The sequence below is a fragment of a genome, unplaced genomic scaffold (genome assembly GCF_019419815.1).
Source record: "Pyrus x bretschneideri cultivar Hongxiangsu unplaced genomic scaffold, Pyrus_bretschneideri_v1 Contig2, whole genome shotgun sequence".
Taxonomy (NCBI): domain Eukaryota; kingdom Viridiplantae; phylum Streptophyta; class Magnoliopsida; order Rosales; family Rosaceae; genus Pyrus; species Pyrus x bretschneideri.
Window position 1 is genome coordinate 10,536,600 of NW_025999501.1, and position 67,238 is coordinate 10,603,837.

At 35.8% G+C, this 67,238-nt stretch overlaps 2 protein-coding genes, 3 long non-coding RNA genes and 1 pseudogene across 9 annotated transcripts in view; 4 read left to right on the forward strand and 2 right to left on the reverse strand.

Annotated features, from left to right (window-relative positions):
* The window catches only part of LOC125476895, a 3,411-nt gene extending 1,320 nt beyond the window's left edge, over nucleotides 1–2,091 (reverse strand). Inside the window, exon 1 of the long non-coding RNA XR_007258127.1 lies at nucleotides 1–2,091. This exon is cut by the window's left edge and continues 551 nt beyond it. This is a non-coding gene — a long non-coding RNA (uncharacterized LOC125476895).
* A 21,861-nt stretch (nucleotides 2,092–23,952) lies between these two features.
* LOC103936082 lies at nucleotides 23,953–26,621 on the forward strand. Its single transcript, XR_007258229.1, has 2 exons — nucleotides 23,953–26,102; nucleotides 26,292–26,621. It is a non-coding gene; the product is annotated as an uncharacterized LOC103936082 (long non-coding RNA).
* A 520-nt stretch (nucleotides 26,622–27,141) lies between these two features.
* LOC125476881 lies at nucleotides 27,142–29,540 on the forward strand. Of its 4 annotated transcripts, none has more exons than XR_007258093.1 (3): nucleotides 27,236–27,817; nucleotides 27,914–28,806; nucleotides 28,992–29,540. It is a non-coding gene; the product is annotated as an uncharacterized LOC125476881 (long non-coding RNA). The 4 variants fall into 4 exon arrangements; XR_007258094.1 differs by having other exon boundaries at nucleotides 27,242–27,817; nucleotides 27,914–28,006; nucleotides 28,668–29,540; XR_007258091.1 differs by having other exon boundaries at nucleotides 27,244–27,817; nucleotides 27,914–28,006.
* A 9,288-nt stretch (nucleotides 29,541–38,828) lies between these two features.
* On the forward strand, nucleotides 38,829–47,367 carry LOC103962160. Of its 2 annotated transcripts, none has more exons than XM_048583515.1 (24): nucleotides 38,829–39,369; nucleotides 39,483–39,554; nucleotides 39,641–39,684; nucleotides 39,758–39,869; nucleotides 39,984–40,055; nucleotides 40,157–40,219; nucleotides 41,162–41,239; nucleotides 41,340–41,432; nucleotides 41,642–41,761; nucleotides 41,925–42,002; nucleotides 42,147–42,356; nucleotides 42,445–42,492; nucleotides 42,663–42,911; nucleotides 43,352–43,434; nucleotides 43,909–44,153; nucleotides 44,313–44,381; nucleotides 44,465–44,487; nucleotides 44,657–44,826; nucleotides 44,986–45,064; nucleotides 45,612–45,867; nucleotides 45,953–45,998; nucleotides 46,439–46,547; nucleotides 46,652–46,714; nucleotides 47,028–47,367. In XM_048583515.1, the coding sequence occupies exons 1-24, from the start codon at nucleotides 39,049–39,051 to the stop codon at nucleotides 47,115–47,117; spliced, it is 2,793 nt and encodes a 930-aa protein (XP_048439472.1). In that variant the 5' UTR covers nucleotides 38,829–39,048; the 3' UTR covers nucleotides 47,118–47,367. The 2 variants fall into 2 exon arrangements, with proteins under 2 accessions (XP_048439472.1, XP_048439471.1); XM_048583514.1 differs by having other exon boundaries at nucleotides 38,830–39,369; nucleotides 44,465–44,529.
* Nucleotides 47,368–48,580: 1,213 nt separating this feature from the next.
* LOC125476898 lies at nucleotides 48,581–51,209 on the forward strand (annotated as a pseudogene).
* Nucleotides 51,210–52,579: 1,370 nt separating this feature from the next.
* LOC103962162 (wound-induced protein 1) lies at nucleotides 52,580–53,200 on the reverse strand. The gene has a single exon (XM_048583276.1). The coding sequence runs from the start codon at nucleotides 53,085–53,087 to the stop codon at nucleotides 52,665–52,667; it is 423 nt and encodes a 140-aa protein (XP_048439233.1). The 5' UTR covers nucleotides 53,088–53,200; the 3' UTR covers nucleotides 52,580–52,664.
* Nucleotides 53,201–67,238: the final 14,038 nt, after the last annotated feature.

The window sequence follows — 67,238 nt, forward strand, 5'->3', positions numbered from 1 at the left end:
TTTAATCATGTGCAAAGTGAGAAAGACACATAAAGGGATACCACAAAAGGGTCTATCCGCACTGTAAGCAAGTCTTTATCGTGATTAAGACGCAGAAAAAGCTATATTCATGTTGCTGGCAAGTCCCTCTTTGTCATTAGGACACAAAAGTTATTGCCATTGCAAGCAAGTCCCTCTACGAAAGTTACATCACTGTTGCAAGCAAGTCCCTCAAATAATGTTGATTTACCTCAGTATCCGCACAAGAATAACAACAGAAGCAATATGAAGGATTCCAGAAATTAAAGAAAAAAAAGGTTAGATTAGTGAGAAAGTGAAAATAGTTAGTTCTAGTAATCACAGTTAAATTGTCCAACCATATGATTGTTATAAAAACGATGTTCATAGCAACTATGGTAAGACCTTGACGGGGTTTACTTGCTTTTCATAAGCATTTTTTACTTCCAGAATTGGAAAACTTCCCTCCTCATACTAGGGGGGCAATTGAAAGCCTAAAAAGCAATTGCCCTTTTGTCTATAGCACTTTGGATGATTATATATATACATACATACATATATACATATATATATATAGTGGGAGTGGTCAGCCGATTTATGGACAAGCCTAGATCATCTCACTTAGAAGCTTACTTCAGAGGGAACGAATGAGAGATAGGAAGCTCCGACCCAATGAGGGGCCCAGGAAACCCACCTCTTCTTCAATGGGATGAGAAGCGCATCAGAATGAGTGTATATATGTGTGTGTGTATATATATATATGTATATGTATGTGTGTGTGTATATAACAGTGTTTATCAGAATGAGTATATAATATTAGATTACTTACTGGATTATTTGAAGTTTTAGTTTCTTTAGTATTAGGTATCTAACAAGTTGGTAATCCTTCAAAAAATAAAGAAAAAGGGGGGAATTATTGGCCTTCATGGTTGCTTATGTCCTTAATTAATTATAAAAATATGGTTGTTGCAGTAATCTTACGATCATAATAAAATGGTAATTAACCCAGATAGCATTCTTCTTCGTACAGTGATTACCAATTTATCATCTGCATACGATCATAATAAAATGGTAATTAACCCAGATAGCATTCTTCTTCGTACAGTGATTACCAATTTATCATCTGCATACTAACTACAGACCAAAAGAAATCTAGATCATAGAGAGAGAGAGAGAGAGAGAGAGAGAGAGCAATTGGAAACAAAAACAAAAATTAAAAAAGTACTGAAATTAAAGTTCAATATAATTTGCTATGAATTTTGTTGAAAATAATTGTAGCACTATTTCAAACCTATGAACACTGCACAGAACACATTAAGTTTTCTTGATCTCTTTTTCCTTACAGTTAATAATCTTAGTTAGCATTGCAATTTCTTTAGCCAATTTGGAAATGCAAAAATATCAAGCTAAGTGTTTATTTTTTATCTAGTCTAACTGACTAACTATATACAGACACGCGCGCGCGCGCGCGCGCACACACATATATATATATATATATTATACATATATAATTAAGAAAATTGCAGCGAAAACGATCACCTGAAGTGGAGCTAATTATTCAGCATTTTCTGAATACCTGAATTGGAATGTCCGCACTGTTATGATCTACGGTGACAATCTTCATAGAAGCAATAAGGTGGAGTGGTCATGATGGGGAAGAGGGGCACATGAACAACTAACTCATCACTGGATATGAGATATATATCTGTAAACTTGTAATAATTTAGCGGCTCAGAGAAAAATAAGAGTATTGAGTATATATATCTCAGTATATGCGAATGAGTTAGAAATGCACGTGCCCTGCTTCTCCATCTTGCTCAACTAACACCTAAATCATATATTCCAGAATTTCCTCAACACTCAACTGAGAGGACGACTCTAGGAGCTGGCCAGCTACTAGATAGAGCTACCCTTCTCACAAACAACCTCATTAGGTTAGAGAGAGAGAGAGAGAGAGAGAGAGAGAGAGAGAGAGAGAGAGAGAGAGAGAGAGAGGGAACTTCATCAAAACGGTGAATCTGATACATTCTTCTGCACTTCTCTGTCCAGCTAGTCCACTCATTTATAACAAAACGTGCAAATGATGTCTGTTAAAAGCAGTAATTATCTTTCGCATCTCTACTCCTAATAATAGTCATGACAATAGGCAATAAAATATTAGTATTTTTTATGTTCTAAAATAATAAAAATAATTTTATTTTTAATTTTGGATAGGATTTTTAACCGATCTCGTCACTTTCATAGGTCATTATCCGAAAGTACAATTTTTGTGGATATATTTCGATAAGATTTTTAACCACTTCTGTCGCGCAACGTATTCTTCCATGTTTAGAATTGTTGAAAATATTGAAATGTGGTGTAAGGTGGGAGAAAATGGTAAGGTATTTATAGAAAAAAATATATATAATTTTTTAAATTTTTTTTGAAATTTTTTCGAATTTTTAATTATTTTAAATTTTTTTATTAACTTAATTAAGCTGAACCGTCATATTACCAAAAAAAAATTGAAATCCAACAGTCCAGATTGTGACACGTGTCCTCCCCCCGAAATATTTCTTTTTTTTCATTTTTTTTAATTTTTAAAATTGAAAAAATCTGGACAGTTGATCTGGAAATCAAACGGTCCAGATTCAACTGCTACTTAGTGAGTAGCAACACGGGCCCCACAATCTGAAATCTTGTTGGTAACGTGGCCTCGACGCGCACATGTTATGCACATGCCTGGCGCAAAAAAAATTTATAACGTGGCTAACATCAGCCCTCTCAGGTGCTTAGGCCTTGAACTCTTGCCTACCCTCTCCCACGAGCTTCCCCTTAGCCCAATTGCCCAAATGGACTGGAGCTAGTTTGTGAGGAGATTGGATTGCAAATGGGGCCTGTCCACAGGACAAAAGAGCATGGTGGAAGTGCTCTAAAGGTGGGCATGTGGAGAAACATGAAAAATAATTGGCTCATTCTTTTCGATGTAAAGAGTCATTCTTACTTACATGTCAATCACAGTCTAATATATGCGTAAAGTACGTCTTTATGTTTTTATTATCGTAAAGCATATTTAATAAAATGACAAAAAATTCTAACAAATCATTTCTACATATGTATTAAATTGTGATTTGCACAAAGGAATGACTTCAAAAACAAAATTTAAGAAATAAAACAGGAGATTTTTTTTTTTTTTTTTTTTTTTTTTTTAACCGCAGGGCTTAGTTGGATGTAAGACCTCATGATGAATTACGGGTCCAAACAAATTGTGATACCTTGCAACAACAGAACCACATCACCACGATACCATGATATATCACTATTCGCCAGTGTCAGATACTACAATATTATTAGTGTATAAGCATTAACAATTAAAAAATGCTTAGCTACTCAAAGATGAGTAGGAATTTCTACTTAAAATTTTTTGTCAAAATCACAGAGTTTTATACTTATGATTATAACCATTCATATTATTAATGACTCTGTAAAGATCATCTCTAAAAAAAAAAAAAAAAAAAAAAAAGACTTAAAACTAAGGTCGTTTAGTTAATCTATTATAGCAAATACATAGACGGTTTATAATACTTTTACCAATTTCACTCATTTGTTTTTATATAGTTTAATGACTAAACGACATTGGTTTGAATTGAATTTTTGTAGAGACGATCGTTGTAGAGTGATATATAATATGAATGTTTTGATCATAAACATGAAATTGTATGAATCGGCAACGAACAATTTTAAGTAGAAACTCCTACTCATCCTTTAAGTATAGCCAAGTATTATTCTTAACAATTTGTCTACAAATTGTACGATCATATTATAGACACCTGAACTGTAGGAATATATACAATACATTTCCTTGGCAGTACCCATTACTATAACTAGAAGTCAATATTATACTATATTATTCTTAATTGGATTTTATATGTACTTTTGGAGATTTTTGACACCTTCTTTTTATGTTTTGACCGTAGTACATGCAGAATTTACTTTGTTTGAAAAATAACAAAACAATGAATTTTTCAAGTGATTTCAATTGCAGTTGATTCTTTACGTAGCGAAGACGATTGTATCAAAATCTCAACCTTTAATTCCAAGCTGTTTAGTCGTGATGATTGAAACAGCACAGGCGAACGGTCCTGACGAATTGACCTTTAAGGATTGCGTGAGCTATAAGTTATTGAAGAGGATGTTTTTGGGAGAAATTCCTTGCACAACATGGAAGAGGACTCCTTAATCTTTCCGATAACATCTTTATGGGTATATGCTGTCTTGGTTAGTCTACGAAAGGAATCTTCACTGATTTGATTTTGTGTCAGAATAGGATTGTATTTTTTAATATTATTTATTTGATTTTTTAGATTTATTACGAATCCCATTAGGTAGCATTTCAATTCACATTAGTATTATAGAGTTTTGTAACCTTAGAGGAGAGGACGTTTTTGGCTTTAGGAATTCGAATAGAGAAGTGCTTTTTCATTTTGCAGCTCTATACTACAAGGGTGTTATCTCTCTTTTCTTCTTAATATATTTTGATATTGAATTATAATTATGTCTAACTAATTCTTTCTTTGCTAGGACGAGATTATGAGCCTTAATATAAATATATAGTTTCTTTTCAATTTATTTATATGGTTATGCATGTTTGCTTTGAATTTTCAATCACTGATTTTAAACTATCGATATATCTTGATGTCTGATTTTCATTAGGATGTTTGGACAAGTAATTGGATACAATTTATGTTGAAAGGTCACACTTGGTTAATACTTTTTGTGGTTAGGAGTTGTAAATTCATTTAAAACGAATATCACGCTTTTAAGGATTACCTGGTTTTTCAAAAAGTTTAACTTGCATGTTATACCTTCCAATAGTGAGGCTGTATGTCAGATATATGTTCTTCCTTACAATTACGCTGAGTCTTCCAATGAGGCTGCCGTACTTAGCTACCAAGGTTTATCCATATGGGGACGTGGACATCAAGAATGAGGACTCTTGTTTTGAACTCAAAGTCAAGACATCGACTCAAGCAGTACCTAGTTTCGCCATATGACATTGTGAAGTAGTTATCCGAATCCTCGCCGGATCCTCTTTGTGTGGATTATGGGAATTCATTAATTTTGTTTGTTTATCATACATCATGCGGTCAGAAATTATTTTAAATATTTCTATTTAAAATTAAATACAAACAGTATTTGACAAAAAATGATTGCATAATGTACAATAAACGGACATAATTCATGGATTTTTAGGATCTCACCAAAAAGATCCGGAGAGGAACCTATTCGATGAAGTAGTTATCCACTCTAAGAGAACCATTGAGCTGCACTATTAACGTTAAATAAAGCGCCTTTGGAAGGCAACTCAAATTTTTCTAACCCTATTTCTTTTTATTTTGTTTATTTGATTTGATTTTCTTTGCTTTCATTCTTCATCACAAAATCACAAAAATTAAAAAAATAAAAAACACAAAAACAAATGTTTTTAGTTCATCCATTTTATTATATCTGTACATTATTCTAATCCCATTTTTTATTTTGTGTGATTTTTGCAGGATTGCATATCAAATCGGTCCTAAAATCCACTACTACCAGCGACATCAATTCATCAACATATGACTTTCAAAATCAATCAGCAACCTTTGCCTTTTGCCTGTGTGACCATTTTCTTAATGGCCGGGATGGTGACTGCTGTCCACAGAAACACTAATTTTCTTTAGTTTTAATTTTTTTAAAGAAAGATTTTGGAGTGCATATGCACAAAGGTCAGTCGCTTTCCAACCAGCTAAAAATCAATATCAGAGAAAAACTTTAAGTAAGAAAGTGCGTTTCTGTATCTCAGTCAATGCCATATCGTTGTTATTAATTCATTCAAAGTAGCTGTTGATATTATTTTGAAGATCATGCTATCTAGATATTGGTAGCTGCATTACTATAGAGTATATGTACCTGCCACACATATTGCTCCATATCAGCACCATTAAGAAAATTATTTGACAATTTGTTAAGTAACTAGACTACATGATTGATATTTTATAACTGAAAATATAACGAATAATATAAATAAATACATGTGAGTGAATTAATAACACTTGCACCTTTTGTGTTGCACAGAATGCCCCTTCACTTTCAACTTCAAACATGATAGAGGCTGCAGTGCATACATCACATGTATCTTGCCTTTCAGACAAACTACCTCCGGTCCACCACGTATCTAATTAGATTTCCATTTCTTGAATAATTATTTGTGTGTTGACAATAAAGGTAGAAGTAAATTGCATTCATCAAGAATATTATGAACAGAAAATGTTACACTCCTAAGACGGTGACCTGCCCTACGTACCGAGGCCTTCTCGAGGTCTTGTAACTTCAAGATCATAGTCCTCCTCGGAGCAGGCTGCTGCTTGCTACAGAACATGTAGTGTCTTATCCGTCTTCAACATCAGTCTCTTTGTACCAGTCTCAACTTCTGAAACAATTCTGATAGAACAATTAACTAGGATGGAGAAGATGATGCTGATGACTGCTGTCATTATTTTTTTTAATTTTTCATTTTTAATAGAGAGATATATATTTATATTAAGAGATTCAAAATATAAATTGGAATCAAACTTATTGTTCATATTTCTTTTTTGATTCATGAGATAAACTTCCCTCACATGGTTTGAGGTTCGTAAAAAGGAACGGTGATAATTCTTCTTTTACCCCTTGTTTTATTGGTCAATACCCTAATAAATTTCATAATACAACATTTTCTGATTCATCTGAATCCATCTCCCTTTAATTTCCTTTTTCCTTATTGTTAAAGGTGATTAGCAATGTTCTGACGATTAATTGTACTAATAGTCGATTTTACTAGACCCACTTCCCATCACGTTAGCTCCCAAGTCTCTTTCCAAGTGCACTTCCCTATGTGCAGCTGGTTTCATGTCTAGATGGTCCGCTTCTCATGTCCTTAAAATCACATGAAGGGAAATAGAGTTAACACGGTTTTTCCTTTTTAGGGATCAAGCTAAAAAACACTAGCTAGGTTAAGAGTTTAAAACCGTTTAGACTCGCTCAAACTTAGCTACAACGGGTTTTATCTTTATTTGTGTTTACTTTTCATTTGACGTGATTTTTCACGTTGAGAGAGAGACACATACATCTTTGGACAAATTTTATTCATTTATATGAATTTACCATTGTATGATCAATAATATTATCACAGTTTGTAACCCCCTTGGGATAATGAGGACCATGTGAAGGTGAGGATTAGGACTCTGTGTGAGAGAAGAAAGATATATTCGTGAGTAGACATCCATGTTCGCTCCAGAGGATCGTGGAAATCTCAGCAACATATGAGAAAACAACAAAACTAATACCCCATCTGTAGAGCAAAACATGGTAAACAAGGAAAAAGTTAATAGCTAAATAGGTAGATACAAAATTTTGTTCACACATTTCTCTGCTTTTTCATTGCTATCAAGCTAGCTAGCACCCAAATAATAATTGATCAAGTTTTGCACAAGAAATTAATTCATTTCGTTGAATAACCAATGTTTAAAGACCATTGTGATCAAGGATAATAGTAAAGGAAAAATCATTTACATGCATTTTTTTTCTTCTTCTTCTTCTGTATACTTTTGTGTCGTTATTTATGTTCATTGATTTATCTTTGATTTTTTTAAATCTAGTGACATAAATGAATTGGATTGTTTAGGAGATAAAGAAAACTGTTTGTAAATCACTTCCCTAATAAAGAAATGAAACAATTGATGAAGACCGGCCGCTAGCACACATTGTTCCTTAGCTAAGAAATTAAAAGATTGCGGTTTGCACATATGTGGATGATTACCAACCGTATATAAATTATATAATAAAGTTATTTGAAAAGCATACATCTTTGAACCAAACATGCAGTAGCGAATTCCGGAACAATTGGTTATATCAAACTAAAGAAGACTGCTATTATCTCTACTAATTAATAAAATTTTATTTGTCAATCAATGGAGAGTGAAAAGATAAATTAATGTTCTATCACACAAAAAAATGATGAGTAATAATGTAATTTCACAGGTCTAAATTTTACTATTTTTTATTGAAGCCTCGTGATGTTAAAAAAACTCCAATATTAAAAAAAATAAATTAAAAAAAAAACAAAAACCAAAAACAAAAACCTTCCACTCCCCCCCCCCCAACTTTCTCTCTCTCCCTCTCTCCTTCTCATGTTCTAAAAAAATATGTTCATACACAAAAAGTGTGTGCGCAAATGCTAGTATTAATTAACCAATTCGTGATGCTTAGCAAAAAACAATTAAACTCTTTTATATTATTTCTTTTGGTCCAACAACAGCAATTAGTCTGGCTGCTTAATTGTATTTTGGATCTTTGAATCAAATTATTAAGTAAAATATTTTGTATCTTATCAACACTAAAAATTGTATTAAATATGTTGGATGCGGCCCTTTTACCTGGCATTCCACTCCACTTAGGCAGTGACAGAGATGTGAGTATTAGAGACAAAATTAAACAAATAAAAATGAGATTTATGAATGCGAAAGCAGTGGAGGTAAGATTACACTTGGGAATGTTTTGGGAAATTAGGCTTATAAAATCTCAGAGATGTTAATTCTGTAAGCCATACTTGACATCACGTGACAAAAGTAATATTAATTTATAATTAACAAGTGAAAGGGGTGTGTATTAAGTTAAATTTTGAGTTAGTGGGTTAATGGTGCGGTTCTCAGCGAAAGGCAGGAGACAGGTATGGAAAGTAGGTAAAGCTGCCATTCGGCAACTCTGGTCCTTGTTAATGGATATATCACTTGCGGCCACTGGGATATACGGCATGGCACACTATCCCTTACAGTGGACAAAAAATAATATACATTGCAACTTCTTTACTTCATTTGAAAGGAATAAAAATAGGGTGGGAAATGGTGATATCCACACATTTTTTTTGTTTTTTACATACTTTTAATTTTCGATCATTGGATTGAATAAATTGAAGAATATCAAATAATAGAAATTAATAAGAAATGTGTGAGAGATAAAAATAGGCGCGCGAATAGCATCATTTTAAGAGATATTGTAAATTTGTAAGACTTATAACATGATATATATATATATATATATATTCTAGAAGAGTGCTTAAGTATTGACATATAGTACAATACATTCATACAACGTTCTATTACCCAATTTTTTTAGGTTTATTTTTGAGCTATACTCTTTGTACTTCACATGCAATTTTCTCTTTAGTCCCTACACATTTTATTCCTTCTTACATCATTTGTGTCTCACTTCACATATTTCGTAGTTGTGATTGTAAGAATATTTTAAGACCTTATAATTTTTAATGACAATCTTAAGAATTGAGACCTCTTTCAATATATAAGATCAGGGATTTTCTCCTCCCTGATTTAAATTTTCATTCAAAATACCTTCTTAAAACTCCAAGTGGTAAATTACTTTATCTTAGCACTGATTTACTATATTTATATACCTAGCGTGTGTAATTATTTAATCTCCGTCTCAAAAGTTGTCGATTGAGTCAACATTCAACAGGTGATGGGGCATCATGATTGATAAAGCTCCCTAGCAGTAAACTTTAATCTAATCTTGCGCTTATCGTTTTGCAACTAATTGAAGGAGCTAACTTAATTAAAATCAATAATTAAAAAGGTCTATCTATCTATACACAAAACGTTACTTTGATATCCATTTTTTAGACCAACTTCAATAGTGGGCTAAAAGCCAAATTACCCCTCAAAATTTCTCCCCAAACCCACTCCAACCCAAGGGGAAATTTTGGGCTAAATGCTAAATGTTAAACCAATGCCAAATTCCCCCTAAAATTTAGCCCAGAAATCGGAGTGGACTCCACCCAATATTTATTTGAATTTAAATTTTTTTAGATTAAAATGTTCATAAATTAATTTACGATAGTCTACATATAATTTTTTTTAAAAAAAAATTAATTTAACAAAAAAAAAAACCCTAAGTTCATTCTTTAATAATCCCAGGCTAAAATTTTAGGCTAGAACGGTTGGAGCAGAAAAGCTGTTTCTGGGCTAAAAGCTAAATTTTCCGGGCTAAAAAATTTGGCTTTTAGCCCAATCATTGGAGATGGTCTTAAGACGACTTAAATTTGTAATAGTTTATTGTAAGTGACATGACAGCTAGCTTTGAAAATATGAAATCTGTCGCCTCAATTTGTATAAAAATTAGAAAGATATTTGTTAAATTCTCCCCTCAACATATAAGGAGCTACCAATTTATCCTGTAAACTTTTAGTTTAGCTAAATTACCCTTTTAAACTTTTACAAATGGACTATTTCTTGGCCAATTTCTCATTTGAACTTATTTTTATAATTGCAAAAATATAATTTTATCCCTAAGACGGAGAACATATTATTTTTCTTCTTCTTTAGTTCACTCTGTACACTTTTTGTTTGAATTTTAGGGTTTAGGGTTTAGGGGAAAATTAAAATTCAAGGGAAAATTGACTGATTATAAAAATTAAGGTTGTCATCAACTAAAATTAAAATTCAAGAAGGAAAGTATCCAATTATAAAAATTCAGAGAAATAATCAGCTAAAATCGAAGTTTAGGAAAAAAAAAATTGACAATTTCTTATAACTTCGGAGGAGGTGTGGGGTAAAAGGCCAAACCTCAAAATTAAAAAAAGAACAACCAACTCTTCTGTTGATATGTCTCAAATGATCTTACCGGAAAAGAAGATTAATAATTGGAATTGGAGACTGGGCCCATTCGTGTTACATATCTGCCTGCCCTACATCTATACATAACTTCATGATCTGTCCAATTATACAAAACAATATCCTGATTCCTGAGCATGAGGCAGCGTGATGGTGGCGTAAGGTCTAGGTAGCAACTTTGTTAGGGATTAGGGTTTCCATCCAGAACCCTAAGTTAGATTGTGCTGACTATTACTAGCTAGGAACAGTAAGTGCAGTGGGAAATGGAGTTAAATGCAAAAATTATGTTGTGTTCAGCCACCACAAGTGTGCCGTTGACTCAGCCGCTTAGATTCATTTATGCGCGGTTAAGAGAATAACTTTATGCATTTGGGAAGATATGAGATTAACAGTGTATAAAAGTTTAGAATACTGTGACATTTCAAATTTCTCTATATAAATATTTGATTTTCCTCCTCGTATTTGGGCAATTAGCAATTATTACTTTTGTAAAAAGTAATTGTCCGAGTGTATCTTCATTCTTAAATGAATTGCAGGGCTATTGATATTATAAAAATTAATGTTTTTAGAAAAAAATCATGTTATGTTTATTTTTGAATAGGACTTTTAACAATCGCATCAAGCTACGTGTTTTTATCCGAAATTACAATCTCGTCTTGGTCACGCCACGATTCATATTCTCTTAATTTTAAATTTTTTTGTATTTATTTTTAATTTTTAAACATATTTAATGACATAATTAATAATTAATATGGACCGTTGGATGAACTTTTTTTCAATCCAAGAGTCTAGGTTGTGTGAATAAGTCTTTTATAGTATTTTTTGAATATTTAAAAAACAGGATTAAAAAGGACCATCGGATTTGGGAAATCTAACAGCCCAGATTAGAAGTCTGTTGCAGCATGAGCCTGCTGCCTGGATTTTTGTTGGACAACTCGCATCTACAAGCGCATGTGCATGATGCAAAAAAAAAAAAAAATTATAACGAGGGTCACTTTGACGTCACCTTGACATCAGATAGCCTCAAGTGAGGCATCAAGCCATTTTCTCCCGATTGCTTAGTCCGTGGGAGTTGGGCCCACCCAATAGGTGAGACAGTTAGCATGGGCTGGAGCAATTTTTTTTGGGGTGGGAGGATTCAATCACCCAATTGCAAGGGAGATTTTATGGAGTGGAGTTGCTCTAATGTTGACGAGTAGCACCATTAATTCAATTGTGAGTGACAAGCATGATTACTACTATATTTTGTAATCAAGTGGAAAAGTGGGAACGATTATCCAATATCCACATATTTTTTCTTGTCTTCACTCAAATGGATCTTTGAGTTTGTCACATAATCATTTAGAAGCCGATCATTTTATCTTTACCATGTAAAGTTTGGTTTATAAAGATTTCTCATTATATATTAAACAAAAAATTGTCACACTCCATATGAGACAAACATGTCAAGACTCAAAAAACCAATTTTTCTTCTCAAATAATGATAGCTGTACTTAACAATTAATCCAATGACATCTGTCTACTAATTTGTTGAACTAAACTATGGCTCGCACATGTTGTGATTAAATCAATCAAATTAGCAGAGGTTCCTGGATGGAAGTTCCGTTTCCGTTTCAAACTTAATTTGGTAGCCCTGCACTCGGTCAATCGTCTCACATTACGGCCGTCTAAAAGTTCACTAGTAAAGTTCCTAATGAGTTGTCCAGTTGGTTTGGAAGTAGCTTCAGTTTGCAAAATGTGCTCCAAATTCTTTTCATTATCAAGTGAAAACGAAGGGTTTGAGTTTAAGTTTCAACGTCGAAAGAGGAATACTATTAGATTAAAAGTTGTTTATGACTCACATTCTTATCAACATATGAGACAAACTTATGGGTTGTGGATTCAAAGAATGTGAGGCAACCACCTAGAGGCAAGAACACTTGAGACCAGATAGCACCTCACACTATTTAACTTTCCTAGAGGGTGTGCGAAGACCAAAATATGGATGAAAGGAAAGCGAACCCTATGAAAACTTACTTACACTAAAGAAGAAACCTAAGACCAAATGAGGGTGAGACCAAAATAGGGTCGATCAAAAAAAGGCATTAGCTTACATGAAAGATGAAACATACAGGACCAATAGAGAATGTGGTCACTTCCCAAACCCCTTCAAATGCCCAAGTTTGATATCTTTCTTGGAAAGCTATACCCTTGTATGACTAGGATATACAATAACTAATTGCAAAAGAGAACTAATTTAACCTACCAAGAACAAAAACGAGAAATTTATATAGGTATCAAGAATACAAGTTATGTGGTGCATGATTATCGCATTATGACAAAGATGAAGGGTTGCCTCGCTTCAATGGTTATCAATCACAATAAATATATGTATTATAATTTGAATGAAATAATAACGGCACATAACCGCGTTTCAAGAACAATGAAAGTTTCCCTTCAACAAGAATAGTGCATGCCTTGGCCATCAAATAGTCATATAACGTGGTCCCTTTTTGTCCTGAGATTTTGAAATAATTGAGGTTGTTAAGAGAAACAACATGCATGCACGAGTCCATGAATAAGCCAAGTTAGAATTAAGGTTTTATAGGATAACTCAGAAGATTAATAGTCAAATGAAAGCGAGAGCAGCTAATTTGATTTGTCTGTACTATCTTAAGATCGTTATCAGGACTTAAGACTTTATACCATATTGGTTGGTTGTGTTTCAGAGACGTCCATCTTAAGATCGTCATCAGGACTTCGACTTTATACAGATTGGTTGGTTGTGTTTCAGAGACGTCCATGATCATACTTAACAAATGCCAACAAGAAATACTAGTACGATTAATGTGACACGTATATGCATTCCCCCTTAATGATCAATTAATTTGAGTAAACCTTATTGGAATTAGTGGTCCAAGTGACTAAACATTATCTCTGTCATTAGTTAGTACCTATTACATCAGAAATTTCATGATTTTGGACAATTCATAGCTATAGAGGTAGCAATCAACTCATTGGGTTGTTAATGGGTCCATTAAGATCCGTTTAATTTGATATAATATAGAGGTGAGATCGGTAGTGATGATGATGATGTAAGGTGAAATCATACTAAATGGATCTTAATGAATATTCATTAACAATCCAATGGGTATTTGTCACCTCTAGCCTAGAATATTCTTGTTAAAATGTAAGATATATAGTGATATTATTGCGCTCACAATGATTTTGGATAATTTAGTGCTGGTTAATTTTGTTTTAACGCAATCATCAATCTCAAAACTTTTATCTGAAAATGAAAACAAGATGACATTCACACTGAAAGACTCCTATATATGACCCCATTAATTATTGTTAGTTTTGTGTTAACATCAAAGGTTTTTTTTTTTTTTTTTTTTTTAAACACTTTATGCAATCAACTGAGAAATGAGATTAAAAATAAAAAAGGCACCTGTCGGATGTATACCTTGCAAAAGTAAAAGGTTTATAATTCAGTTGGTTAAGAGTATTTGCTATTACACTCAAGGTGTCAATACATGTTCGAATTTCTCCCCCCAAAAGTCTAATGTAGATTATCCTATCGTTTGTAAAAAAAAGTTCTTTAACTCACAAAATCACTACAAAATAAGAATGTATAACTCCGCGTAGTTACGTTCTTTGGTGATCCTCAGACCATCCATTCATGGATCATCCTCTCTCCAAAAATCACTACAAAATAATAAAACAAAAGAAATTAACTAACTAAAACAGAGGACAAGCAGGCGCCAAAAACTGACGATCCTCAATTCGATTAATCAGAAACATTGAAATAACAAATCATGCATGCTCTTACTACTGCAGGAGAAACAAAACAAAGCAATTATTCTCAGAAGAAATTTTAGGAATGTTTCTAAACAGATCAACCACAACCACAAGAATATATATATAAGAGTAAAATTATATATAAAATTATTCATAAAGCGGACCCTAGTTTTTTTAAAGCAGCGGCATGTATTCATAATAAGAAGGTTTAAAACAGTAGCAATTACATAGAGGCTGGGAAAGAACACCAGCACCATTAAACACTACAGTCAGATAACAAAATAACTAGAAGAGTATCTGGGGGTTCCTCGAACCAAGAACACTCGCAGGGAGGAGAGGGCATAACGTGCAAGACGATGGGCAGCCTCGTTGGTTTGGCGACGCGCATGGACAACAGTAGCTCGAGTAATACTCTCAAACCTGATTTCATCTTCATCTGACATTTCATCTTCTTTGTTTGACATTTTCACGCCGGGCTCTCTACGACAATTACAATAAATTAATAAGTAATCTCTTTATAAAAAGTTTAACATTTGTAATTAATATAATTTAGTAAAGGAACGAGTTGCACGAAGTACGACAATGGTTCCATTTTGTTCAGATGAATCTCCCCGTACATCAAACTAGAGAACCTAATTCCTCTAGCATGTCTCCTCAATCACACTGCAAAAGTCACATTGTATTTACCTTGAATATCTGTTCCCTTGTAATTGAAATTATTTCATACTTTATACGAAGTACTTCATCACCAACTTCGACAAAATTTTCTTTACAAAATTAATCCGAAAGTTCGTCATCGAAAACAAAATTAGTGTTTTACGGTTAATTTTGTTCTAACCCAATCATCAATCACAAAAACTTTTGCGTTAAACATCAATTTGTTTATGACACTTTATGCAATTAACTGAGGATTGAGATTAGAAATCTAAAAAAGTCCACCATCAAATGTATAGCTTGTAAAATCTCCATATGTTCTTTCGTCATCCTCAAACCATCCATTCACATGTCCATCCTCTCCCCTCACATCACTACAAAATAAGAAAATAAAAGAAAATAAGCAACTAAAACACAGGGACACAAAATCAAGTGTCCTCAATTAATGAGAAAATTAAAATGAAAAAAAATCTGTATACTTACTGGTAACTCTAAAGCACAAACAAGATTCAATTACTCAAATCACAACTAAACAAAATACAAAACACCAATCCATATTAGGTTGAAGCATACTAACCTGAAGAACTTCCATTGGATGCAGCCATTGTTATTCACAATCAACCTGAATGCACAGCGGTTGTTCTTCTCTCTGTCAGGATGCTTATTGCTCAAACTAAGAATAGGACTTAGTTCCAAAAGAGCATGTTCCTGTGAGAGGAGAGGTTGTTGTATATATATATATATATATATACACATACACATATCCTTCTCATAATAGAATAAGGACTCCCTATTAGAATCCTTATGGAAAACAACTTATGTTTTCCCAATCCATATCAGTTCATTACTGCAACAAAATCCTCTATTGACAAGAACTAGTATACATCTTCCCATAAGGCTTTTTATACCAATTGGTCTCAAATTGCTAGTGCTAGATCACATAATCTTATGTTCATATTCTTACATTCTCCCACTTGAACATGAGACAAAGATCAAGCATAGCTTTCACCAATTATAAGAAGTGATCACATAGCTTTATTCAAGATTTACCATCATGACTAATGTAGCTTTAGTCAAGATTTACCATCATGACTAATGTCCCATTACATTTCAAAATATAGAAACCAAGAATCTCATACTACAACCAAAATGCAGTATTGATTCAAAGTTCACATATATCCAATCTGCAAATATGACTCATGACTTAGGCTAATATAAACAGTCAAGATTATGCTCCCACTTTTCAAAAGATCATAACACATATTAATCTTCAATGAAAAGCAACATATTAATGACTAAATAAAATTCATTAACTATAAACTTTAAAACAGACAAATTGTTCTTCCGAAGTATCAAATAAATCTAACTTCTAACTTAGTTCATCATCAGAACTACAATATTTCAAAACTAAAGCATTGAGTCTCGAGACAAAGACATTTATTAAAAACACAAAATCAAACTAGCAAACTAGCTATGCATAAATTAACCTCAGCTTGTCAGCACTGCACTCATTGTTCAATCCCAAGCTCTTGAAACACACTTGATTACTCCCATCGATTAAAACCCTCTAGCACTCCCATCCAAGAAACATGTTTTTCAAATTCTCCAATAGGCAATGCCTTAGTCAATGGGTGATCAAGCATCATAGCAGTGCTTATGTGCTGCACTTCAATAACTCATTTCTTTACCTGTTCTCTAACTTTAAGAAATTTCACATCCATCAACCTTGAAGCTGAAGTACGCCTATTATTCTTAGCAAAGAATACAACTAAGTTGTTATCACCAAACATCTTAACAGACTTCTTAATCAAATTCACAATCTTTAAATTTGTCAAGAAATTCTTCAACCAAGCTACCTGTTTCATGCCTTCAAAACAAGCTACAAATTCAGCCTCCATAGTAGATGTAGCTATGACAATTTGTTTTGTGCTTTTCTATGAAACTACCCCTCTATTGAGCATGACGATATAAGCTCCTGTTGACTTTCTGTCAATCCACATCTCCAACCAAATATGAGTCAGTGTATCCCATAAGTTCCAAAGAATTGCTTCTACCATACACCAACATATAACTTTTGGTTCTCTGCAAGTATCGTAGGACTTTCTTAGCTGTCACCCAATGTACTTCACCTGGATTTGCTTGAAACCTGCCTAGCATGTCAACAATAAAGGCAATATCTGGTTTTGCACATATAGTTGCATACATGAGACTTCCAACCAATGAAGCATAAGGTTTAGACTGCATTTTCTTCATTTCCAAATCAGTTTTTGGACACTGATTTTTTGAGGACTTATATCCTTTATTGACTGGAACTTGACCATTGTTGCAGCTTTCCATATTAAACCTCACTATTACCTTGTCAATATAACCTTTTTGAGATAAACCAAGAAGCATCCTCTGTCTATCGCAAACAATCTCTATTCCCAATACATAATGTGCTTCACCAAGGTCTTTCATCTCAAAATTATCACGTATCATTCTTTTAGTACTTTGAAGCAATTGTGGACATGAACTAGCAAGAAGAATATCATCAACATAAAGCACTGGGAAAATGGATTTGGATCCTGAGAACTTAATATATATGCAATCATCCAACTTATTCTCTACAAAACCTTGTGCATAGACAATTTGATCAAATTTCAAATACCATTGCCTTGATGCTTGTTTTAAGCTATATATTGACTTATTGAGCTTGCATACCATATTTTCCTTCCCCCTTTCAACAAATCCAACAGGTTGCTTCATATAGATATCCTCTTGTAGGTCTCCATTAAGAAAAGTTATATTTACATCCATTTGATGTAACTCAAGATCAAAATAGATAGCTAAAGACATGATAACTCTCATGGAATCTTTAGAGGAAACTAGAGATAAAGTATCATTATATTCGATTCCCTCTCTCTGAGTAAACCCCTTAGCAACCAACCTTGCTTTATATCTCTCAATTCTACCATTAGCATCCTTTTTTGTTTTATACACCCACTTACGACCTATTGGCCTAATTTCAGAATTTGATTCCACCAATGTCCAAACTTGATTCTTGAACATTGAATCTAACTCATCTTTCATAGTATTGTGCCATAGAACTGATTAAGGACTTTCAATTGCTTGAGTGTATGTAAGAGGGTCATCAATGTCACCTATATTGAACTTACTTTCTTGTCAGTACACATGGTCACTGATTGCAATAAATTTTCTTAGTTCAATTGGAGGTGGAATTGATGTTGTAGACTGTGTTAATTGGTCAACCTCTATAGTGTTATCAACATGAGCCCCTAATTCTTCACTTAAATCTTCAATAGCAGGTGACAATTGATGAGGAAATAATGGAACCTGAATGTAATCCATTGCTACAGGGTTGTCATGAATCTGATGCATCTCTTCAAATACAAAATTTTTCCTTGACAAATGTGAAACATCTTGATCTTCTAGAAAAGATGCATTATGTGTTTCTTGGATCCGAGTATGGTTTTGAGGAACAAAGTAACATGATTGTGTTATGTCTAACTTCTTTTCATTAGGAATGTAAAATCTAGCCTCCGCCTTACATCCCCAAACATGAAAGTGGGCAAAACTTGGAACTCTCCCATGCCACAACTCAAAAGGTGTTGTTGAAATTGCCTTATTGGGAACTCGGTTCAATATATAATTTGTTGTTTTCAAAGCTTATCCCTATAAGAAACTTGGTAGTCTAGATTTAGTCATCATACTCCTAACCATGGCAATGAGAGTCCTATTTCTTCTTTCTAACACACCATTTTGTTGAGGTGTTCCAGTTGTGGTGTATTGTGCCACAATGCCATTCTTCTCAAGATAGAGAGCAAATGGACCCTTTTGCTACCCAGATTCTGTGTACCTACCAAAATATTCTTCTCCCCTATCTGATCTAACAATTTTAATAACCTTCCCTAACTGTTTTTCAACTTCAGTTCTATAAATAATAAAATAATTAAGTGCATCTGATTTCTCACCAATGAGAAAAGTGTATCCAAGCCTAGAAAAGTTATCAATGAAATTGACAAAATACATGTTCCCACAAATTGTTTTAAATAGAAAGGCACCACAAATATTAGTGTGTATGATTTCTAATAACCCTTGACTTCTCTTAGCATCCATTTTTCTAAAATTAGTCATTTTGCCCTTTAAACAATCAACACACTCATTTGCAGTAGTGAAATCTAATCTTTGAATTAATTCAGCCTTTGAAAGTTTAATTACTCTTTCTTTAGAGATGTGCCCTAGCCCTTTGTGCCAGATAATGTAAGAAGTGTCATTTTCAAGCATCCTTTTGGAACCAACATTCAATACTGAGTGATTATTTAACTCCACTAAGCATTCTAGACTTCACAAGTTATCTGATAGAAAAGCAGTTCCCAAAACCGAATCTAGACAATTCTTTTAAAGATTTTTAAAGATTTTTAAATATTCATCATCAGCAAGAAAGGAAAAGCCATCTTTTACAATTTTGGAAGCAGAAATTAAGTTTCTTCTCATCTTTGGCACATAGAGCATGTGGATGCAAATTTCTTCCTCCTTGTTCTTGGACAAAATTGCACCTACAAAACAAATAACAACTTAGGTCAAGGCCAAGGGCCTCATGTGTGTGCTCGATGAATTTGGGGGGTGGGGGGGGGTGGGCTTTGGCTAAAGAACCTCTGATGCCAAAGTTAGAATTTAGAGAGAAAAAGTGTTTGGAGAATTTTGAGTATTTAACAAGAGTGTAGACCTAGGTTTTTACAGAAAATGGGGTAGTATATATAGGGCATGGGGGGAGAAGGTGGCCGGCCCTTTGTGGTGTTTTTGAGTGTATTTTGTAGTTAATTGGTAGTTTAATTAGCCATTAATAGATTAATTAAGTAATAAATCTATTAATTAGCTAATTAACATAATTTAAAAGGAATGTTTTGGGGGTTACCTTGTGGAGAAGATGGATGAAATAGGTTTTGAATAAATACCTATTTTGGGCACTTTTGACTTGATTGTGGGATGATTGTCAACTGCTTGCGTGTGAGAATTTTGGTGCTCCTCAAGGGTAATTTTGTCCCTTCCACCCAAAAATCCATGTGTCGTCTATTGATTATTTTTGGCTCCATAGAGTACATCCTTTAATTGTAAAACAAAACCATAAGTAAGTCTTAAGTTCACAACCCCTATTGAGTGTACTGCAACTTTAGTCCCTTCCCCCACATAGACATTGTATAAAGTATTTCCAATTTCCTTTTGTTTTTTAAAACTGTTTAAAGAGTTGGTTATATGTACGGAGCATCCAGTATCAAACCACCAAGAATCAACATGTACCTTACATAAATTTGACTCAACACAAACATGCACATGTTCCTTTTCTTTGCTTTTTATCTAATCCTTAAAGATTTCACAGTTCACTTTTAAATGGCCATTAGTTTTGCACAACAAACATTTAAGTTTAGACACATCTTTTGGTTTTTTAAACCTGGTAGATTTTCTAGGGGAGTCAATTACTTTAGCAGAAGTACTGAACCTTTTAGAATTCTTAAATGATTTAGAATTCTTACTAGAACCAGAAGAGCCTCCATTGTTGAACAGCTTCTTCTTCTTTCTAGTTTGCACAAAATTGACGTCCTCAATTTCTTTGCATTTCTCTTGTTTTTGACGAGTTTCTTCTTGTACACATTGTGCAATCAACTGATCAATGTCCCACTTTTTGTCTTGAGTGTTGTTGGAAACTTTTAACTGGCTATATTTGTTGGGAAATGCTTTGAGAATCATGAATACCAGCTACTTTTCACCAATATTTACATCCATTGAATTGAGTTTTTCAGCAACATTGGTCATCTTCATAATGTGGTCCCTTATAGAACCAGTACCCTTAATCTTGTATGTAGTCAATAGAGACATGTATTGACTCACTTCAGCTTTCTTAAATTCTTTAAATTTCTTTTCAATTGCATTTAGGTAGTCAACAACCAAATCATGTTTCTTGATTCCTCCTCGAATTGTATTAGTCATACCACTCTCTAGGATAGACAGTGTCACTTTATTGGCTTTTGTCCATCTCTCAAAATTTACTTTTTCAGCTCTGGTGCTCTGATCATTGATGACAGGCTTGGGATTGTCAATTGCTATATCAAACTCATTTAGAGTTAATAGCAAACTAATGTCTCTTCTCCACTTCTTGAAATTACTCCCCGCCAGTGAGGATCAGAATGTTAGCCAAATTGAGGGTCTTCATTGATATTGCAAACACTGAAGAACACAATGAAATCACAAAAGAACTTTTAGGGTTCCATATTTCTTCTCTCAGTCTATTGCACATCATATCATCAAAACTATTATCCATATACATAATCTTAACAACGAAAGGTTGATAAGCACATATAGAATAAAAGGTTTTTCAGAGCATTAAGAATCAATTGTTATGTAATCATGGATAGCCATCTCAACATTATAAAGGATTTGTCTCAAACAAACAATTCTTCATAAATTTTTTTTTGCATAAAACGAGTGATGTCTGCAGAAGGTCCAAGCTAAACTTTCTTCCACAGACAATTAGAGAAAATGCATAATCACGGGATTAAAAGGCAGAAATAAGCGTAATCATGATGCTTGTTATTCAAATCATGCTGAAGAAAGGAATATATTTGAGACAAGATAGATCAAAATTCAAATTTCATCCAATGTTCAGAAGACATACCATTTCATTCAATGAGTATCAATAACCAACAACGGAAGCATTTATAATAAATATTGAAGACTAAACAGCAACTTGAATAGCCCAGATCAACAAAACTCAAAATCAAAAGGGTAAAGTGTTGTATTCCGGATCCGAGAAAAACCCCAAAATTAGATATGTTTCGAGTTCTAATGGTAAAAAATTAAACAATCATATTTTATTAAAATGCACCTTTTTTTCTTAGACCTAGTTTTAAGTCTAGAACCAGTTTCAAAACTTGAAGACAGTAAAGATGAATTTTTTTTTTTTTAATTAGGATTTTATCGATTTTGTTGATTGAATTCAAGAACATGAATCTATGGCTCTGATACAACATGTTAACTCTAAACCACAAACAAGATTCAGTTACTCAAATCACAACAAAACAAAATACAAAACACCAATACATATAAGGCTAAAACATACTAACCTGAAGAACTTCCATTGGACGCAGCCATGGTTATTCATGGTCAACCTGAATGCACAACAACTATTCTTCTCTTTGTCAAGATGCTTATTGCTTAAACTAAGAATAAGGCTTAGTTCCAAAAGAACACGTTCCTGTGAGAGGAGAGGTTGTTGTATATGTATACATACACATATCATTCTCATAATAGAATAAGGACTCCCTATTAGAATACTTATGGAAAACAACTTATGTTTTCCTAATCCATATCAATTCATTACTGCAACAGAATCCTCTATTGACATAAACTAGTATACATCTTCCCATAAGGCTTTCTTACACTACAAGAAAACATGGAATAGGTGATCAAATTCTATGTGACGCCCAAAAATTAGTCACATATAGGAAAATTACGTGATGAAATGTTAAACGTGTCACAAATAATTGGTTTGCTAGGTACGAAATTTGGACCAATTTATGTGACGATAAATATGTCACATCTTTCAAAATTAAGTGATGAATATGACAAGCGTCACCTATAATTATTTTATATCTTTTAAGATGAAGTAGTGGCATAAAATTTTTGAAGTCCTTGTAAACACAAAAATTCCTAATAACGAACGAGACAAGAACATATGTACAAAATATATTTGTAGTATTAATGATTTTGGGATTACAATCTCTTTGTAATTTGGTCCTCTGATTCAATCTCCGTAAGATGTTGGTTTGTTAACGTGTTGTTAATCCAAGGGCCATCGAGGCTTGATCTTGGATGAACGGTTTGAAGTTTCTTCAAGGGCTGTTGGGGCTTGATCGTGAAGGTGGAGGGAAGTTTCTTCAAGAGCCTTCAGGGCTTGATCTTTGAAGGTTGATGAACGAGTCTTCAAGGGGCTTTTGGGCTTGATCTTGAATAATGGTTGTGCGGATTTCTTCAAGGGCTTTTGGGCTTGATCTTGAAGAACGGTGATGAATGGATTTTTAAGGGCTTTTGGGCTTAATCTTGAAGAACGGTTGGATGTGTGGATTTGTTGACGTTGTTGATCCAAAGGGCCGTTGGGGCTTGATCTTAGGATGAACGGATGATGAACGATGAACACTTTCTTCAAGGGCCGCCGGGGCTTGATCTTGAGTTGGTGGAAGTTCTTCAAGGGCCGTCGGGGCTTGATCTTGAAGAAGGATTTGACAAAGAACAAATAAAGCTTTCTTGATCCTTCGGGATTTGCTTGAGAGCTTTAGAGTTTCAAAGCTTCAAGGTTTTGGTGTGATATCCCTTGGTCTCCAAAATGAATGCCTTGGCTTCCTATTTATAGAATTCCAAAACTTGATTTTTGGATTTAAATAATAAGATGAAATAAATCATTTCTGCCAGGTGTTGACACGTGTCCTATTTGATAACTTTTCCAATTTATTTCGATTTTTCGTTGAGTCACACGTTACGTGTAAAATTTATGTGACACTTGAGCATTGAAATTTTAATTATTGGTCAACATTCATTTCATCGAAATTTCGATGTCTACAGTTCTTAATAAAATATATGGCGGGACAAAATGTCGCCATATGAAATAGGGTATGCGAGGAATTTCAAAGTGGGTTGCATATTTGAATCTTTGTGAGGAAAGTGGTCATCACATTACAAAGGAGGAATAAATTTCCAGCAAAAAATATAGTGAATCAAACATTAAATTTTTTTGAGAATTCTCCCCGTCTCTCATTCATTTTCCTCTTCTCCCCTCTCTGCATCATCGTGACCTATAATCCGCTGGCTGTCTCATCCCTCAATTTTCTTCTACCTTTACTACAACAGTACCAGGATCTTCCAAGCCAATCGCTCAGACCCTCTCACATCTTTTCACTCTTTATCACTCTCCATAACCAAAAACCCTAGAGACCTATTCAACCAACAAGCCAAATTCATGCCTCACACCAACTAGACTACCTTGATATGTCGTCCAATAGTTCTCTTTTTTGTTCAATTATGATTTTTGTGCTGGATTCACAGGTATTTGTCTCCAATATTGAGCTTTGAGTAGCCCTTCACTTCCACATCCACGGATTCACCCTCACAGGTCTCTAGTTGGGTAAAATTGTTTCATTTATTATCAATTCTTTTTAACTTAGGGTTTTGAATTTGCAGATAATTGCCCCCAAAATTGAGCAAACCAATAGCCTTCCTCCTCCGCATCCATCTTCCTCTCTCTGTCATGCTCCATAAACAACCCAATTCCATGCCATAAGTCCCACACCAACGAGATTGCCTTTGTATCCATGAATCGTTGAAGGGATTTTGCTTATCTGAGGTAATTAGCAAGGGGTTTTGTTTCTATTTTTTTTTTTTTTTTTTCAAATTTACTTAAAATTTGTAGTTCCCTAATTTAACATATTATTAGGGTTTTGTAGTTTTTGTTCAATTTAATCCATTTTTATGACTAATTTGCTAATTATCAGATTTCTCATGCTTTGTTCTATTTAAACCCCATTTATTTTATCTAATTTGTTATTAGTTAGTATTTTTTGGCATCAGTTGCATCTGTGCTGCTGTTATAATGCCATTTGGTTACAATTTGAAGAATCAAGCTACCATGGTATGATTTCCTTTACTTCTATAATTTTTGTCTGGCTTAGGCATGTTTCTGTTATGTGTTCTATTTGAATTTTTTAGAAACTAAAAGCTTGTTTAATTGTATGTTTATCTAAGATGTGCTTCCCATCTCTTCCCATGGAGCTCTAGCCTTTGATAAGGCCCAAGTAACGCTTTCACTGACTTGAGATTAGGTCCTATTAATTTTTCAAGTACTGTAATTTTGCCATAAATAATAGTTATGCTTAATTTGCTCCTATGAATAATTTGTGCCTTTGCTTTCAATGGGGTATGGTGGTTGTGTTTTTGCTGCTGGATGATGATTTTGTTTTACCTTGGTGTCTTAGAAAACTTACAAAAATTTACAAGGATTTGAGCAGGGGTTGAGCCATAAGTAAAGTTTATATGAATTTGAGCTCTTAGATTATATAATAATAGTCTAAATAACTGGGGTTGCAACTCCAACCCCACATTCTCCTCCTCTCCCTCTAAAAATCACATACAACCTTATCCATGCTTTGTTGTCCTTGCCTTGCTATTAACGAAGAATTCTGGAGTTCTCTAGATGTACAATGGGTGGTATGGTCAATTGTGCGGGTGTGTTGATGAGGTGAGACACCTTAGTGGGATAATATCGTGGATATTTTAGCTTCAAGTTTCAATGTCTTTTTCATAGATTGATTGAATGTACAAGGGGGGATATATAATGAGGTAAAAGGTTACATGCAACCCTACTTTGGCAAATCCTACTAAGCCGGTAAACCCTAAATCTGTCATTCCTTAAATTAAGGGAGTGCAGCAAGTTGCTAGCACACAACTATCAACAAGTCATCTAGATGTCAATCTTCCTTAAATTAAGGGATTAGACTTAATAGAGAATCCCATGGAAAGAGGGCAGGGAACATAAAATCTGGCAGCATCAGTCACCCCATATCGTCTAATATCTATATGCAGCATTAGTCACCCCATATTGGTGACTTATGCAGCATCAATCATATGCAGCATCAGTCACCACATATCGTCTAATAAATTATAAGACTTATCTTTTAGAATCATCTTGCTATCTAAAGCCTTGAGGACATACCTTTTAGAATCATTAGTAGTGATATTAATTTGATCTTTATAAAAGTTGAATGTTTTAAAATTACAGTGAATAAGTAGTTTATGGTATGAAACTAGATATGTTTTTCTTGTTAATTAATGACCTTTTAATGTAGAATGTTTTCAAGCAAAAGTTATATAATCGTAAGAAACAAAAGTATTATCACAAGGGAAGGGCAAAACCATTTCATCCAACATGCAAGGAAGGCTCACAAGGTAATGAAATTAAAGTACATATAAAACTCATTGTGTAATTTAGAGAGGCTTGTTTGTTATGTTTTGTTCTTCTTACTGTAACTATTTCTTCAATTCTTATTTTTTTCTCTTTTGTTGTTATTCAAATTCTCAATGCACCTGCTATTCTTTAGACACCAATGTTTATTTTCTTCTCTTTTATTATGTAAGAATAAGATGAAGAAAAAGAAGGATGGAGTTAAGGGAGAAAGTATTCAAGAAGCACTTGAGATAGTGATGGTGATCTTTCAAATGACAATGATACTTGTGCTGAACTAAAGACTATGATATGGTTGATGACTTATATTATGTATCTTGTTGTTGGTTCCAAACATGCACACGGTATACCTGTTTTGTTACCAACTCAATGCCTTAGAAACTTGTTAGCATCTCAATATGTTTAGAGGTGTTAGGATGCTTATGTTAGCTTTTGGGATATACCCTTAGTGTATGTAATGGATGTAACCTAACTTATTGATCAATGAAATGTGATTAACCAAAGTATTGCCTCATATGTGTTATGAATTCTAATTCTACATGACGAAGTGGGGAATAAGTGGTAATTGGTTCATCACAAATTGTTCCTAGTAGGTATATGATTTTGATACATGTGGCACAAATTGCGCGACATGCCAAAGGAATATGTGACGCTTTCAATCTCTTATCCTTAGCCATGGCATTCTAGGATCATATTGCACTACAACAGTTTGAGTTTTTTACAACTTGAGATATACGGCGTACAGTATTGGCATGCCTTTAATGATATTATTCACGACATTCGTAAAGTTCATGTCGTAATACTTGCACATAATCAAGCATTCACGGCATCATTTTTGTGCAAGTCATTAAATAAAATTATTTACGGCTTAAGCGTTGTGTGTCGTATTTGACAATTTACACGGCGAACTTTCCTTCTCTTTTAAGGCATCGTGTTATGTTGTAAAGTGAATTTTCTATATTTGGGTTACCTTTTATGGCACAAACGACATGTAAATAATGGCTTGTAGCTTAGCGCCTAAACTTTCCCACTCCACACCTAACATTTTTCTCAAACTTCTCCCTCTTCCATATATATATATATATATTTTTTTTTTTTTTTTTCTTTTTAAATCTTTCATATTTACAAAGAGATGTGTGCGGACATTAACAATTGCAACGTTCTTCTACAAGCCCCCCAAAAAGCTAAAAAAATCGGCGCTAAACAAAAATTCAAAAAAATTGATGTTTTTTGTAAAATTAAAAAAGAATAAAAAAAATGAATTGGCTACTAACCCAATCCCACTCTCTTCACTTTACTCTATTCTAAATAAAATCCCTAGAAATTCCCTCTCTTCTCTTCCCTTTGCGCCAGACTCACCATGTAAAAAATTTCAGGGATTTTACATTAAATCTAAGCGGGAAAAGATGGCGCTCGAGTGGACATTTCGCAATGACACAGTTTTCTTGTCAAAATCCAGACTCTTCTCAACTCTTTCATTCTACAAAACAAAGCAAAACCTCTTCCTCTCACCCCAAACCTACCAGCTCCAATCTCTTCTTTTTGGCACGCCAAGACTGAAACCCATATCTCTCTCTACTATTCTATATGTAGCGCCTCCCTTCCCTCTATTGCACCCCCAACAAGGCAACTCAAGGATAATGTGAGTTTGGTACAATGGCAGAGTTTTGTTAAGAAACGCTTTGGTTCAAAATATAAGGTAACAATAATTCTTTTCTTTTATTCAAATATATCCATTCTAGTTTCAGTACTTCAAATCCATAACAATTATATTGAATAAACTTTGGATATATAGGAGATAAGTGAGAGATTCAAGAAAATGAGGGCAAAGCAAACTATGCTACACACAATGAGTCGCAAAGGCTATGCTCGCCTTGAAGATGAGATGGTAAACTACAATTTTTATTTCTGTTAGTCATATTTTACTTTTGTAGATTTTCTGGTTTAAAGTTTCAATGTATATTTCATGTATGTTTGTACAAGAGTGAGTTCGGGTATATATGAGAAGAGAGAGGGAAAAGAGATGGGAATGATGGCTGCAACAAGCAGCCGACAAGAAAGAAGAAGGCATGTTGCCTACCTAATCTAAACCTTACACAAAGGCATTACCCCAATCAGTCTCCTCCCTTAAATCAAGGGAAAGGTGATTTACATACCCTTACCCTAAAGATTACAATGAGCCTTACCCTAGAGATTTACCTTGGGGGTCACCTTTGTAGTAGACTCCATATGCAGCATCAGTAGATGCAGCATCACAACAACTTTTTAACATAATTGTGAGTGGTGCTGCTATATGAAGACTATGATCTAATATTCTCTCTTAGTGCTTTTTTTTTTTTTAATTTCTAATGATTTAGATAAGAGAAAGTGAAACACCTGATGCAATAACAAGGGAAGATGTATGGATTCGTGGGCACACAAGGAAATCTGATGAATTTTTAAACGAAGAGGTTGCAACTGTAGCGATAATGGATGGAACAATTTATACTCATTTGTATTAGTATTATAGTCTTTATTTTAAAAGTTAACATTTTACTTTTTCATCGTAGAAAAAAAATACAAGAAGCAAATAAGAATGTAACAGATGTTGATAAGAACTCTATTAAGAATGATGCTCTTGCCAAAGCGCTTGGACCCGAACGTAGAGGTAGAGTAAGGGGACTTGGGTTTGGTGCAACATCTTAACAAGTGAGTGTTCAAACATATAATCATGAAAGAGTTATTATGTTGGAAAAAGAGTTGGAAGATTTGAAAAATATTGTCCATTCCCTACTAGTTGGACGGATGGGGAAAAATGCTAACTTAGTAAGTATATTTTTCGTACACTTGGTTTTTTTTCTCACTTACTAGCTATATATATTTTGGTCCTACAGATTTGAGAACTAGCTCAACGCTTCCTTCTTGGTATGTTGCTCTTTTGTGATGAAATTGGTTGCTCCATGAACATGGAGGGTGTGCTTGGGATATTGCTTTTTGGTATGATGTTGCCTTATATTTTGGTCCTACAAATTTGAGAATTAGCTCAAAGCTTCCTTCTTAGTATGGGGCTCTTTTGTGATGAGATTGGTTGCTACATGAACATGGAGGGTGTGCATGGGATATTGCTTTTTGGTATGATGCTGCCTTATATTTTGGTCTTACAGATTTGAGAATTAGCTCAACGCTTCCTTCTTGGTATGATGCTCTTTTGTGATGAAATTCGTTGCTCCATGAACATGGAGATGAAGGGTGTGCTTAGGATATTGCTTTGTGGTATGATGTTGCCTTATGGTTATCATTAGTTTCCTCTGTTAGCTTTAGGATGTGCATAAGTTGGAAGAGGAACAAAACAACTTAGGTTTTTTGTAAACTTCCGATTGTAATGTAATTGACAATTTTTACTAATTAATCTAAGTATTTAGAGTTTAATGCGTTTACGATGATTATTGTTATCTTTCTATTGTACTCCTTACAATATTAATTTAGATGTTATGAAGTAAGGTCCATCTAAAATGAATTGTTAAAAATAAAAAATAAAAATAAATGTAAACTACGGCATGCAAAATCAGCCGTAATTGTTGATGGTAGTCTTCTTTTATGATGTACGCCGTAGGCTGTAATTGCCTTTACAGTATTATGATACTCAATAAACATTGTATCAAATATAAATTACGACACACATATATGTCGTAATTGCTTTTGCAGTATTATAACACTCCATTAATGTCGTATTTAATACCAATTAAGGCGTGCAAGGGATGCCTTAAAGATCATTTACGACGTGTTTTGGTTAAATTATTCACGGCTACTAGGGAACGTCGTATTTGACAAAACATCTTTTACGACAGGGGCGTGTTTTGGTTAAATTATTAACGGCTACTAGGGAACGTCGTATTTGACAAAACATCTTTTACAACAGGGGCTTTTACTGCTTAGGGGCTCATGCCGTGAATAACCGTTTACGACGTCCTTTATGCGCCGTAAAAGGCCAATTCTGTTGTAGTGTTGGGTGATGATAAATTCCTCACTTATACATTTGTTATGTGATGAACTTAAAGGTCACTGACTTTTTTGTTTTGTGATGCTTATTTTGTCACAGTTAAAGTTATTAAGTGACGAAGTCGGCTTCACAAATACTAAAAATATGTGGTGAATGTAAAATTCGTCACAAAACTATAGGTGACACTGTATAGTGACGAATATAGTGACGCTGGATTTTTGTCACATATAATCAAATGTGACGAATTTTCATGTTTATGTGACGAATGTCTGTTGCCACCTAAGCCATGTTTTCTTGTAGTGTTATACCAATTGGTCTTAAATAGCAAATGCCAAATCACATAATCTTATGTTCATATTCTTACACTTACCTCACATGAACTACTAGAATTGCCTCAATGGGAGGGAAAATGTTGAGGTGACGCCATTCATAGCTCAAGGTCGAGGTCCTAAGCTCTTCACCGTCTATATGCATCCAAACGGAGAATAAGACATGGAACTATACTCTTCTCTACTCTATAACCATTCATTGGACAAGTAGTTTTGAATACCTTGACAACCATACCTGCTTAAATGATCGTTCTCACCAAGACATAATCTAGAGCCAAAACTAACACAAGAGGATGATCGATGTACTTTCAGACACTGATACAATCTGTTTAGACACCAATATATCACTAACAACAATATCAATAACTTTTAGTTTTCCACTTTGCTTGAAATCTAAAATCGATATAAGTGGTCTTTGTGATTGTTCACTATTAATCATTTTAGTTATTCCGTGAAAAATCTCTGTTAAATTGAGGGTGTATTGTTCAAACCAACCCCTCCTCTTGAACTGGTGGTTTCTTCAATTTAACAAAGATTTTTCATAGAATGACCAAAATGATTGACGGTGAACAATCTCAAGGACATTTCTATTGATTTTAAATCTCAGGGACATTGGTATTGGGCAAGCTCGATTTTTCTCGAAATTGGATCAACCTGGTGATGACCACAATTTCTACTATGACATACTCCTTTCTTGTCAATGGATCCGCCTACGGCTATCTACATCCTTCTAGGGGTATTTTCCAAGGTGATCTGTTATCCTCTTACATATTCCTCCTATGTGCCAAGGGATTCACAACCATCATTAATCGAAAGGAAAGACAGGGTCTCCTTCAAGGAATTTTGTTATGTCCGAGAGCCCCCCTGTGAGCCACCTTCTTTTCATCGATGATAGTTTCTTATTTACCAGAGCTACTACCGACAATTGCAACCAAGTGGCGGATATTCTTTCTAAGTATGAATTAGCTTCCGGACAAAAAGTCAATCTCTTGAAAAGCGAAATTTGTTTTAGTAGAAATATTCGTAACAGGGAGAAGTCTCATTTGGCTGCCTTATTGGGTGTCGATCTTGTTGCAAGACATGAGAAGTACCTTGGACTTCCTACGATTATGGGCATAAATCAACAGGCTTGTTTTGGATTTATCAAGGAGCGCTAATGGAAATGACTCCAAAGTTGGAAGGGGAAACTACTTAATGCAGTTGACAAGGAGTTACTAGTGAAGGTAATAGCGCAAGCCATACCTTCCTACCTTATGAGTTGTTTTCTCTTGCCTAAATATCTATACGACGAGCTTAACCAAATGATTGCCTCTTTCTGGTGGAACAATAGTGACGGGGATCGCAGAATTCATTGGCTCTCTTGGGATAAACTGTGCTTGCCCAAAAACGCGGGTGGTTTAGGTCTTCGTTACTTATATGCTTTTAATTTAGCATTGTTGGCCAAGCAAGCATGAAGAATTATGAACAACCCTTAATCACTCTCCGCACGAGTCCTAAAGGCCGAGTAGTTCCCCTCTTTTTCATTCTTGGAGGCACCAGTCAATGCCAATTATTTATATTGTTGGAGAAACCTATGTGCTTCCAGGGATGTTATAAAACGTGGTGCTTGTTGGCAAATCGGCAATGGCTTAAATGTTAAAATCTAGGGGGATCCATGGATCGGTCTCCCATCATCCTTTCGTATCTTCACCCCTAAGCCAACTGACTACTCTTTGGATTTAGTTTGTTAATTTATCGACTAAGATAGAAGAGTTTGGAATAAGGACATTCTTGAATCGTTGTTCTACGAGGAAGAGATAAACCTCACTAAGTCCATTCCCATCAAAATTCGTGATCTCCGGACCGGCTGATTTGGCATTACGAACCTAAGGGGCGCTTCTCAGTTAAATCTGCATACCATGTTGCCCGTGAATGGTTAACTCCTGTCAATAGAAGTACCTCATCATCATCATCAGGGAATTCAAGTTTAACCTATGGGGTAAGGTTTGGAAGGCTAATGTTCCACCTAAAGTTCGAGTTACATTTTGGCGTCTCTATAACAACATTGTTCCCACCAAATGCAACCTGGCAAAGAAGCATATAACGATGGATCTATCGTGCATTTTATGTAACTTCCATGGGGAATCCACATATCATATCCTCAGGGAGTATCATTTTGCTAGATGTGTTTGGCTCTGTGCACCAATTGGTTATCTCTCTAGAGGTTATGGATCCTCATCTGTTATTGATTAGGTTTCGGAGGTGGCATACCCACTCCTTCCCAATTTATTTGATATATTCAGGATCATTTGTTAGGCTATTTGGGGTGCTCAGAACTCAAATATTTGGGAGGGTAAACGTGATACTCCTCATGTCGTTGTCTCTAAAGCAATAACCTAGTGGCATGAGTTCATTCGTATTCACTCTTTTGCAATTACGGCCAACAATATCTCAGTGAGCCCTATCAAATGGATGATGCCTCCCTCTGGTTGCCTGAAAATCAACTTCGATGGGGCTTGGTGCAAGGATTCTCAGGTGAGAGGTTTAGGCGATGTTGTTAAGGACGACATGGGGAATTTTGTTACGGCATCCTACATGAATTTCCAAGATATATTTTCTCCCTTATAAGCAGAAGCTATGGCTGCTAGGGCCTGTTCATTTTGGGCGAACTGGAAGGGTTTCAGAAATTTCTTTTTGGAAGGAAACTCTCTTCAAATTGTGACGACTCTTTGTGATACCTTCACTAATATGTCAACATCAATTGGGCAGTTAGTAGAAGACACAAAAAGCATTCTGACACGCCCCCGATCCCGATGTTCGAGGGACATCGGGATGGTCACATGTCGACGGACACCAGAGGGTGACGCAAGCCATTTAATGAATGCATATGCTAAGAACATGTAAATCATGAGTATACATTGTGTTCAAACTACATAAAATAATATACTAATATTTAACTACCAACAATGATAAAGATAATGATAGTGCATGACATGTTCAGAGCATACATCTAATTCAGAATACAATAGAAGGTGTTATTACAATGATGTCAAAGCAAAGATGAAGGCACGATATCACTGGTAGGGGAATGCCTAGTAACTCGGATTGTAAGCCTCGTTCCTATGTCATGAGGGGGCACAAAACAAACATGAGTGAACCAAGTTGATATATATATATATATATATATATATAATACTGAAACAGTTATCAACATACTAACCCCCAAAGTTTATGAAAACTCAATAGTATAGCATGCCATCAAAACTTTCATAAAACATATATTGTATATAGTGTGCTAACTAGTGGTATCAGTATCACCTAAAGGCATATAGAACTTTTCCTTCATAACACTTCATTCACAAGCATCAATCGCCCGTAGGCTCTTACAGCACCTAACCCATAGGTCAATATAAGTATCATCGCCCATAGGCAGAACAATGACCACTAGATATGCACAAAACATTGAATATACTCTTTCCAAACATAAATACATATATCTCAAAATCATCTTCATAGCATATAGTCATCCAACATATATACTATAAAGAAGTGTAAAGAAAACATGTTCATAAATAGTATATAATCATCCATCATATATACTACGAAGAACATAAGTTTAATAAAATATGGTATTCCAAAATATTCGCAGTAAAGCATGATATATCATAAGTGTAAATCTAATTTACTCATAAAACGTAACCATTAAATCATGATTTTCATGTATGCATTTCTATTATTAAAACATGCATTTTAGAAGGGGCACACTCATTGATACTTCACCGTTGAAGAGCCACGCGAAATAGGAAGAACGGAATCGTCGTTAATAATTGCACCTAAGCACATAAAGCGTCCAATTAACAAAACTATACTCAAACGATTGAATTTCAGAAAACAGACATCAAAAACGGATCCAAGACATTGAAATTAGCCTAGGAGGGGTCCTGATCGAAACCCAAGTCAATGATCAAAGTCAAAGTCAACGGGTCAAACCTAATAACTAAAGTACAGGTGTTGAATATTGATTGGTTAGAATGTAATAAGGAGAGGTGTAGAGGATTGCCACATAGGCAAATTAGTTAGGAATGTAGTGTTATAAAAGCTACTGTACAAACGTTTGATATTCATTCAATTCAGTTGGTTATCTCTTTTCCGCTGCTTATCTTCTTTCTCTCTCTAACTTTTCTTTCTCAAGCTTCTTGAATTCTTCGATCTTCATCTTCTAAGAGTTCTTGGAGTTATCAAGACCAAGTCAATAGGTCTAGGTCGGACCGGTTCAATGGGCTGGAGGCCCTGGGTTGTACAAACGGGCCCGGCCCAGGGTTATAGTGTTTTGGGGTTTAAATAAATAAAAAGGGTTTAGGTTTAGGGTTGAACGGGCCAAAGACCCAAGTTCCACTCGGTCCCAAAGCCAGTTCTTTTGGGTTTTGGGTTAGGGTTTCAAATGAATTGGGTTATGGGGTTAACGGGCCTAAGGCCCAAGTTCTAAATGGCCCAAGGGCCTAAATGACAACAGGGTCTGGGGTTTTGACTACAAGGGTTGGGCCGGCCCAACTCCACTTGTGGGTCGCCATACCTAATGACAGAGAAAGCCGGAACTCAACCAAAATTCATCATTCTAAAGCCAAATTGAAGATAAAATAGTAGAGATCCGAGTTGTACTAAGATGAGGTCGTGTCGAGGTCGGGATTAGCCGGAAAATGGCCTGCAACCTACGATCTCTCGCCAGAAAATATAGGGAGAGCGTTTCCGAGGTGTTCCTGCATTCAAACCCTACCAATAATTTTCAAACACTACCCAAACCCATAACTAAGACCCGATCTAGTAGCATTTAGAGCAAAACTTGACTTACCTCACCGGAGAGCTATATGCACAGTGGCTGTGCATAGTGGCGAGAGAGAGATCGGGGAGGGGAGGTCCAGGTGATGATGGTGGTGTGGTTGATGTGTGAGTTCACCGAGAGAATATGAGAGAGTTGAGACAAGAAAGATAAAGAGATTTGCAAAAAAGAGAGTGTGAGAGTTGACTCCCGAGAAGAATAGAGAAGAATGAGAGAAAAAAAGATGAGGTAGAGGTGGTGCCACGTGGCAGTCAGAGAGATGAGGGAAATTGAGAGGAAATCTAGAAAAGGTAACAATTCAGGAGTACTTATGTAATTTCATAAATGTTAAATATAAATGTGAAATTACACTTAGTTTTGGGGGTGGCGTTTAACACATTCTTGCCGTGATCATTGAACAATTATGCACCCATGTGTGTCGCCAAGCGAACACAGTTGCTCATAGACTTGCTAGGTTTGGTTTAAATGTTGGCAGCCAGTGTGAGTGGTTTGTTCAACCTCCTAACTTTATCATTGACCTCCTTGTTAAGGATACTATGTAACTGACTATGGTATTTGCTTGAGACTTATTTTGGTCTTTTTCTGAATGAATACAACACTATCATTTTTATCAAAAAAAAAAAAAAAAAAAAAAACAACAACAACAACAACAAAAGACTGAATCAAACTAAAATACAAAAATAAATACAATCATTGTTTATATGCAGTCAATGGTCTACACAATCACTGCTTATACACAGTTAACTAAAGGTCACTGTTTATACACAATTAAACATAACGGCATGAGTTCGAACCCCGTCGGTGGCTAATCTAACATATAACTTACTAACATTATCACTAGACTAAAAAAAAGGGTAAATTACATTTTACCACCTCAGGTTTGAGGTCTATTGCAACCTCATACAACATCTTTAAAAAATTTCACTTTCATACCTCAAGTACTATTGTATTTCAATATAATAGATTCGTTACATTTTCCATCCATTGATCCGTGAAGAGCTGACGTGGCTGCCACATTTGTGCTGACATGACTGCCACATTTATGTCACATGGCAAAAAAATCATTGTTTATGCATTTAAAATATTATAATAATTTACCCTATTAAAAAAAACAAAAAAACCCAAAAATCCTTCCCTGCAAGCCCCACCCTTGCCTCCCCCTCAACCCCCCACCCCACCCACCCCCACCTCCACTGCAACCCCACACCCCTCCCCCCTTATCGCACCCCACCTTGAAACGCAATCCCGGATCCCCAGCCCCAGCAATCTAAACTCGCCTTGGTTTCCAGAACCCCTTCCCCCCACACCAAAAAACCGACGTCCTCCATCCTGATCCAAACCCTCGCCCGCCCAATCCAAAAAGCCCCAACTCGCTTCCTCGAATCCTATTCTCGCCGATGCCTTCCTAGACAACACCTGTTTCTCCTTCAGTTGGCCTAGGACACAATCGCCTCCAACAAGGGTTCGAACAAGGCGTTGGAGTATGTAGTTCGGGAGTCCAAGTCGTTCGAGTGGTGCGCGGTGGACGGCGAGCCGAGCATTGACCTGGCCATGAGCTTGGATAGCGAGCTAAGTCGAGCTTGGACGGTGTGCGGTGGACAGAGACTAAACCCGACATCCTCGCTAAAGAAGAAGAGAGTGGAGGAGAGGGAGAAGGTGGGATGGGGGGTTGCGGGGGAGGTGGGGTGGGGTGGGGCAGAAAAGAAGGAGTGGGTCGGGGGGAATAGTTTTTGGGTTTGATTGGTTTTTTTATTTTTTATAAATAGGATAAATATTATAATATTTTAAATGCATAAATTTTTTTTTGCCACGTGGCACAATTTTTGCAGCCATGTCAGCACAAATGTGGACCCCATATTTGCCACTTCATCACTTAACGGTTTACTTAACAGATTTTCTAACGAATGTATGAAATTGAAATAAAATGATAACTAAATGTATGAAATTGAAATGTTTTAAAGATGTAAGAAATTGAAATGTTTTAAAGATGTTGTAAGAAATTGAAATTGACCCCAAACCTATGGGAGTAAAATGTAATTTACCCAAAAAAAACATAACAAAACACTCAATCAAACTAATAAAAACAAAAAATAAATAAAATGATTGTTAATACACATTCACTGTTTCTGCACGATCGAATACCAGAAAACAATCGGAAAAAGAACAAAAATATAAAAAATACTATCATCAAAATCGAATTGAAGATCTATAACAAGATCCAAAGCATAAATCAGAATAAAAAAGAAGAAGAGAAGAGTCAAATAATTTCCTTTTTTCATAAATTAACATGGATGATCGACAAGCTCCAAACACCAGATTTTAAAAATCCGGCAATCAAATTAACCAAACTTACAAATATGCAACTTTTACTATATATTTGTATTATCTCTCTATAGAGATGAACTCGCATGCGTTTAGAAGCTATATCTCTATTAGAGAGATTGTAAAATGATAGTACAAATATGTGATAAATGTAGCAATACTCATAAAATTATACAAGGATCGTTTTGAACAAAATGATAATTTGAACATTATTAAAAATTAAAATCAAACAATTACAGAACGAAGCAAAGAATCGAAAATTGAAGAATAATTGAAGTTGCTATATGTATCTTTGTATATCAAATTCACTTTTCAATTCAAAATGGATAAAAAAAACAGCTTGAAAAAGACTTAGCTCAAAGCTCCAATTTCGAACCGCGATCCATTTCCAAGCTCACAAATAGTTATTGGATCAACCTCCCTCCTTGGTTCTGGTACTTTCATGTGATGGACTCTCTTGTCCTCCGTTGGTGATCTGAGAAGAATGAGGATTTAAGGATCCGGAAATCTTCCAATCACATCTGTTTATCGTACATCGTGCGGTTAATTTTCGTCAGATACTGTTTATATTTAATTTTAGATAAAAGATTTACAATAATTTATGACCGCATGACATACGATGAACGAATGTAATTGAAAGATTTCTAGAATCCACGTAAAATATAAGGGAGTTTTAACGAAAAGCCTGCAATACTGTTCACTTTAACGAAAAATCACATTTTTACACTAAAAAGTCAATCCTGGTACTATTCACTTTACTCTTTATTTTGTCTTTATCATTAAAACTCAAAATTTTCAAATTCTTTTCATTAGTTTTCCTTAAATATAATCCGAAGATGATGCTCATTCCAATGGCTACTCCATTGCCATCATTTATTTTTTGCACGCCTTATCGGCTTTTATGGTTAGTGTTATCTTATCTTCTTGAGATTTGCTTTTTCTGTATGGTTGGTATCACTACGTATCCGCTTGTGCTTGTTTTCTCTTTCAATATATTTCCTCCTTTATTAGGAAAAAAAAAAAAAAAAAAAAAAAACTAAACAGACCTAACCTTTCAATTCAAGGGTAAAAACGTAATTACGATATCATAGAAGTTGGGCCCAAAGCCCGGTAGGTACGATTTGTCCTTATTATTAGATTGTTTTTGTGTTTATGCTTAATATTTTATTAAGATAAACCCTTTTTATTAGTTTCTATAAATTAATCCAAAAAACCGTCATCTAAAACAAAATTAGTGAGCACATTAAACGTTTTTTTAATTCTTTTTTAATTTGCAGAAATTAAAATTAATTTACAAAGACAAAAGACAACACCGACGGCCAATAAGCAGGACGTACTCCCTCCAGAATTTGGCTGTTGCTGCCGTCCGATACCAATTTTAAATCTAAAAAATTCGAAAATAAATTGCAAGAAAATCGAACCATGCTTTCAATTCCTCGCTCTCACTCACTCACTACCGCTTCCGACTCGCCGATCACTTCCCGATGGCGACGATCGCGTTTGGTTCCGGCCTCGTTTCAGCTCGCGCCGAGCAAAGGGACGGCGTTCGGAACTCGGTGCTGTACTCCCCGAACTTCAATTCCTTGCGGTTGAAGAGAAGTTGTGCTTCGACGACGCGGTGGCGCGGGATCGGAGTCGCACGCGCCACCGCGGAGGTGGTGGAAGGTCGAGTTATTGAGAGGGAATTGGAGGTGAAAGAGAAGGAGAAAGGTAGGGTTCTTAGAGTGGGTGTCGTTTGCGGAGGTCCCTCGGCGGAGCGTGGGATTTCTCTCAACTCGGCTCGATCAGTTCTTGATCACATTCAGGTAAGAGTTTCTTCAGTACTAGAGTGTATAGATTTTCTTTAGGTTCTGTTTGGATGCCGAGAAAATAGTGGAAATAGAGAGTGAGAAAAATGTTTTCTTTGAATTTGAAACAGGGAGGTGATATACATGTGAGTTGCTATTACATCGACGCTGCCCTTAATGCGTTTGCAATATCCCCTGCTCAGGTTTGTTTATGTAAAAATGAATTAATTAATTCGAAATTTCGTAACTTTTTTCTTCTAAAGTTTGTTAATTTTGCACATTCATATAGATGTACTCGAACACTCCCACGGACTTCGATTTTAAACTCGAAAGGTAAGTTTTTGTATCTTTAATTTTTGGAATTTGGTGTCCTTGTATGTTGATCTGTCTCAATGTTTCTCTGTAGCCTTGCCCAAGGTTTCCAGTCTTTGCCGGAGTTCGCAGAATATCTAGCTGCCTCTGTGGACATAGTGTTCCCAGTCATACATGGTCAATTTGGTGAAGATGGTGGCATTCAGGTATACTGATGTACAACCTTTACTTCCATTGCCAGTTTTCTAGACGGAGACACACACAATGCTGGATTGATTTTCTATTTATTCCTTTGTAATATTCAACATATGATGTTTCAGGAGCTTCTGGAAAAGTATAACGTTCCATTTGTGGGCACGGGATCAAGTGAATGTTGCCAAGCATTTGACAAAGTACGAGATGACATATCTACTATAATTTTTGTTTTAATACATGTATAAGGGATAAAGAAAGAAAGAAGATGATAATAACTGTGATTTTTGAGTTATCTCAGTACAATGCTTCATTGGAGCTCAGCAAACAAGGATTCATAACAGTACCAAGTTGTTTAGTACAGGTACTATCCCAACTTGTATTAATTAAAAGTTAGCAAGTGTACGATAATTTATGTAAGAGCCGATGGACCGGTGACAGAAATGACTCAATAGCCCCAGCTATCTGCTCCAGCCCATGCGGGCAATGGGGCTCGGGGGAGGCCCAAGTGAGAGGCCCTGCTCGAATTGGTGGCCCGAGAGCCTGAGGCCACCTGATGCAAGGCTGACGTCAGCTACATTATAAAATTAATAAAAATGTAAACAATTAATAAAAAATCTGAAAAAATTTTAAAAAATAAAAAAAAAAATTTCTGTAAATATCTTATCATTATCTTCCACCTTACACCACAATTTTATATTTTCTCAAATACTTTGGGTTGTAATTTCTTATTTAATGAAACGTGGTACAACGAGATCAATTAAAAATCATATCCGAAATTTGAAATAAAATTATTTTTTATTGTTTTATAAAATAAAAAATACTAATATTTTATTGCCTATTGCCATAGCTATTCAGTTTAGGGGTGGAGATGCAAAGGGCAGTTACTGTTCACTGGGGGGATTCAATAGTGAGTTGCCCTAGGGGGCCTTTGCAACACTGGAGTTGCTCTAAGGGAAGTGCTATTCATACACCCTTGTTAATTTTTGGCCAGTGATCTTCAATTCATTTGATCCGACGACCGAAAATTGAGAAGGGTGTGTGGATAGCACTCCCCTTTGTGTAACTATGTATGACATTTCCGACAACCTACACAGGCTAGACTTCAGTAGGTTGCGTAACTTGTGTCTATGCATGATGATGTCATTAGTTGATCTTTGATGTTTGTTTCTGTCACTGATTGTGAGTATTGATATTGGTTCTTAAGGAAATTAATTCGGATGCTTGTTTACAATTTTGATATTCTGTGAATTTTGGCATTGGATGTTCTTGTTCATTGAGTTTCTCTGACTTTAATGATCTGTAGGGAAGTGAAGCAGATGAATCTGAACTGTCAAAATGGTTTGCAAGAAATCAACTGGATGTTGAGTCAGGGAAAGTTGTGGTAAGACACATTTCTAGTGTTGTAATGTAAACAAACCCAGAGTGCGATACTTTTATTTGGTCAGATTACGAGATGTAACATGTTTATTATTTTGTTTCAGGTAAAACCAGCACGAGCAGGATCAAGCATTGGTGTTACAGTTGCATATGGTCTGGCTGATACTTATAGCAAGGCTAATGCAATTATTACAGAGGTAGTTTTCGTTGTTTCATTTGTGTCATTTTTGAACTCTTGTAAATGTTTCAAAAAAATTTAACTAGCATACATGAATTTGGACCATGTTGATAAGGATATGAGTTTTTCTGAAAAAGGAAGTTGCAATATCTTGATATTAGTTTTGTAAGAACATGGGTTTAGTAAAAATCATTTCTAATGAATTTTGTGCTCTTTTTATGTATATAGGGAATTGACTCCAAAGTCCTTGTAGAAATATTTCTTGAAGGTGGGAGCGAGTTTACAGCAATTGTTCTTGATGTGGGGTCTGGTTTAGATTCCCATCCTGTTGTATTACTCCCAAGCGAGGTATGAATGCTCCATGACTACATTTGCTTCATTTCATCATCTTGGAATTAATTGGTTATCAACTTATCATCGTCACTGCATAGAGAAGATGAAGGTATACTACGTATGTAATAGGAACTACCGTACGAGTATTTGGATTAATAATAGTCTTTAAAATGGCCAGGTAGAACTTCAGTTCCATGACAATGTTGATAAGGATGCAATTTTCAACTACCGGAGGAAATATCTTCCAACACAACAGGTAGACTTACAGACTCACACAATCTGTGTTAGAATGTTAGTTCATAGTTCATATGCAATGTTTATTATCTGACTCCAAATGTGATGTTTAATACATTTCTCTTGTGTCATCTTTCTGATTTTTAGTCTATGGATTGCCAAACAGGTTGCTTATCATACTCCACCTCGTTTTCCTATTGATGTTATTGAAAGTATTCGAGAAGGAGCATCTCAGTTATTCAGAAGGCTTGGTCTTCGTGACTTTGCTCGAATTGATGGATGGTTTCTCCCTAATTCTATTCATGTACCATCATCATCAGATAGCAAATTCGGAAACACTGAGATGGGTACAATATTGTATACTGACATTAACCTGGTATGAGGGTTGTCTAATAATCTCAATGATATGCATTGTAGTGTTGATTCTTCTTAGATTTTGATACTATCTTTATTTGATTCATCAGATTAGTGGGATGGAACAGACCAGCTTTTTATTTCAGCAAGCCTCGAAGGTGCTCTGATTTTGATTGTCTTGTTTAGCATCCTAGTATTGTACATTAATTACTACAATACCATTCGTTATGAAAATTTTAAACATTTCCTTAAGAATGTTTTTCAGTACTTGTTACAATAATACTTTTGGTGACACGACCTTGCCCGAACACCCCACTTCTGGATTCAGGTTGGACTTTCTCATTCAAATATTCTCAGGAGCATAATTCGTCGGGCTTGCATGCGTTATCCGAATCTTGCACCATTTTGTAGTGCTTCAGATCATGTTTATAGAAGATCACAAACGTCACTGCGTAATGAACCGGTTTGCAACGACACTCGTAAAGTTTTTGTTATTTTTGGAGGAGACTCTTCAGAGAGGCAAGTATCTCTTATCAGCGGAACAAATGTTTGGCTCAATTTGCAAGCTTTTGACGATGTAAGTATCCAATTCATACTGTTGGGTTTTTAGTTTACCAATGCGAAATGGTTTGCATATGCTAATGTTTGGTGTGTGAAAGGTTTAGAATGGGGACACTGTTTAAACTTTCAAGACAATGGATAGAAGTATGGGTGGGGATTTGGATAGAAATACTATTTTGGAATTTATGAAGCTGGTGAATGTATAAGCATGAGTTAACTAGCGTTTACGCACATTCAAAATCTGAATTCATTTTCATTTAGAATAGGAAGATTTCATTAAAGGTTTGATTCTGTGTTTGAAGAATTTCAGCAGACCCAACTATCTTCAGTACTTAATCAAGGATTGAGAATTAATTCACTGTGTGGATAAGTGTATTGTCATTGAATATATTCTTTAATTAATCAAGTGGATGATATTATGTTTTTGTCTGAGATTGATAATCTTGTTGGCTACAGCTTGAAGTGATTCCATGTTTGCTTGCCCCCACAATTGACAAAAACGAAGTTGATGTGAGTTCCAGAACAGTTTGGTCTTTACCGTAAGTTTCTCTCTCTCTCTCTCTCTCTCACTCACAGGCAGGACATATAAATTATTTCATGTGGCCTTTCCATTCTCTTCTTGAAGTTTTACTCATTTGTTTGAAGTTCAAGGTTCCTATAACCAGAAATAAAATGTGCCGTAGAACATTTCAGATATTGTCTTGTTTGCCCCTTGAAGTGATCCTTCGGAAAACCTCTGTGTGTGTGTGTGTGTGTGTGTGAGGTAGTTAATCTCCATCTAGAGTTATTTATTGCCGTGTCACGCAATCGAAGACCTGGAAATCAATATATCTAACAATGCAGTCCAAAAGAGCATTGATGCTTTAAAACATTTGGAGTGAAGTGAAGCTTCATTGCTGCTTATGACTTATATTTCACTAAGTTTTTAACAAAAGCATATTGGGTGTAGTAGATAGGGCCCTCTTCCCCTAAACACTCCTTCATAGCATTTAATTATGTTTCTATGTGAACAGTTATTCTCTTGTGCTGAGACACACTGTAGAGGAAGTTCTTGATGCATGTGTAGAGGCAATTGAACCAGACCGAGTTGCACTTACATCTCACTTAAGGAACAGAGTTGTTCATGATCTTACGGAAGGCTTGAAGAAACATTCTTGGTTTACTGGATTTGATATCACTGATGAACTGCCTGTAAAATTCTCGGTTGAACAGTGGATCAAGCTAGCTAAGGAAGTTCAGGCTACAGTTTTTCTTGCAGGTTTTCTTTGTTACCCATTATCTGCTAGTGGTAGAGTGATATTTTTTTAATTCTCTCCGAATAGTGTGACTAGGCTCTTATGTAACTGTGCTTAGAGATCATAAGATTCAGAAATCAAAGTTTGAAAGTACTTATGAGGTTATCTACTGTTATTTATAGTGCATGGAGGCATTGGTGAAGATGGCACACTTCAGTCATTGTTAGAGGCTGAAGGGATTCCACATACAGGTTTATTCTAATCCACACTCGTTTTAGGAGGACCTTGTTGTCTTGTTTTCATTGTTGACCATCCTTTTAATTTTTAATTGAAGGTCCTGGAGTGATGGCTTCAAAGGTTTGTATGGACAAACTTGCAACATCGCTTGCTCTTAATCATGTATGCTAATTAATTTATAATTAAATGTCCAAGAAGATGAATTGGGCCTTGTTGATATTTTTGGTGCTTTATATGACCCATGTATTTTGCTACCTAACAAAGCATTCTGATCTTTTATAATGAACAGCTGTCGGATTTGGGAGTTCTTACTATCAACAAAGATTTGAAGAGAAAAGAAGATCTCATTAGTTCATCGATACCAAATGTATGGCATGAATTGACGTCAAAGCTTCACTGTGCAACATTATGTGTTAAACCTGCAAGAGATGGATGCTCAACGGGGGTTGCAAGGTTATGGTAGGTTTATCTTCTTTTACTTTTTCCTTATTTTCATGTTCTGTTCAATGGTACTGAATTGTTAGACCGGTAAGCTCCTTATGCACTCAACACCGTAATTGCTTTGTCTGCAATGGAGTTATGATGTACTCTTTCGGTCAAATTTGTTTGTGCAAGCAGCTGTGCTGAAGACCTTTCGGTGTATGTAAAAGCATTGGAAGACTGTCTTCACCGGATTCCTCCTAATAGTTTTTCTAAGGTATAAAAGGGTTTATTTGTAGATTTTCTCGGAGTGGCCTCTATCTCTTTCTGGAGTTTCATTTCAGTATAGTCGTTACGACTGTTCGTTTATATAATTTTTGACCGTATGATATGTAATATTGTTGTTACTCCACAACCACCACTCAACTCTTTTCATTAAAAACATTGCTCCACGTTAGCTGCAAGTATTCTCAGTAACCATGAGAAAGTAGAATGTTCCATGTTCCTTAGGCGGTACAATATTTTGCTTGACTGCCTTTAAGTGATTGAGATCCATGTTAATTCAACGGTCTTTCCATTCTCTGGCTTCCTCCGATTATTCACAAGCCTTGCCACTCTTCTTCACTAAGTGTTTATTGTCCTGAAAGTGTTAGTCTTTATCGAGGATCAGTAGGTAATATTAATTGGTGAGATACGATTTATGGATAACACACACACACACACACACACACACACACATATACATATTGCTTGTGTAATTTTATATAGCCATTTTACAGAAATTATATACCACCTTCAAGTTTGATCTTGGTTTTTTTATGTAGGCACATGGAACTATTGAGATGCCAAACCCCCCTCCAGAGCTCTTAATCTTCGAGCCTTTTATCGAGACCGATAATATAATCTTTTCATCGAAATCTAGAAATGAAAAGGGGCATCAGATCTTGTGGAGCGGAGAGAGTAGATGGGTTGAAATAACTGTTGGAGTTGTTGGGAAACAAGGATCAATGCACTCACTGACTCCTAGCATCACTGTCAGGGAGAGTGGTGACATTTTGACGCTCGAGGAGAAGTTCCAAGGTAATATTTTGTTCATTGTTTTCTCTGTCCCTTTGATAGTTTCCTGCTAACATGTCGTTAATGATAAGTCACTTGCATTTGGCAGGTGGGACTGGCATCAATCTGACTCCACCTCCATCATCCATTATTAGGTTTGTCCAGAACCTTTATTTTCAGGAAATGAGGGTTCCGTTTATTGAGAATGTTGTAATTTATGTTTTACACAATAATATATATATATATATATATATATATATAGAGGATTCTCTAGTCACTATTGTTAGTGGTGCTCTTTGTTCTTTGTTTTTCTGCATTCTGTTATTTGAGTCAAAGAAGGGTAGAAACTGTCGTAGAAAAGTTCCATACATGAGCAGTAACTCCTTTTCTTATACGTTAGATGTTTCAGTGTCATTCTCAGACGTTATTCTAAAGTGGCTGATTTCATTTAAAATTCAACTTCCACACTAGATTGATTATTGTGTTTCGTATCATATGATCCCTCTCTCGTGTTTGACTTAAAAAGATATTTTCCATTTTGTACCTTTGATTGTTCGAATTGTTGTTCTGATTTCTTTCTCCCCTCTTAAATCAGCAATGAGGTGTTGCAGAAATGTAAAAAACATATCGAAATAATTGCAAACACTCTTGAATTAGAAGGGTTTTCACGAATAGATGCATTTGTCAACGTGGACAGTGGAGAGGTATGATGTTTTTTCTCTGCCTAACTGATCGAGTTTGGAGTCAAAAAATTGTGCGCACATTAGTTACTGACTCATTTTCATCTGTTGTTAATTTCTTTCCGAAGGTCTTGATGATAGAGGTCAACACAGTGCCTGGAATGACGCCTTCCACGGTCCTGATTCACCAGGTATTCTATTTCTACTGAAAAAAAATTCTTTCGAGGGTTACTTTACATCAATAATATTCTCTTGAACCTGCAACGGAAATTATATTGGACTTTTTTGGTTTTGCATTGCATGAGAGGAAGGAAACACAGAATTGTTCGAATAAAACACTCTGTATCTGTAATAAAAGAATCGGTCTTTCAAACCTCTTGAGGAAGTTTAAAACGCGTTGAAAAGAGGATGATCAAATGAACTAAGATTTTAGGGTGAGCTCATGTACTGAGGAAGTAGGAAGTGCTAACTAGGTAGACTTTTCTTGTCCATTTCAATTTTCAGGCACTAGCGGAGGAACCACCGATGTACCCTCATGAGTTTTTCCGTACACTGCTCGATTTGGCATCAGAGAGGACCATATATACTTCGTAGTAAATCATTGTCGATATGTCTCCATTGTTTTCGTCTTGATAAACTCCTTTTGTTTGGGTTGGAGGGTACCCCTCTCATGTCTCAACTTGCGAACTTATCCAAAGCAGCATATGTATTTGTTCAGTCAATATATATCCATGTTTGTAATTTACCTAAAGCGAACTTAATTAAGGCGAAAGCTTGATTAATGAAGAAGCATCAGAATGTCACTGCATTGAGGCAAAGTAATTTTAGATGATGCATTTTGTGATGTTTTTTTCTTTCATAAAATACAAATTTTACGACATTTTCATATTTTTTCTCGTGTTAATCGTTATTTATTTTGATGGATAAGGTAGTGTGATTACACTCAGATTGCTAATCTTGTTATTATAATTGAGCTTTTGTTTCCCGATCTTCTCGTTCGGATTGTAAATGAATTTTTCAGGTTATACTTGTATTCATCTTAGGGTGCTTGTTACGTTTTGAATATAATCACACCCTAATATTAGGATGTCATCACTGCATCTGTTCTACGATCTGATTCCTTGCTGGGTTGACACGTGCCAGTTGAGTTGCCAACCACTAAGATTTGAATTTGAAAAAGTAGACTTTCTCGTGATGTAATAGGATTCTCTCCGGATTCTTCTATTCGGATCCTCCGAGGATCCTTCCATTCGGATACTCCGAATTTTGCAATCATGTTCGTTCAATCGAAAATCAAACGGTATTAATTAACTTTCTTTTTTACTTTTTCCCTTTCTCACTCGGTCTCTATCTGAGAGGATTGGTTCCATTTTTTAGCAACCGGAGGCCGAAGGATGACGGTGTGGCACCCGTCAAAGAACGCAGAAAATTGAAGGATCCGAATGGAAATGATCCGAAGAGAATCTCTACTTTTTACCCAAAGTGACATCAAGCCTAGAGTACAATCTAAAATGACTTGTACATAATAATGTATTAGTGAACAAAAATTAATACTAGGGAGAGTAAATTTTTTAAATAAATTGATATGTCACCAATAAGAAACAAGCACGTTAACTGAAACTTAATTAATAATCCACTCATCTACAACCACATTATTTAGTTTTCAAATTTGGTTTAAAAAATTTGGTCTTCCTAGCATACTCGTGAACAAAATGTCACACAACTGTGAACGCATTGTGTAATGCTAGAAAGACTAAATTTGCAAACTAAATGATATGTCACTAATAGGAACATGCACGTTTATCAATTTGTAAGTAATAAATCAATCATCAACTTTCATATCTTTTAATTTTTAAAACTTTATCTACAAATTTAGTATCTCTAGCATTTCGTGTAAACCAACTCCTAAAACAACTCCAATATCGTCGTTTTCTTATTGTATGGGGGTCCCGCCAAACTTTACGTGGACAGCCGGACAGGTGCGCGGGCGTAAACTTTTGAATTAAAATTCACTCTCTCTTTTTTTAAAAAAGGAAACAATATTGCAACGTAACCTTTTGCAACTTTTCTTTCACTTTTTTCTTTGTCTGTGAGGTGCAGATATTTTACTGATCCCTGACAGATGCAACCTTCTTTTTGGGTCGGTCGACATATGTCACTAGTTGAAAGACCGGAGCTTGTGAAGGACTTGGTAAAGACTGAAGACAGAAGACAGACAACAAATTTGAACATCAACGTATGCGCTTCGTCTTTATGTGTTCCACTGTTCCTCTCTGATCATCAGTAGCCACAGCAAGATCCATTGATTTGATAGGTAAAAATTCTCTCTTTTTCTGGATTTCAATTGTTGGTTTTAGCCGCAGCTGCAACTGTAGTAGTAGAAATTGTGTGTTTAATCATGCTTTTTTTGGTACCAGTTTCTTCATGTTGTTTAGATTAAGAGCCTCGAGTAGTAAAGTGTTTTCTGTTTTTGAATTCGATCATGGGTTTTCGTCCTAGTGATGTCTACTTTAGCCTCGCCGAGTGTAGCGATTTTCATTCGCCATGAATGATAGTTTGTAATCTTCTTTTACAAGTTTTGTCCATTGTTTGTTCGAATTTTTCATCAGCTTCTTGGGATGGTCAAGTTTCCATGATTTGCTTGTTTTTCGTGTAATTTTTATGACCTGTATCTTTGGTTTTCAGAGATGGGGTTACAATCTGAAATGTCGACTGTGCACCCATGACTTGTCGTACGATTTTTGGGACTCTGGCATTGAACATCTGGTGTTATTTTTAGGGTATTGATCGTGATTCCATGAACATGTAAAAGATGCCGATCGAGGTACAGCTTGGTTTTAGCATTCTAAATTGCAATTACGACGAATGAGCATGCTGGTGTAGAGTCTGTAGATCGGGGTTCTGTTGGTGCTTTTTGAGATTTGAACTTTCCGAATGCAAGAGATTCATTGTTTGAATTTCAGTTTTGGCTGCAATGCGACTCCGGCTGTGTTAGTAGTATAAAAGAGATTGATTAAAGACTTCACTTGAGATTGGAGTACCACTAAGATGGCTACAAGGCTGATGACAACAATGTTCTTTGTTTTTCGACATCACAAAAGGGACGGCTTACTTAGTGACAAAAATCGCAGAAGAGATGAGATCTCCAGTACCCCACCTTCTTCAAATAGCCAAGGTTTTCGAAAACGTTTCCACGGGATTCTTTCTCAGAAGATCGATTGGGAGTCCATGAGGAAAATATGCAAAAAGTGGATCAAGAACCCTCTGAATATGGCGCTCCTTTTGTGGATAAGTTGTGTTGCTGTCTCCGGAGCAATCCTTTTTCTTGTGATGACAGGAATGTTAAACCATGTCCTGCCGGCACAGTCTCAGAGAAATGCGTGGTTTGAGATTAACAATCAAATCATCAACGCTCTCTTCACTCTCATGAGTCTTTACCATCACCCAAAAAGGATCCACCACCTTGTACTTCTCTTAAGATGGAAGCCGAAAGATGTCACATTTCTCAGAAAAATATACTGTAAGAATGGAACTTACAAGCCCCATGAACGGATGCACATTCTGGTTGTTGTTGCATTCCTCCATCTGAATTGCTTTGCTCAGTATGCCTTGTGTACGCTTAACTTGAGATACAAAAGATCTGAGCGACCGGCTATTGGTGTTGGTATCTGCCTTTCAGTTGCAATTGCTGCTCCTGCAATCGCAGGTGTGTACTGCATTGTCAGCCCCCTTGGAAAGGAGTACGAAGTTGATAGCGAATCGCAGGATCATATTCTCACAAATCAAACGAGGAAATTTTCATTTGCATCTAGGAATGAGCAAGGGATTGCTGAATTTGCACCTCAATGGAGAGGGGGTTTATTTGATTTTCGGGATGATATTGCCATATCTTATCTCTCTTTTTTCTGCACCTTTTGTGTTTTTGGATGGAACGCCTGAAAGGCTTGGATTTGGCAACATGTATGTTCACATTGCAACATTTCTCCTCTTCTGCACAGCCCCATTTTGGATCCTCAGTTTAGCTGCCTTCCATATTGACAACGACGTTGCAAGAGAAGCCATGACTTTAACCGGCATTGTCCTTTGTATGTTTGGCTTGCTCTACGGTGGCTTCTGGAGAATCCAAATGAGGAAGAGGTTCAACTTGCCGGCGAATAACTTATGCTGTGGAAAGCCTGCAGTAACAGACTCTGCACAATGGCTTTTCTGCTGCTGGTGCTCACTAGCTCAGGAAGTTCGAACTGCGAATTTCTACAGCATAATGGAAGATAACTTGTGCAGGAAGCAAATGTCTGAGCACGAAAATCCCTCACTAGTCCCTTTGCGGCGTGAAAGCGGAAGAACTCAATATAGATCTGGCTCAAATTATCTACCTTCAAGCAGAGTTGAAAAAGATAATGTAGACAGACAGCTCCCCATGGAACCCCCTGTTCCATCCAGAATACGGAGAGAAGAAAAAATCGAACTGAAGACGTGAAAAGGAATGAACTACTGATGAAGCTCTCAGAAGAGTGCTGGCACTGCTATGTGATTTTGATAAACATACATAAATTTTGTATCTTCGTATATGCTTCTTTAGTTCCATCATATCCTCTGGTTTTAATCAGTGCCTCATGTTTTCAATCATCTTTACCTGCAGTGTGTTGCAATGATATATGAAATTATACTGCATCTATAATTTCTTCAGTTCCATCATGCCCTCTGGCACTATTGTTGTCTGTAGAAAAATTATAAAATACGCAATTTGGAGTGCAGTAAACAAGGACTGGGAGTGCCAAAATCGCTACTCTTATTTTATCGGAGGTGAACTGAAGATACTGAAAGTTACTGCCTGGGAGTACCGAAATCGCTACTCCTATTCTATCAAAGGAGAACCAAAGGTACCAAAAGCTAAATTGGGAGTAGCAAAATCACTACCCTTATTTTATTAGAGGAGAACCAAAGGTACCGAAAGCTTAATTAGGAGTGGCGAAATCCCTATTTTTATTTTATCAAGTAAAGAAAGGTACTGAAAACTGTTGGAATTTGGTGGCTTAGATTAGAGCCACACTTCGTCGCACATGGGCTAAGGAGGAGAGCCATTTATGGTTTATAAGGAATGTACTACACACATGTTGTCGAGGTTTTTAGGTAAAACTTGATATCTGTTGCTTTCAGATGGCTAAAGTAGAGAGAATATCGGCAATACCAACTCGTGTGTGTGTGACCCGTTAATGCGCTTTCCGCACAACAAAAACTGAACTGAGAATGTCTAAATCACTACCCGTATTTTATCAACGGGGAAACGTAAAGCGCATAGTTAGTGCAATGCAACAAGGGTATCGAAATAAGACATCTTTATTCCTTTGTTACCACACAAAATATGCAAGAGCTAATACCACTATGATTTTGGTGGCTACTCACAAAATCCCCCAATTAAAGCTCCAGAAATAAGTTCTACACCAACCTATAGTGCAGGACACGTCTATCATTAAAAAGATGGTACAAACTAAGACATCAACAATTCATCAAACAATTAAATAAATGGTCCCATTTTGAAGAAAATAAATGGGATAACATCTTAGAATTTCGGTTGTATTATTTTGTTGGGAGAAAATAAATGTTTTGACTACAAACCTATTTACAGACAACTGCAGGTTACCGTTTCAACATGTGTAACTCTTGTTGCATGGATGTAACCTTTATAGGGTGTAACCATCTATTCAAGGGTTTACCTCATTATCTAGTTCACATATTGAAGTGGTGTATATCTTCACTCTGATTAACACCCATTTTTCTAGAGTCACGCCTCTTGGCCAATAGACGTATCTTCTTATGTGAAATTCTCATTACAATGATTACTTTATAACTTTATCAAGAGCATTCATATCATAGTCAGAAGTAAAATTTTGAATTTATAAATGACAAATAATTGCAAAAACATATTACCAAAAATGTTTTCATTAATCAAGAACGAAAGTTGGTTTTGGAAACATCTTTATTAGTAGTTCCATTTTTACTACATCACTTTAATTTTTCTCAACACATCCAAATCATGCCTTGTTCAAACTCAAATCTACAAACCACAAGCACCCTTTATTTTTCTCAAAACCCATATTTTTTCTTGCTAATTCACAACATCAAAGACTCTTAACTAAAATTCTAAATAGCAAGCAATAGGGTTGGCAAGGAGCGGTGGAACAGGTCCCTCGGCATGCTTTGCCACACAGTGAAGCTCTCCCATCCCTCCGGCTTCAGATCCTTTACAGTCAGCCACGTGTTAAAATACTCCCTGAACTGAGTGATCAACCCATCTTTGAGGGTCCACACGTGGACCCAGTAGGCCTTTGCCCCTTCCCATCCCTCAGCAATGATCACACCACCACCAATCTCTGTGATGCTTCTGGGCTCGAACCTGAAGTCAGTGTGGCTGGAATCCCCCGTGAGCACGCGCATCATATGCTGGCTCTTTGGGGGGCCATGGAACCACCATTCTAGGTCACTGGCTAGAAGCTTTCCCACTGTGTCTGTTTGGCCCTGTGCCAACGCCTTGTACATAGCTTCAACAGCTGCCTTGTTTTGCATTTTTGGTAGATTGTGAGAGAGAGAGAGGATGAACTGAGGGTGATCGCTACGAGGGGAGCGGAGTTGACTAAAAATATTGGGTTTTGCTCTCTAATTTGGGTGCATGACAATATGGCTTTCTTGAACCCCTATTTATAGCACGAACAGCCTAAAGTTACATGGCTTGAGAATAATAGAAAAATATTTAGATCCCTCTACCTAATTATTGTCTCCAAAAAAAAAAAATTATGGTTACACCATAAAATCAATTGGCAATATATCAGGAGTAACTCAGTTTACTTATAAGCCCTTGTAAGGTTTTTTGTTTCACTGACATGAGACTCTTTAACCTTTACATCCTCAAACGCCTCCTCACGTGTGACGAATTTTCAAACCATGCACGTGGACAAAACAAAATGGTTGACGTGGAGTGGCCTTTCGGCTTCATAGTTGACCAACCTGCTCTAATACCATGAAGAAAGTTGAATTTCATCCATAAAACTAATTAGCAATATGGAAAATAGTCCAACTTACTTATAAGCCCTTGCAATTTTTTTTTTTTTTTGGTGGAACTCTTTAGCTTTTATATCTTCACAATCTCTCTTCTTACAAATAAATCGCAATTTGGTATTCGTTTAGAATTTTATCCGTTTTAACAAATTATTTTTTTACGTGTCAAATTATATGTTATAGATAAACAAGTAAATGAGCTAAGCAGCCTTCTTGAGAATATACTACTTGAATGATTTATTTTCATTGCATGTATGATTAATTGGTAAGGAATTGCTCCAAAGACAATGGAGGTGTTTACTATTCGGAATGAGATATTCTCCTTCCGGCTTATTAAAAAATGATACTATGTCAAGGAAAAGCCTGCATCTTAATGAGGTTAAATATTGTGATTTATTAAATATTGATAAAGCTCTATGCTTTGTGGGGACAAACATAAGGGGTTGCTGTAGGTTGTGTAGCTACGGTTGCTGCCGATGAACACTAGAAATCTACAGAAAATTTGCTCATGTCAATTTACTTGCGCATCATCATACAACAGTTTCTTTTATTTTTGAAATCTCATATCTGGATTCTTTCTAATTTGTCATGTTCCACCGACTTAATTTGCCTAGCAGCTTCCTAAAATAGTTCCACACAACAGTTTAATATATTGTTCACACATACCTAATATGTTAAATTAAATTTCACGACTTAAAATAAAAGCTAGGGCGTGTGTTTAGGTAAATTATTTTAAGAGTATAAATCATACACCGAAGAAGGAAAGTTATGTTTAATAGTTGAAATAAGGAGAAATTTGAAATAAGTCCAAATTTGTAAGCAATTACTAGATATAATCTAATTTTATTTAATTATTGATTTAAGTCCAGTGACTCATTGTCCACGTCATTTTATTTTCATTTTTTTGTCAAAATTACCCCCTCTATTAACATTATCCTTTAATTCTAGATTTACTTGTATTATGAAATTAATTATTTATCTTTAAATAATCCCCTACTTGTAGAATTAGTTTTAAAGTATATCTCTTCTTCCATAACTCCCGTATACAATTTGTGATGTGTTCTCCGATCCCCTTCCTTCTTGTTCAGTCTTCTTCTTTCAAGTTTTAAAATTTCCAGAAAAATGTTCTCTTCCCAGGATAAATTAAACAGCCACATCCCATAGGATTATATAGAGGAAAACTCGTGTCCATAGCCCATCTTCAAAATACAGAACCGCAAGATAGATGTTGTATATTTTGTTTATCTACATGTATTATATATTTCTGTAATGAATCTATTTGTATATTTTGTTTATTCTACCTGTGTTATAGATTAACTGTGACAACCCGTTCCAAATTTTACGTTTTTATTTTATTTTAAAAGCGTGAATTTACGAAATTGCCCTAGAGGCAAGGACTTTGACTTCTGTTGACCATCGTCTAGAGAAACGTATGACTTATTCTTTTAACATATTCTCGTAATACTCGTGGATGTGAACGCATAGGCGAAAACCGTTTGCGAGTCCAGATTATATCGGTATAGTTACGGACGTTCAAAATTGGTTATTCAAGGTTTAGTGTTAATTAAATTAAATCCCCAATCAGAAATTAGTTATTTAAGGTGAAGCCCAATCAGAAAAAGAAAAAAAAAATCCCAGCTTTTTCCGTGGGTTTTCCCACTCGCGACCACCCATTTTCCAAGGCCGATTCCGGCCAACTCCGGTGGAGTTTTTCGATGCCACCACCACCATCTTGAAGCTCTCATTCCCCTCTACAAAACCCACTCAAGAACCACCTTGATTAACCATGGGATGTGGAGGTTTGAGGCCACGAAAGTTGATGAAAATCAATGGTGCTCCGGCCACCCTTTTCGATTTTCCGGCAAATCGGCAAAGCAATGGCCGATGCCACCACTTGGGCTTTGTAGCCCATCATCCCAGGAGCAAAACCCAACCAACCTTGACCCCGTTGGACCACCGTAGACGACGAATCGATGTCGGGAAGTTTTAGGCACCCGCCGGCTTCGTGGGCAAAATTGACCATCTTCCGTCCACTTTTGGACTTCGTGGCAGGTATGAAAGTTGCTCCACTCACTGAGATCTTCAATTCTGTGAAGTTTGAGAATTTTTGGAAATAGTTGGGTTTTCCGGCGAGTTGGGGCGGCCAACCGCCACCCGCGGCGGCGCGTGGCCAGTGGGCCGCCAATGCTATTTTTAGGCTATGTCGAATGTCTTGAATTCGGTTTTGTTATTTGAATGACATAGGTTGATCGTTGGAACCTAAATTCGTTACGATACATTGCTTGATGAAAATGTGAATTGACGATTCGACCGTTGGATCGTCACCAAACTTGGGTACATTATAATACGTAATATTTAAAGATCATAGGAATTTATGGATCGGGAATCCGATGTACGGATCTTCCCGAATTGGATTTGTAAGTTAGTAAAATAAATGTTCATGGCCACTTGTTTTAGGCAATTGGCGGAGATCTGACCGTTGGATCGTAATGAAATTTTAATATGTTATTCTAGAAACATATTGTGGATCGTTGGAAGTTGCGGATTGGAAATCTGATATGCGGATCTTCCGGGTCAGGTTATACAGGGTTGTAAACCCTACCGTCGATCTTTGATCGACGGTTGACTTGTGGTCAATGGGTCTCAAACTATTTTAGAATGTCGTTGAGGTTGTGTTTTATGTGAATTACATATTCTACGGATAAGAGTTCTGAGATGTGATTTGATAATTGGTCACAGGGACCAATCATTCAGGACGCCTCGATGCGTACGCTAGAGAATCATAGCGTGGACTCCAGGTGAGTGCATCTTTTCCTTTTTATCGTACATATTATTGAGAGTTCTATCGACACCTTTAAATTGATTAGGCATATTACTTCCATATATAATTATTGTGAATGCTTGAAGTACTATGTGAACTACGAATGGCTTGATCCATGTTTAGGGTACGTAGGCAGTCTAACGAGACGTTAGATGCAGCCATAAAATATTTGAGACAAAAGCCTTGCTTGGGAAATTGAGTAATGCGAAGGAAATTGGTTAAGGCAAGTTTTAGTTTTATGAATTAGTTAGTTAAATTAGTGTTAATTGGGTTGTCATGAATAATTATCCTTGAAAATAAGTAGTTTGGGAGTAGGGCGTTATTGATTGTACACTTCACACTATATTGTTTATAATTGAAAATGCTACAACATGGTTGAGTAGTAGATTGCATCATGATATATCCATATGTATATTACTTGCATATAATTATTGGGAATGCTTTCAAGTGCAAAGGTGAACTCAGGACACCCAGGTAAGTTTAGGTGAGTTTATGGTACTAGTTGAATCAATTGCGTTATAGCATGACTACAATTATGAGTTAGGCAACTTCGATACGGTCGTACTGGTTGCCATGAGTTGCACATGTTATATTGAGATGGATTGAGAGCTCATAAACCTGCACCTCGGTGTTAGTGCTCCCGCCCGTGGCCAGGGCACAGTCCTTCACGTGATGTTCACCTCCCGCACCTTACGCTCACCTTGGATCCAAGGTAGGTGCACAGTCCTGTCGTACAGACCACTTTAGGTGGTTCCGACTCGTAGGTGACCCGCGATTATTCGCCCAGTCTTCACGTGATCGTAGCATTTGAACGTATTTATTTACACCCAGTCTTGTCGTACAGACCACTTTAGGTGGTTCCGACTCGTGTGCAGGTATACTTATTGAGCTATTGGCTAGCCAGGATTGACGAGATATGGATAAGTCGTACAGGTCACTATAGGTGACTCCGACTTATATGCTAGCCAGGATTGACGAGATATGGATAAGTCGTACAGGTCACTATAGGTGACTCCGACTTATATGCTAGCCATGATTGATGAGATACGGATAAGTTGTACATGTCATTTTAGCTGACTCTGACTGATATATCACTTTGTATTGATTTAGTTCATTTGGCCTACTTATTAATGTATGGTGGATGTGATGGCAAACCGTGGTTTTGGTCATTTCCGAGTATGGTTTGGATATATGTATATATGTTGTACTGTCTTATGGAAAACGATACGGGTTTTACACTTAGGGGCATTACTTTTTGAGAGGTAGTAACTTTGGGAAGCTTGGTTTTATTGCTTACTCACACCTTCTGTTTAGTGCCCTCCAGGTTTTAGCTGCTGAGTTTGTATCGACAAGAATCTATGGCGAATCTTAGTATTGATGGATATTTTTGAGGGTATGATTCTTACCCACATTACTGCACCTTACTTATGCTCTGACATCGCGTGTGAAATGGGTTCGCTCCCACTCGTAGCGCACTTTGGTACTTAGACACTTTTAGATTCAAATTTAATCACTTTTTATACACTATCACATTTTATGGCTTCGTCACCTTCCAGGTGTCGGCCAGCACAGCTCGATCCAGGGTCCAAGTGGACTTTCTGGGTCGGGGTGTGTCATTAACTGTATTTTATCTACCTATACGATATGTTTTTGCTCATTAGTCTATCTATATCACATATTATTTTGTGTTATCTATCTATACGATAGGTTTTTATTCATAATCTACCTATATCATAGATTAATTAATATTATCTACCTACATCACAAATTTTTTATCTACCTCGACAACATTTCTTTTAATTTTGATAAACTTATAAGATTGGTTGTAATGTGTTTTTAAAATGTTTTTAACTAGAAAATGGGTAGATAAAGGTATTTGAATATTCAAATTTAAAATTTTTTTAAATTAAAAAATAAGAATTTAAATATTTTTTATTTTAAGGGGCAAAATAGGTGTAATAAAAAATCAAATAAAATTGGACCCAATCCAAAAACAGATGAATTTTTTAGACATGGATCAAACAGCCCCTTGAAATAATAATGGAGTTGTCTCCCTTTCTACCAATTAGTTTAACATGGATGCTCATATTCTAATAACTTTAAGGAAAATATCTAGAAATATAAAATTTTCTTAATCTTGGAACAGAAATATGATATATATATTTTTTTAATATGCACCTACCCATGCACACATCATGAACAACAATCAGATAAAAATAGGATTTTTCATACACCTTAAAATGACTTAATTGCCCTCGTATATAAATGGGTTATTTCCTCCCATTTTTTTATTTCTCTCTCTCTTTACTCTCTCTTTCCCTCTCTCTCTCTACTCTTTCTCCCTCCCTCTCTCTCTTCTCTCACTTTCTCCCTCACGCACTCTCTTTCCCGTTCTCATTGTCCCCACACGGTGCATAGTTGTCATGAATCTCATCCTCAATCGTTGGGATAGAAACTTAAGCAGGCCACGAGTTTTCCGACCATTTTCCAACAACACAGCAAACAATCAAGGCTCGAAACCACAACCACTGGACTTGCATCGAGGGTGGGTACAAAGCCCAGTCATTAACTGTTGGTGCACTCACGGTGTCTGCTGGGAACAAAGCCCACTCTCTCTCTCTTTCTCTCTCCACGAACATCCTAAGCATGAGGGATCAACACCACCAAAATAAGAAAACCCATTTGTTTTTGACCAAAAATAAGAAAACCCATTTGTTGTTTGCTCTCTTCCTTCCAACATTTGCAGATTAGTGGAATTAAAGAAGTGAGCTTTTTCATATTTGGGTAAAGGGCAAATAAGCCTAGAAGCTGTATGAAGTAATAGTGAAACAAAATTTAGTCACTTTCTCCCTCTTCTATATCATGGGATTCCCTACCCTACCTTGTTTGAATGTTGTGATGATGTTTACCGAAAATTGGTAAAAATTGTATTTTGTTGGATGAATTTTTAAGGATATGTTCACTGTATTTACATGATATGCACATGATATACTCACAAATCTGAGCCAACCCAAAAACCCAGATATCACAGCTCTCTATGCGAATTAGAAAAATGACGTCATCACCTATGATGTCACCACCATATACACTATATGCACACCACATGCACATCATATATATAGTACATGCACATGATATGCACATAACTGGAGATCGAGCAACGAGCTACTTTTCGCATTAATAAAAAAAACTTTAATGGCAACCTATTGGTATAGTGAATACAATTAAAACATAATTGTTAAGTATATAAGGTTACAGTGACAGTTTGAAAAGTCTTATTACGTATATCAACCACTGCTTAACCATGCACACGGAAAATATGATACTCGTTGTCATTATTTCATGGACATGCATGACCCTTAACTTCCTCTAAGCATTTTCTTAATTTTGTTTTTCGCCGAGGCCAACTAGATTGTGGTCATACTCGTTAAATTTCGGGTCCAATATACGTGCATCATAACTAGTAGACATTCCCGCTTCTCATATTAAGTTGCAGCCATGCACACCACATGCACATTACGGAAAAAATTTCATAAATTTCTGCATTTGAACACTTGAATCAAAAATTGTGTTCCATCCTAGTTTTGTAGCATGTCAAAAAGTAAAGTTTATTCCACAACCCATAGGCCCCAACATGAGACACAAACCCTAATTTAACTTCTAAGTATTAATTCATCTTACAAACAACCCATGTTCCATAAATCATTGATGTAGAAACTTAGAACTAAACATCCTACCTTACTATGCCTGCCGAAGCTTCAGTCACTGGAAAAAATGGAACTTTCAGGCCAAAACAGAAAATATGGTACAAAACGTAGCTCACTCCTCTCACCTCTCTCTTGCATCCCTTTGATCGAAATCAGAGGTATGAGGTTAACGCAAAATCTAGCTCACCCTTCTCACCTCTCTTTAGACTTCCCTATCTTCGAAATCTAAGTTCAACCCAGAAACCCATAGCTCACAGAGCTCTACATCTCTCTCTTCCAAATGAGAAAACTGATGCAAAGGGCTGATGATTTTTATTATTTATATGTGGGTATTTTAGTAATTTCAGTCTTATGCATGATGTGCATAGCTTGTGCATGGCCGTTTGTCCTACTTCTGTCCCAAAATTAAAAAAATGTCCTATGTATGGGTATTTCCCTAACTTTAAGCTAATCTGACATGTTTTAATTATATAACATGATCCAAAAAGTTGGCACGAAGATGTTGTTTTTGTCTAAACAAAATATAGTATTTATACATTTTTCACAAAATAAATCAAGATATTGTATTTATACATTTTTATTTCGGTTGCATAGTTTAGGTAGACCAAAATTTTAAATTAAATGATGTAGTTGTTGATAATTGAATTATCACTTAGTCGTTGAGTAATGTGTTTAATTCCTATTGGTGACGCATCATTTAGTTTGCAAATTTAATCTAAAAATTTGGTCCACCTAACCGTACTTGTTCACCAAAATAAGAGTTGCCTAAACTTCTTCAGTTAAAAAAGGCTCATGGAATTAGCGTTTTGGATAGACCGCTCACAAATTTTACGAAACTTACAAAAAGTATTTTCCTTCTTTATCTCCAGGGTAACCGTAATAGAAGACAATGAATTGTAGACAAAAACAGATGCACATCGCTATCCTAAATTGTACATCGACTAAGACGAAGAGGTCGCATTTGATGTGGGTAATTTAAACTTTTCCCTTGTTATTAATTTGTCTAAGTGTGGTGAAAACGAGTTATTTGTTTTGCACCATAACGAAAAACAAAACAAAGTGGAAAGAATTATGGAAGGTGACAACGTTGAGGTTAGCCTAGTGATTAGTAAGTGTAGGATGATGGGTAGGAGTTAGGTTGAGTGTTCAAACTTTCATGTCGAGAGTATGAATTTTATATTGGTGAAAATTTGTACGGAGTTCAACATCATGTTGTCAATAGTTATGGTGGAACAACAATTTTATTGTATCACAATAAGTTGACTCACGTGAAAAGCCCAAAGATCATACGTGCTTCATGTCATTCAATTTATATTATCAACGTATTTTTGTGTTAACTTTTGTGTAATTACTTGTAATATTGGGTTTCCTAGTATAGTCTTGATTAGTTGTAATTAGTCATGTAATTATGGTATTATGTTTGTAAATCATATATATATATACCTCAATGTGAGATGAATAACATATCTTTCATAATCAACCAACGTTCTTCTTCTACAACAAAAATTCACATCATAAAGCATGACGAAATCATGGATACAGCATCGAGGATAAAAGTGTTGAATATATCACTGTCAACTCATCTTTACCAGCTCATCAAACAGTTGTAAAGGATTGGATGATGTAATAGTTAGTTGAAAGAGTTAGTTAGTCCTCTAGTTAGCTATATCTAGCTATTGTAAACAGATAGTAAAGTGAGTTCTTTGAGTTTAATACAAAAACTTCATTCATTTCTTTCTCACATTTCTCCTCTCTCTCTGTGAAACTTCATTTCTTGATTTTATAATTGTTCATCTCTACTACTTCTCCAATGTAGTTAACAAAAAGAAGCTTTGCATATGTATTTTATAACGAAGAGTTCCTTCTTATTTTCAATTATTTTTATAGCAGATTTTTTTTTTAAATTTAATGTAAAAGTAAAAAATAAATAAATGGAAGGAGAATTCTGCCATTTGGAAAAAAAAAAAAAAGAGAGAGGTAAATATTAAAATAATTGATGGTGTCTGGAAACTGAATCAGACGGCCTTGACTCGATTCGATTGCGTCGTGGTTTCTAAGGAAACCTTTAACCAGTGAAGGTAGCCTCCCTGGCTCCCTCCCCATCACTATCAGCGTGCATGGACATGGAATACCCAGAATATCCTTCCAAGCTCTCTTAATTTTTATTGGTGGACCCCGAACCACGTCAATAATGGAGCTACTGTGTTTTTTGTTTTCTTCCTTCCTATAACCAGTCCCACCCGCACCCACCTCACTAGTTTCTTTCTTATGCATGCTGGCAATGCATGATCTTATTTTTGTAATTCGAAGAGGGGTCGAAGGATGGTGTAGTCTGCATGGTTACATTAACTGGAATTACCATCCCTTAATTATATAACAAAGTATTTTGGTGTTTAAAACCTATATATTATTTAAATTTTGGATTTTCGTTGGAAGTTTAAAACCTAATCATAACTTATATGGAAAACAAAAATATGACAATGATATTTGCATGACCCATACATTTATGAAGACCACCAGTTGGATCCAACCCTAAAACCAGAACCCCTCATTCTTTTCTGATTGATCCCGGTGAAGCCCACATAAGCAAAATATTGAGTGTACAATGAATTGAAAAGGGATGTGCTATCGACACACTCCTTGATAATTTATGTTCGTTGATATTCTTCAATTCATCTGATCCGACGGCCGAAAATTAAAAGAGTGTGAAAAGTAAAATAAGATGTGTGAATATCACATCCCAACTGAAAACTCATATGGATGGATGGGAACCATATATTGAACCGACAATGCATTATTTCTCTAAATTAATGTCTTCTATCGATCATTTCTAATTTTCTAGATTCTTGCTGTCTGGTGACTCTCTCATAGGATGTTTGAAAAATCAATTTAATGTGATCTAGATTGATTTTCTTTTCATCGTTTTTTCATCTTCAAATCCACAACTTCTAATCCACGAAATTCATGTTATCCATATTTACATATGAATATATATATATGTGCGCGTGTGTGTGTATATAAAAGTTATGTTCTACACTAAATTCATATAAACTACAAGGAAGAAGATTTGAACTTAGGTACCAAAGGAGAAACAATGATCGCCAACTCCGATGCGAATATCTTATCACAATAGGAGGAGGTCCATTTTCCAAGCTTAATTAAGCTAATTCCTTGTTAATGAAGCTTAACCAAATCAGCATTCAAATCTGGGAAGCTAAATTAGGCTACAAAGTTTGGCAAAAAGGATTGTATTATGGGCACTTTCAGATCAACTTAGGCTGCACTATCTTAAAAAATGGACATTGAACAGAAGTTGGCCCAAATTTGGGGTTACCAACCCATGAGAAATTCTCCGATGCGCATATGGTTTTGTGCGAATGAGATGTGCATGATCCGATTAAAGTTAAATCTGGCCTTTGGGGTAATGCTAGTGAGATAAAATTTGTAGATAAAATTTTTGTAAATTACATGATGTAAGTTGATAATTGGATTATAACTTAAGTGTTTATAAACGTACTCAATCTTATTGGAGACACATCATTTAGTTTGCAAATTTTGTCTACAAATTTAGTATTCTTAGCATTACCCTTAGTAATTAAACCAACGTTCCTGATTTAGTTTGAAGAGAATAATTTGCAGACCCACTAAGACCACCTGAAAACCCTACCTCCTCCATCTCCATTGTCTTCACGAGGAACCACCGAAAACGCAACTAAGAGAGCCCTATATTCATGTTCTTCCTTCTCTTTCCTCATATACCTCCTCCAACCCTCTATTCCCACCAGGTATGGTTCAATTTGCAAAGGACTTCGCCACCAATTGGTCTGGTGAGGTCTCACTATTCTCTACTCCAATCCTTGCGACCCCACTGTCATCTCTGCGCACTCACTGAGCTCGAACTTGGCGATCTCAAAGCTCGTATCTTCAGTTAAGGGTTCTCTGTGTCTTTCAAAAACGCATCATAGCCGCTGATTTCAAGTTATAAAAATGCGAGGTCTAGATATTAAGTTTAACCAGGCCATGCACATCTCATGCGCACAAACCATATGCCCAGGAGGGAAACCCTGATAAACCTAAAATGTGGACTTAAAGTTGGTTTTAGGATTTTGTCTTGGTTGAATAATTAGTGATCATTACATTAAGGCTTATTGTCTTGTGGACTGAAATTATTCTCTGCGACATGAAATTAGTACTATTTCAATGAGTGGTAGAGTTATGATAGGTATAGCTAGATGAGCCAGCTAGGCTGCTAAAACTCTCTGTGGTGCATGCTTCTTAGGATCTGCTTCACAATTTTTTGTACCTTGGTATATGTGGGTGCCCCGACAAGACATCAATATTAAGCTGAGGTACATTCCTCAAACAATTCAAAGAGGATTGATTCTCACGAGCATATAAGTGAAATTTAATAATAGTTAGTTGATGTATGCAAAACTTACATGTATTAATAGTTAAAAATCGTCTATTCACATTATGACTGACTAGAGTCGGACCAAAGGCAAGATGAACAAGGCATGTAATTTAGGCCTTAATTTGAATCAGGCCTTGTATGTTTTTCATACACTTATGTTATATATATCATAAAAGATTTCTCGTTCATTATGATCTCGACAAATGAAAAGAAAAAAAAACAAAGATTTATTCTCTAAATTAATTTAATATGATGTGCCTCAAATTCATAATCTTGTGAAGATGATTGGTAGAATGAATTGAAAAGTTTTATAATTACACGAGATTATTAATATATATAGGCACTAAATTAAGAAGACTTTTTTGTATTTTCGATAAGAACCATACTTCTCTGTTGAAAAAAGAGCAACAAGTGCTACTGAAAAGCAATCACAAATGGACAAATGTCTAATCATAATTTTTCATTTTATTATTTAGTCACATATTCATTTGTGATTGGGTTTTTCGACAGATCCTTCTTTCAGCAACAAAGTATGTATTTTTCGTTAAACCTCAGTTAGCATTGGGACAGCCGTGTAATCGACTGATCATTGCAAGAGTGTGTTTGGTGATGAGTGACAATCCTATATGGTAGTTGCAAAGTCACAAAGGCATAGAAGTTGTGGCCATTCATTGAGGTTCATTTGGTGAATGGTCAAATAGGTCGCATGCACTTGTCACCGTTACTCCAGCAGACCCTCATGCAGATGGCCTTCACATTTAATTGTGCCTCAATATGTTAGCCGCTGCTGCTTCTTTGTTGGCAATGACAAGTTACATAATTGCATGCATATGACAGAGACTTGGATATTAGAAGTCTCATTAATCAGTATTTGATTCGCTTTATTTTAACATTTGATTAGTCTGTAATAATTTGTTTTTGTAAATGGGCACTTGAGCCTTGAGGCCTAAAAAATGCACTACCAGGAAGCCCTGGCAGACTGGGGATGAAACTAAACTCTATGTAGCCCAGACCAACGTTTAAGCCCAAACTCAGCTAAAGATAACTTGCAGCACCAGCTCACTTTCTCATAGGGGTTTGAATTCTGCTAGTGTCGATCACTCACGTGCGCACGAGGGTAATCCGAATGTTGATGTTTAATTTTATATCAGTTCCACATGCAAGCAAGTTGTTTTTCTCTTTTCAGGTAAGCTTTATCACAAAAGTAGTAAAATTTGTGATCTCGTGCTTCTTGGGTTTGGATATGATTGGCTTTTGTTGATCTCGTGGTTCTTCATCTACCTTGAACGGAGGCAACCTGTGGTCGCTTGGATTTGCTATGTCCTCTTGGGAATCAAAGTTACGAAAGCCTGGAGCTCCTCCATTCCATCACATTTGGATATGCTATCTTGAGATCAATGATGGGCCCTATAGAAATTGATTGTGAAATGTGTGATCAACATAGGGTCCTTCATCTATGATCTGTCTCTCTCTTAGGCTTAACAATTGACTCTCTGTTCTATTGTGCGACAATTGTGTGGCGGCTACGACCGGTGCAACGAATTACTAGATTTTCCAACCAAGAACATCCCAAAATTTTGAGAAGAGATCCTCTCTGGATCTCTTCCATCAAGACCACCAGATCAAGTGATCCGGACCTTTCAAATTTCATCCAATGGCCAAAAATTATTACAGTTTTTAAGAGGTTAAAACAGGTAGATCATTGGATAAAATTTGAAAGGCCCGGATCACTTAATATGGTGGCTTTGATGCAAGAGATCGAGAGAGGATCTCTTCTCCGAAATTTTGACCTACAACGTGCAATCCCTTCATTCTTCTTCGCCCTTGGTTCTTGAAATTTTTACTTGTTTCTTTTTTTTGTTGAGTTATTGAACTTCGTTTTAGGGAAAAGAGGAATGGTGTTGGAAAACAAAAAAAGACAAATAAGAGTGTAACACAAGGTACTAACAATAGTATCATAGTAGGTTATTCTCTCGATGCGTTTTGGATCCAAGTTATTAGGTTCGAACATGCTTCCTAAAGTTGGTCTTCCGAAAAGATGCGCTATCTCCAATTTAAGGTAACTAAATGATTTGGCCTTCAAAAAGATTGGCATTGGCCCCAAAGGCTGACTATTGACTAACTGGGTTCTTGAAAAGATTGGCGTTAGTTCTGATATAATGACTTAACCAGTTTCTAATATGGGAATTGGCTTCCCTTGTGACCTCGTGTAGGGCCACGCTCGAGAGAATGTGATTGAGTATAGGATTCCAACTCGATCAAATAACAAAATAATATACAATTAACGTATGGGTGTTTACGCTCCTAATATTACATATTACTGAGACTTTTTGTGATAAAACTCAACACCTAGTAATAGGTGGTTTGTTTTTTTTGTCAAACAATATATTTTGTTAGATTAGATGTTAGATTAGTCACCAATGAGGTTTAAACCCACGCTGTCATGCAAAAGCTCAACACATTTCCACCACTGTGGTAAAAAATCACTTGCGTAATCGATGATTAAGTTGAGATAATATCAATGGTGAACCATGCTTGGGCCTACAAAGATTATCAATATTAACGGTGCAATAATAAAGGCTTATCCACAAGTATATTTCTCTCTTGTTTATTGCCCAATTCATGCAGAATTTGTTGCTTAAGGACCACTGCTAGCTCATAAAACACACTACTAAGTAGTTGCTTCTGGTCTATGACTCCATTTCTAAACTGGAAACAAAAAC

Coding starts and splice junctions, on each gene's coding strand:
- LOC103962160 (XM_048583514.1), top strand. CDS start 39,049: ATGGCGACGATCGCGTTTGGTTCCGGCCTCGTTTCAGCTCGCGCCGAG. Junction 44,827..44,985: donor ACGGGGGTTGCAAGGTTATG/GTAGGTTTATCT, acceptor TTGTGCAAGCAG/CTGTGCTGAAGACCTTTCGG. Junction 45,065..45,611: donor CTCCTAATAGTTTTTCTAAG/GTATAAAAGGGT, acceptor TTTTTTATGTAG/GCACATGGAACTATTGAGAT.
- LOC103962162 (XM_048583276.1), bottom strand. CDS start 53,087: ATGCAAAACAAGGCAGCTGTTGAAGCTATGTACAAGGCGTTGGCACAG.